General features: G+C 40.3%; 2 protein-coding genes across 6 annotated transcripts; both read right to left on the bottom strand.

The window, feature by feature from the left end:
* Positions 1–13,361: 13,361 nt before the first annotated feature.
* SMARCE1 (SWI/SNF related BAF chromatin remodeling complex subunit E1) lies at positions 13,362–35,474 on the bottom strand. 4 transcript variants are annotated; one of them, XM_086355416.1, is made up of 11 exons: positions 35,407–35,474; positions 33,145–33,196; positions 32,925–32,968; positions 29,898–30,002; positions 24,935–25,015; positions 23,627–23,758; positions 23,191–23,362; positions 17,871–18,043; positions 17,240–17,341; positions 16,393–16,615; positions 13,362–14,188 (listed from the first exon to the last, which is right to left on the bottom strand). In XM_086355416.1, the coding sequence occupies exons 2-11, from the start codon at positions 33,149–33,151 to the stop codon at positions 13,980–13,982; spliced, it is 1,248 nt and encodes a 415-aa protein (XP_086211542.1). In that variant the 5' UTR covers positions 33,152–33,196; positions 35,407–35,474; the 3' UTR covers positions 13,362–13,979. The 4 variants fall into 4 exon arrangements, with proteins under 4 accessions (XP_086211542.1, XP_086211543.1, XP_086211544.1 ...); XM_086355417.1 differs by having other exon boundaries at positions 16,405–16,615; XM_086355418.1 differs by lacking the exon at positions 32,925–32,968.
* Positions 35,475–40,737: 5,263 nt separating this feature from the next.
* KRT222 (keratin 222) lies at positions 40,738–49,420 on the bottom strand. 2 transcript variants are annotated; one of them, XM_086355420.1, is made up of 6 exons: positions 49,263–49,420; positions 46,073–46,201; positions 45,128–45,348; positions 42,445–42,521; positions 41,989–42,124; positions 40,738–41,567 (listed from the first exon to the last, which is right to left on the bottom strand). In XM_086355420.1, exons 1-6 carry the CDS (start codon positions 49,356–49,358, stop codon positions 41,339–41,341), a joined length of 888 nt encoding a protein of 295 aa, XP_086211546.1. In that variant the 5' UTR covers positions 49,359–49,420; the 3' UTR covers positions 40,738–41,338. The 2 variants fall into 2 exon arrangements, with proteins under 2 accessions (XP_086211546.1, XP_086211547.1); XM_086355421.1 differs by having other exon boundaries at positions 49,181–49,316.
* Between the last annotated feature and the right edge of the window lie 22,669 nt (positions 49,421–72,089).

The following is a 72,089-nucleotide window of genomic DNA, read 5'->3' as shown; positions in this document are numbered from 1 at the left end:
TGGCTTATTGTGTGATCAAACCCAACTTGAATCTGAAGCCAATCTACTGACCCCAGGTTGTGGTGAAGGAAAGTGTAGCGTTTATTGCAGGGCACCAAGCAAGGAGTACAGGTGGCTAATGCTCAAAAACCCCAAACTCCACGATGGCTTTCAAGGAAAGATTTTTAAAGACAGGGTGAGGGAGAGGTTGCATGGTACATGATCAACTTGTGGACATTCTTCTGATTGGTTGGCGGTGAGGTAATCAGGGATTAACATCATCAACCTTCTGGTTCCAACTAGTCTGGGGTTACGTGCTTGTGGTCAGCATGTAGTTCACATCTTCCATCTGGTGGGGGTTTCAGTTATCTGTGAAATATCTCAAGGACATGGCTCAGAACATGATCTATAGCCCTTGAGGAGGGACTAAAGTTCCTTGACTTTGTTTAATTGCTAAGCTACTGTTATTTTGTCTTACTTGACTGTTTTCCCTGATTTTTGCATTTTCTCACTTCTCTAATTAAATTTGTTATTTGGGAAGGTCTAGGAGGCTGAAGTTTTTCGATAACTGAGAGGCAGGTAGAGGACATGTTGTGGGGGGAGGGGGGGTTGGTCTTCCCAGGAAGGCCCCACCGGGTCCTGCTTGGTTATAATCCCCCCTTTTCTTTGATACTCCTCAATCTGGAAGGGTAATAGGTGTAGGACAAGAAAGGGAGTGAAGTTTTGGATAAGGAGGTTAACCATAAGCTTGGCAGAAGAACTCAGTTTTAGGGGAACTCAGTTTTAGTTGCTGCTCCTTTCTGTCTCTGCTCCAAACTTTCCACAGGGCCTCCCTTGCCTCCCATAGTGCCCTCTCTCCATCTCCCACTGCCCTTTCAGAACCAGCTCAGATACCACACTTCTGAAGCCTTCCCTAGTGTCTGCACACAGGAAAGTTTGTTTCCCTCCCCTGACTCATGGGACCATGCATGTGGCCTTTGGTAGAGACAGTCAGTGACTTTCTCTCCTCTTTCTCCAAGGGCCCAGGACCCCCTCCTCTCTGAGTGTGCTCCATCACAGGACTCTCAAACCGTCAGTAAGTGTTGAAGGAATGGGTGGAGATCTGTCACTGGCTCCTCCACCTCTATCTACCATCTGAAAGGCAGTTTGTTCGTGTATTTCTGAGTAAGAGGTCCAAGAGGGAGCCAGGAAGAAATGTTCAGGGCAAATCCTCCCCCTCCCCCATCCCACCCCAAGATTTAGGAGAGCTGGAATCTTATCAGGGTTAGGGTCAAGGGAACCCAGTCAGGGTGATTTGAAAATGACAGGGCGGTTCACTGATCTGGGCAGGAGGAAATGGGCAGAAATCTTTGCCAGCAGGGTCTGGGCCCTGGAGGAATTTGCTGGCCTGGAGGCATGGGGGAGGGGAGAAGTCAGTTTCCAGATGAGGCCAGGGAGGCTCCATCCAGGTGTATTCCAGCTTCTTCTGGCTTTCTAGGGCCAGAGACGGAGGTAAATACAAGGAGCCAAGGTGCTGGGCAACCTCCAAGGGGGCCCCCTTTGACCCCAGAACCATGTTTCCAAATGGATAAAGCTCAGGGACAGAGTCAGTTCAACCACTAGTCAAATGTCCCAGTTAATTACCTACTTCCTTCTCTTCAACCCAGGGGAAGCCTAGGGTCCTAGGCCGCTGGCTGGAGACAGTGTGATGGGGATTCATTGGCATCCCTGGAGTCTTCAAACTGGACGAACAGGAAGCATCCTGTTTAAAATGGACTTAAACAATCTCACACCTTTTGTGAAGTACCAAGGAGGAGTGGGTGGAGCCTGTGGTATGTGGGAGGAGCTATGAGGTACTGGACCCACCTTCCCATCCCCCGAGCTGGGCCCTCACCCTGAGGACCCGTCCCTCCTTAGTCATCCGCGCACCCGCCTCAGGGCTATAGCAAGTTGTCACTCAGCTTAGCTCAGCCCAGCAGCTGAATCTGTCTCCATCTCTTCATTTTGATGGCAGCCTGGGATTGTTTTCCTTCAAAGATCATCTCTTGGAAGGACATCAGCTCTTATTACATCTCCCAGCTTGCCAGCAGGCCAGCTCAGCTAATCCAGCATCTTTGGCCACTGGATTCGCTTCTGGCCTGGGTGTTACGACGCCACCTCTGGCACCAGTTGGGTGGGAAGACGGACAAAATAATTAAGCCCCAGGAGTTGAAAGGAGAATTAATTCCCCTGTACAGGCTTTTCTTTCTTCTCTTCCTGGGTAACTTCAGATGTGTTAATCCAGGACTGTTCTTTTTTTTCTTTTGTAACAGGTTTAATTTATAGCAGCACTGTTTTTTTTTGTTTGTTTGTTTTGTTTTTTTTTTAACTGTAGTTTTTCACTAGAATGTAGTCCACGTGAACTTTATAACACTAAAGATATTTCCCTTGTTTATGGTGAAAATGACTTAACTGTACAAAACCCAGTTTTGCCAAGAGGAATAAAAGATCACCCCTAATCTTACAAACACACTGGATCTGGTTTCTGTGTTTTCCCTTCTAGTTTTTCTCTGGATGCGTATTTAATTGTACAGGAATATGATCCCAACATACATTTACTTTTTGAAAGAAACTAGTCTGAGAGTGTTGGCTACCCAGGTGGCTCAGTGGTAAAGAACCCACCTGTCAATGCAGGAGACAGGTTCGATCTCTGGGTTGGGAAGGTCCCCTTGAGGAGGAAATGGCAATCCACTCCAATATTCTTGCCTGGGAAATCCCATGAACAGAGGGGCCCGGCGGGCTACAGTACATGGGGTCGCAAAAAGTCAGACACACAATTGAGTGACTGAGACAGAGGAAGCAATCTGAGAGTGTATGTATAGCCCCACCTTGTTACATATTCTTTCTTACCAGCATTAACTCGGAAAATACTTTCAGTATCATAATTTACTTAGCCAACCTCCTCTGGCTAGCAATTTCCTGGGCTCTGTCAGTCGGGGGTCAGGCAGAGAAGGTGGGCTAGCTTCAGAGCAGAGTTCAAAGGACTCCAATGAGCCGTCTTATGCTCCTTTGCCCCCTGGCCCTGGGCCTGACTCCTGCCAGTCAGTTCCTGCCGTGCTCAAGTACCCACCAAAAGGAGTGCCTCACTCATTGCTCTGTAGGGAGAAGGCCTTTCCAGGGCACATTTTTGCCATGTCTTTGATTCATGCAGGTGTGCATCCGCTGGGCTCTGACCATTTGGGCAGACATCTCCTCTACCAGGCAAAAGGCAAGGGGTCATGTCGTGTTGGATCTTTATTAGTGGTGCCTAGGACTTAGCAGCAGCCGCAGCAGGAGGGTTCTTGGAACATAATAGATTTCAGCAGCTGTTTGTCAAGTGAAGGAAAATCAAAAGAATGATTGACAGCTCACAAGGAAACATGTAAGTCTCCAGTCCCCCATTCTTCCCCCAGCCTGGGCTGTAGAATCTGATACATGGCTCTGCTTTAGGGCTGAGAGCTTTGACTCAGGGCAAAGAGCCTCATTATTCAACAGCTTATTTCTCCTTGCTAGGTAACCTCTGTACCTCTTTCATCCCGGTCTATGTTGTCCCTTCCCCATCCCTGGACTTCAACCATAAAGTGATGACGACGATCATGCCCCTACAACCAGATTCAGGTCCCCATTTATTTAATGGTGTGGCCAGTGTATCTTAGCTTGCCCAGGACTTTCCCAGTTTTAGCCCTGAAATCCCTACTCAGTCCCAAGTAAAGGGGGCCGGTTTTGTCCAAGTTCCCAGCATCCAGTTCTTAACAATGTCCTGTAGAGGGCGCTGGAGGCACAGCACAGGTGTACGATGGATGGAACGTCTGTCTGCTCTCCCAGTTGGCAGGTAATATCACTCGGAAACCATCGGACAAAAGGGTTCTGCCTCCGGCCAGGGTGAGTCAGAAAACAGCCCATCCCTTCCCCTCCTGGAGGGGAGCGCCAAGTGTCAGGGAACCGACCCCTGTTGGAGAAGAGGGAGTTACGTGGTCCACAAGTCTCCTGCTCAGAGCCCTCTCTGTTTCTTGCTCCTGAGAAAGCAAATCATGGATAAACAAACTGTGGTTTAGTTTCAGGCTATCAAGCTTCCTAGCACTAATTGTCCTGATGGCAGGACACCCAGGTTGCATGGACCTAGAACACTTTCAGCCACAGCAGAACAAACCTGTCTGTCAACTTCCACCTGGATTATAGACCTACCTTAGGAGGGCTTCCTTGGTGGCTCAGATGGTAAAGAATCTGCCTGCAATTGAGGAGACCCAGGTTCCATCCCTGGGTCAGGAAGATCCCCTGGAGGAGGGAACTGGCACCCCACTCCAGTATTCTTGCCTGGAGAATTTCATGGAAGGAGGAGCCTGGTGCGCTACTGTCCATAGAGTCACAAAGAGTCAGACATGACTGAGCGACTAACACTTTCACTTTCACAGGAGCTTAAGTCAGAAATCATAAAATTTACCTTCAAAGTGGGTGGTGACAGTAAAAAGAAAATCTTGCTACAATAATTCTAGTATCAATACAAGGGGAGGTCTTTTTCCCTGGTGGCTCAGCGGTAAAGAATCCGCCTCCCAACAAGGGTTCAATCCCTGGTCCAGGGAGATCCCACCTACCTTGGAGCAGTTGAGCCTGAGAGCCACAACTATCAAGCCTGCGCTCCAGAGCCCGGAAGCCGCAGCTACCGAAGCCCATGCATCCTGGAGCCTGTGCTCTGCAACAAGAGAACTCACTGCAATGCGAACCTGTGCATCACAGCTGGAGAGTAGCCCCTGCTCGCTGCAACCAGAGAAAACCCTCACAGCAGTGAAGACCCAGCAGGGCAAAAATAAAATAAATTATTAAAAAAAAACACACAAGGGGAGACCTGTTCAGATCCTCCTTTTTGCATTAGCATGGCTGCAGCCAACTCAAAGCAGCTATTCTGATAAGCACGAGTTTCCTGGTGCCTCGTTTGCATCAGCCCCCTGCTTCCACATATAACGCCTATTGCTGATGTGTTGAGTTCAGCTGAGTTGCAAAGTGTTTGGGACAGATACCATTTTGGTGGGATCTTTTACCAGTTATCTCACTTGCTCCCCGTTTGTTGTTAAGTTACATACTTTGGACGATGATTATAGTTCATTAGGTATGCTGTGAGAACTGTTGTGTAAGGCTGAAGATACCAACAAAATGATTTAAATACGCAGAGCTACTGTTTTTGACTTGGAATGCCATATGTGTGGATGTTTCCATCTACACAAATATCTGGGAGATGACTAGATTATCAGTCTGTTTGTGCATGTGTGTGTGTGTGTGTGTGTGTGTGTGTGTGTGTGTTAGTTGCTAAGTCATGTCTGACTCTTTGTGACCCCATGGACTATAGCCCACCTGGCTCCCTCTCCATGGAATTCTCCAGGCAAGGATACTGGAGTAGGTTGCCAGTCCCTTCTCCAGGAGATCTTCCTGACCTGGAGATCGAACCCTGGTCTGCTGCTTGCAGGCAGATTCTTTACTGTCTGTGTTCTTTAAAGAGAAGTTATTTTCTTCTAATCCTTTCTCCTTAAAAAATCATTTTAAGGTTTAGGAGAAAAGCGTTGGTGCTTAAAAAGAGTTGAAGAAGAGAGGAGGCCAGTTGGCAATGAGTCTGTATCTCACGGGTGGGATTTTACTCATCACCCATGGTAGTGGAGTCAGACAGATCTAGGTAGGAATCCCGTCTCCACCGTAAATTAACTGTGTGATCTTGGACGAGTTATTTAACTTCCCTGAACTTCAGAGTCTCCATCTTTAAAATAAGGATGATAAAATAGAATATCCTATAATTAGGGAGTTTGGGATTGACATGTACAGACTGCTATATTTAAAGTGGGTAACTGACAAGGACCTGCTGCTGCTAAGTCGCTTCCGACTCTGTGCGACCCCATAGACGGCAGCCCACCAGGCCTCCCCGTCCCTGGGATTCTCCAGGCAAGAACACCTACTGTATAGTAAAAAAAGAAAAAGATATCATATTATCGTCTCATAAGGCTGTGGTCAGGGATAAACGAGATGATGTGTCCAAAAGTCCTAGCTCTGAGCCTGGCATCTGGTAGGCATTCAACAGTTTGAGTGGCTCATTTTTTCTTCACTCCAAGATGACCGTGTGGTCTGTTAACCCAGCATTGCTTCAGCTAGAATCCTATTGCAATTGATCAAGTTGTGAGTTTCTTTGGATTTAGATGTACCTATCGAACGGGTTTAGATGTTTCCAAGTTTGCTCAGGTATTCTGTCTTGAATTATTACCATCATCAACACAGCAGCTTTTACTGAGTGTTTACTGCATACCAGGCATCAGGCAACATACTTGAACCCAAAACTGCATGAAGGTCTGTGTTCTTAGCAACCCCTCCCCACTGCCTTTCAACATGGCTAATTCCATCCTTTATAGGATGGAATTTAGGAGTTCTCCTAGGTTAGATTTTCCAAGTTTTGCTTTTGGAGAGCGTATCAAACTCTAGGCTCCCGGTCACTGGTTACAACTGGTTTTTGGATTTCTGATGACACTGGCAGTGATAAGACAAGTAATGGTTTAGCCATGTGAGGTCTACTAAGTCAAGTGGCATAAAGAGAAACATGAAAAAGTACCAGGCGGTGGGGATGTCAAACTCTTGGCAGAGTTCAGTCCAACTGGACTGGGAGGGGTTTTTGACTATCCTGAGGATCTGTTTCGAGGAACAATTCTTGTCCTGTTGCTGAGACAGCTGGATCTTAGGTGAGTCATTTACTTCTCTTGGGCCTCAATTTCCCCTTTTGGAAAATGAGGGGATTAAACCAAATTGCTGGTTCTCAAAACTTTGATGTGCTAGATTCCTGGGCTCCACCCTGGTAGACTCGAATTCAGTAGGCTTGGGTGGGGCCTGGCAGCCTCCTTGGGGATAATCTAATCCCCATTAATCTGAGAAATGTCCACCTGGACTGTGACTGACATTTGATTTTAAAGCTAATGTCTCAGGAAATGTGAAGTGTCTTTTGAGGAGGAGGAAGATCCATTCAAGGCACCCACACAGGAAGAGACAAGTGAAGTTGAGAGAGTCCGTGTGTGTGTGTGTGTGTGTGTGGTTAATTGTTGTGTCTGATTCTTTGCGATCCTTTGGACCGTAGCCCATCAGGCTCTTCTGTCCACGGGATTTTTTCAGGCAAGAATACTGGAGTGGGTTGCCATTTCCTTCTCCAGGGAATCTTCCTGACCCAGGGATTGAACCCTCATCTTCTGTGTTTGCAGGCTGATTCTTTACTTGCTGAGCCATCAGTAAATCTGTGTAACAGACATCTGAGATTGGTGCTTGCTAAAATTCTGAGACTCAACCAAGAAGGTCTTCTAGAAGGTTCCCCAGGGCTCACAGATTGACAGGAAACCACAACAGGGGTAAAATGCAAACATAACACACCCTATCAGACTCGAGGGCAGTTCCGTATGTAGTACAATAACTCGTATCATGGAAAAGTTTATAAGTCATTTGTTTTAAATCTGTGTGTGTATCATTGCTATGTTAGGATCTACTGTAGAGCACAGGGAACTCTGCTCAATATTCTGTAATAACCTTAAATGGGAAAAGAATTTGAAAAAGAACAGATACATGTGTATATATAATTGAATCACTTTACTATACATCTGAAACTAACACAATATTGCTAATCAACTGAATACCAATATAAAGTAAAAATCAGAAAAAAATGTGTGTATATGTATATGTATTTTTTAATTTTGGGAGTATGGAGAATTCTGGAGGAAAAGGAGGTGAGGATTCAAACAAGATTGCTTTTTATATTTACATCTCCTTTTATAAAAACACTGATCTCTGAGTAGATTCTCTTGAGTCTTTTTGATTACTAATCCACAGTGATGAAATCCCTAAGACAAATCTTCAATTTCCATAACATTTACTACATCGTGCTACAACTCGAGGCTAGGGTTTTTTTTCACAAGAAAAAATATTTGTAGGAGTTGATTGAGTCCAAGATTGTAAATATGGATTTCACTGGTAAAGTGATCAACTCTTATATTGACTTCAGGAATTAGATATAAGATTCAAAAGCATGAAAAGCACAAGGGCTATAGTAAGTGCTCAACAAATGTTGGCTTTATTATTATTCAGCATTAGGTGATCAAGGGATTGACTTTCACTAATTTGCTCTTGAGCTATAAACTGCTATTGACCCAGGGAGAGTTTCTAAGAAAACAAAGTTCTTGACATTCCAGGGACTATAAGGGAAATATAACTTCATCACTGACTCAATGGACATGAATCTGAGCAAATTTTGGGAGACAGTGAAGGACAGGGAAGCCTTGCATGCTGCAGTCCATGGGGTTGTAAAGAGTTGGATATGACTTAGGGAGTGAATGACAACAACAAAAATAACCTCCCTTTATCACACTTGAATCCAAAGAGCTTTATCCCACACTGCTATGTGGGATCCTTCAGCTGCTTTTATTTTTATTTATTTATTTGGCCTCTCCATGTGGAATCTTAGTTCTCTGACCAGGGATCGAACCCTCACACCCCCAAAGTGGAAGCATGGAGTCTTAACTACTGAACTGCCAGGCAAGTCCCTTTCAGGTTACTTTAGATGATGCTCTTAAATAATGTTCTTTAAAATACTTTATATTTAAGCATAAACATAATTGTGTTTATGCTTAAATAAATATCTGTGCTGAAATATATTTTTATGACAGGCAATGGTTTTGCATGTATGCTGATATAAAATTTTCTTGTAAAATAAATTATTCAAGTGGAATAAATAAGTTGATTCAAAGAAAGCTGTTAAGTAATCATAGTACAGGCAGTACCCAGAAATGATAAAAACTGTGGCAGTGGAATGCAAATGATCAAGCCTTGAGAAGTGTTGTGTGATGAACTGAATCTGCCTGTTCCCTGTTTTGCTACATATGAAAATATTGACCCTCATTTTATAGAGTTTGCATATGTTACACAGTTATAAAATTTTCATTCTGGGCAACACTGTGAGATCATCACAGAACAACCCTCCTTGCTTCAGATAGGTGGATTCTGAGGTCTAGAGATGCTGTGCCTTGATTAAGTGCAGTACACTGCAGAGGAACTGGGGTTTGATCCTGTTAGAGAAAACGTTCGTACTTTCTGGGTTACCCCCAGTTCATCAACAGAGACACTGGAAGAGAGAAATTGTGTTCTCTGGCAGGGCCTCAAGGGGCATCAGTGTTGGAATATTCCGGTCTTTTGGTACACTTGAAACTAACATGATACTGTCAATCAACTATACTTCAGTTTAAAAAAAAGGAAAATAAGAACAACAAAAATACATCATCCTATCAACATGAAGATGCCCAAATGCCTAAAACAGTGTTATCATATGCATTCACTTCATTTTTTTCTCGCTTTTCTTTTTTTGTAGATTTATCTTCTCTTTGCTTTATTCATCAAAACCAGTGTGACTTCTCAACCACACCTGTCCACAGAAGTATTGCTAATCATTTGAGATGACTCAGGAAAAAAAAAACAAAACCATAACCCATCTAGACTCAACTGTCTTAAGAAATCCATAGGATCATATGTCTATTCAGTTATTTAGGAAGAAAAAAATAGAAATATTTAGAGATCTTTTATTTGGAAGAGGATTACATTTATTCTCTTTGACTCCAAGGTATAGAAGCAGAACCAGGAGGGTGAGATAATGGAAAGACAAGTTTTAGCTCAATGAGAGGAAATACTTTTAGTTAATTCAAGAAGTGAGTTGTCCTAAGAGAGGATGGACCCTCCTCCCTACACCCTCCCTCCCCTCCCCATTCCCCACCCTCTGCCCCCACCACCCCCCCCCCCCCCCCCCGCCACCAACACTAGACGTGTTCATTTTAGGTAACAATCCTAGAGGACTTGTGGAAGGGAATGGTCCTATCTAAGGGGCTGATGGGTGGGTGAGGTGGCTGACCCAAGGTCTTTGCCACTTCTGAAGGTCAAGTCTGAGGTGGCCTTCCTTGCCTTTCAAATGGCTCGTATAGGGAGGTGGCCATGATCTGCAGTCACTGTCTCAGTTCTATGTAAAAAGCAATTAAATCATTTGGGAACTTTCCCTCCCTATATGTCTTGAATACATGCAAAAAATTACATGTTTTTGTTGCTAAATGGGAAAACATGTGAACACAAGCCAGCTAATTTAACTATCTGTTATTGTGTTGTATTTTAAAAATCAGGCTGTTAAATACTTAATAGTTTAGGATTTGCATCTTAATCTGGATTTTAATAATAGGCAGTAATTTTTAGAGAAGTGTCAGCCTGGAAAGTCCAAAGTTTTATCATTTCACACTCAGAAAACTGCTATTAAGAGCTTATAATTTGGACTATAAAATGCAGAATTATTACGTTAGACCAGGTGAAATGGTCATCTTGTAGATTAAAAACTTAACACTGGCAATTTCATACGGTTTAACCAGTCCATCCTAAAGGAAATCAGTCCTGAATATTCATTGGAAGGACTGATGCTGAAGCTGAAACTCCAATACTTTGGCGACCTGATGTGAAGAACTGACTCATTTGAAAAGACCCTGATGCTGGGAATGACTGAAGGCAGGAGGAGAAGGGGATGACAGAGGATGAGATGGTTGATCACCAACTCAATGGACGTGAGTTTGAGCAAGCTCCAGGAGTTGGTGATGGACAGGGAAGCCTGGCGTACTGCAGTCCATGGGGCCGCACAGAGTCGGACATGACTGACAGACTGAACTGAATATTAAGATGTTTATAAACAGTTTTATGATTACTAAAACCTGTAGATATTTTTGACTATACTCAGAATTTCCCCTGCCGTGTTGATCAAAGAAACAACATTGTAAGCCAGATGATAATCCGGCATGATTTCTTCTAAAAAGGCTCAAGAGTTCCTTTCAGCTTGTTACACAGCGGTTTTTTTTTTGTAAAGACACTGAGCCCTCTAATGTGCAAATCAGTAAGAAGGTAATTGTTCCAGCAAGTTTTGCCCAGCAATGAGAAGCAACAGGATAAAACTCCTGCCCTTGTTGAAGCCAGGCAAGGAGACTGTGTGTGGTAGTGCTTTGGGGTAGAAGGGAGTGATTTCTGAAGTGACGGTTTAACACAGTATAATCCCAGCATCATTGCCTGTTCACACGAGAAGCCACAGCTTCAATTTAATGGCAGGCAATAGGAATTTCACACGGTCAGCACCAGTTGTTCAAAACCTAAACTAGTCTCTAAAAGGGAAGGATCAAAACTAAAAATTTGGAGGGATTTAAGCTCCAGATTCTCTTTCAAATATAGTGAATCAAGCATCTTATCTTTTCCATAGGATGTTTCTATGTTAAAACGAGCTTCCCTCCAGTTACTTTCCTGAAAGCTCTGCTTTACAGAGTATGTCATTTTCATGTACTGCAGGAGAGCTACTTAAAAAGTCACGCTTGTTGATGAATGGGGAGATATGACATTTCAAACTCCTGTAAGAAAACCGGGAGACTGTTGGGGATTCCCCTCTGCCATTTGTTAAAAATGAATAAAAATGTAAGCCCTCAAACTTTATATGCATTTAAAAAATAATGGCTGTGGGACTTCCCTGGTTGTCCAGAGGCTCAATACAAGGGGCTCAGGTTTGATTCCTAGTCAGGGAACTAGATCCCACCTGCTGCAACTAAAGATCCTGCATCCTACAATTAAGAACCAGTGCAGCACCACCCCACACCCCCGCCCCCCCCCCCCAAAAATCATGTCTATGTGGAGAAGTAGGGCACTGAAAGTAGTTCAGTCTATTTTACGTTGAAAGAGGCTCAGAGAGTTTCGGTGACATGCCCAATGCCTACTGGAAACGGAAGACAAGGACCCTGACCACATGCCACCTTCTTAAATAAACTAGGAAAACAATCAAACATCAGTGTTTTCCGCGTGATCACTCTGACAGGAAAGAAGTTTAATTTGATTTTCCTGCCCTGTGGTTAAAAGCTGCCAAATCCCATCTTAGTTTCTGCCTGTTGCTCTAGCATTGCATGGGCAGGCTCAGTCTAGATAGACTTGTTTTCCCTGCCATCTCCAGCTTAGCAAAGGAACCACTTCCATTTAAGAGACTTTAATACCAGAGCAATCTTGATCTAGCAGTTTACCACCCACATTAACCACTCCTCTGCCCAGTTTTGACAATGTACTAAAAAAGATACCAAGTTTGTTGGGGCTGACCTGGTTGAAGTTCTTAGCCCTACAATACCCTACACCCAGAATATATTATTTAAAAAACTATTTTTGAAAATTTAGCTGTGCTGGGTCTTCACTGCGGTGCACAGGCTCTGGAGTGCGCGGGCTCAGTAGTTGCCGTGAGGGCTTGTTGCCCCAGGGCATGTGGGCCCTGTTTCCTGACCAGGGATTGAACTTGTGTCCCCTGCTTTGGAAGGTGGATTCTTAACTGCTGGACCACCACCACAAGTCCCTGATAAATTAGTTTTTGATTCAGAAAGAAACAGGAGAAAGATTTCATGTGTTTTAAAGAAAAAACAGATACCAACGGGGTGTTCCCAGCTTTGTTTCCTTTCCTCCTCACTCTCAGGCAGCTGGACAAAGTCATAGTCACTGTGGGCTGTGAGCTCAGTCGCAGTGAATTCACTATAAATCAAGTCTTGTCCATACAGACAAGCTATCTACATGTAAGTAAAGGGTTTACCTTTACTTGGACTTTTTTTTTTTTTCAGTGTAAAACTTTTTTCTCATATGTGAATGTAGAAATTTACTACTTTTGGGGTTGAAAACCATGTGACATGACTACAATATAAGGAAACGAATTTTCTCAAGTGTCTTGTGCAAATGAACTTACAGTAGTTTACGTACTTTGGTGAGACAGGACCTTATCTGGATAAGCAAATTCATTAACAGCTGTGAAAGGCCACTCCATATTGTCCCTACATTATAATAACAAAATTATAAGCTTGCCTTGCATAAGAATATTTAGTGCATTAAAAACACTGAGACTCTTTTTTCCATTTTTTTATTACATTTGGACCTTTAAGAAACATATACCATCAGTTATACCACTATTCAGTAAAAATCTATTCTAGTTTTTAGAACGCATATGTGTCACAAACTATCTTGCTTCTAGTCTCTAAGACTTTACTAAGAGTTTATCAAAAAGGTTGGCTCTGACCTATGGGATCCTGAGCCTTGAGGTTTTAAATGTTTTGATTATTGTAAAACAACTTCCAGTGGATGAACCTTAATTCCCAGCTGTTTTCTTTCTAGAATGGGCTAATCATTTTGAAGTTACATATTCCTTTACAAGAATATTTACTTCCTTCAGTTTTCTGATCTATTCTGTCTTTGGAAAACTCAGGGAAAAAAAGTATTTTTCCCCCTGTACAATAAAGATGAGTTCTCACCAGAACATATCCAATATTAATGATAACAAAAGGCAGTATAGATAAGTGTTTATGTGCCATGTTCACTTTAATGACTATTCATAAGCCAGTAACTAACTATGGAGACGATTTCTGGATCAATACAATCCAAGTGTGGTTGTAGGTACACTCAACACATTAACACAACTCTTGGTATCTGACACTGATGAAAAATAAAAAAGGGTAGGTGAACAAACACATACTCATACATTATTACGTTCTCCAGAAGCTGTTCTTTGTGGAAGGAAACAAGAGGGGACCTTCAGGAAGCTATTGACGGGGACTGGGAAGGCTTAAAGCTATGGCTTTGGTAAGCACCCAAGTGAGCTGTAGGAAGGCATTTGTACAAGTGGATTCTGCAGCATCAAAGGATAATTCTCTAAAAGAGGTGGGCATTTTCTCAGTTAATCTAAATTCTGAGGCTCTCAGCAGTTGAGGGCTAGAAACAAGATCCAAAGAACCATCTTTGCAACCGCTTACGAAAGGTGACTGTGCCATTCAGCTCGTGATGCTAAATGGTCCAAAAGCCTTTGGTGGTGTGATATGGACAAGAACAATATAATACACAAACCACATAACACCATTAAAACTCAAAAAACATTTTTTCATTTAAAAAAGTTACTTAGAACACATAGAACAAGGCAGCATTCATTCCTTTTTCTCGCCCGCGGGTGCGGGGTCTGTCGGCGGCTCCTCCACGGCGGCGCTGTTGCTCTCTGAGCCAGTGTTGCTGTCGCTGGTGCCTTCCTCTGCCAGACTGTCCACCCCTTCCTGCCCACTCTCCTTGTCCTCAGGAGTAGACGTGCCTTCTTCACCATTCTGTTGGCTTTCTGTCGTATCTTCAAGGTGTGTCTCCTCTGTAATCACACATTTGTCACTGTTAGTTCCCAGACAAAAACGTACTCTTCTGTGCTGACAGTCCAGAGCCGCAGCATCCAATGATAAGGTAGTCGCTCAGTACAACTGAATACACATACCAAGCCCTGAGACGGGCTAGTGTGACCAAGGAACTTTCAGCATGTTTAAAACAAATTGGAATTTGGAAAAAAAAAAAAAATCTACTTTTTAACTGTAAATTTTGAATCTAAATACAAATCAAGTATTTCTGCTGAAAATTTAGCTTCCAAATTTCAATGTGCTTTAAGTCTAAAGTGCACACTGGTGTTTGAAGAGTTATGAAAATTAATTTCATTTAAATTTCATTAAAAGGAGTCGGTAGCAGAACATTTCTAATTACACAGGGACATATTTCTTTGGACAATGCTGTGTGAAGTACTTGGATTTAATGAGTGAGAAAGCAGGTAAGGAAATGGTATAAGACTGATAAAGTATTTTGTTATAAGTCATGGTAGGCTGTTTTCTGTTATTGCTCCAATAGTCTGAAATGATTTTCTTCAGTTTTTTTTTTTTTCTTCAGCTAGGAAGATAAAAATTTGAGTAAAGACCTATGGTGGTGGTGTTTTAGTCACTAAGTTGTGTCTGACTCTCTGTGACCCCATGTACTGCAGTCTGCCAGTCTCTTCTGTCCAGAGGACTTCTCAGGCAAGAATACTGGAATGGGTTGCCATTTCCTTCTCCAGGGCATCTTCCTGACCCAGCAATCGAACCCAGGTCTCCTGCTTGGCAGGAGGATTCTTTACCACTGAGCCACCTGGGAAGCCCAAAGACTACAGGCACCCTCTCCTGCAGGCGTACTCTATTCACAGATGACAGAACAGCGGCAGGGGACTGAGCAGTGTCCCAGCTGCCGAGGGAGTGAAGGAACCATGCTGTCATTCTCATGCTCTCGCTTTAACCACAAAACGTGTTCATGCTCCAAATTTGTTAAGATAAAAAACACGTTCACACAAAACAGAAAAAGATTCAGATAATTAAACTTAAAATCTGACTATCTGAAATGTTAATATGCTGATACATTCTGTAGAAATATCTGGTAAAGATAGCTAGCATATTCCACTTCATGTTTTCCAGATGTCAAATCAGAAGCTGTCAGCAGAGCACCCAGGGTGACTCTGGGCCCTCTCAGCCCTTGTAATGACAGTCCAGGGAGCTTTTGGTTGTGTTTCCCATACTTCAGCTCAGTTCTGTTTACTATCCAGCGCACTGGGCAGGGTCAAAACAGCGTGCAGGGCGATCCCAAGATTTCAACCAATAACTGATTTAATCAGTACTTCACGTAAGCTTTACATGTTATTGTTTGCCTTGAGGCATGCTTTTAGTCAGGAAAATCAGTAGAACTGGAAGTATGAATTTTTCTAGGATGGAATCAATAAATACTTTCTGTAAAGACTAGATAGAAAATTTTCAGGTTTTTTGAGTCAGGCTGTCTCAGTTGCAACTACTCAACTACACTGCTGGAGCCCCAAGGCAGCCACAGATAATGTGTAAACAAATGGTTCCAATAAAACTTTATTTATAAAAATAGGTGGCAGGCAGGATTTGGCCTGCAGGTTTTATTTGCCCAACTCTGTTCTAGGACACCAAAGAGGACTGATCTTAAGGGCAAGGACCACATGCTGTTTAAACAATTTTAGCAATAAAGGTTAAAATACTGAGTGCCAATACCATGTCAAAGCCAGTAATGATGATTTTATGTACATCTGCTTCTTTATCCTTGGGAACTCAATTTCAAGAGGTGGGTGCTAGAATATTTACAAAGGAGGAAACTGAAATTAACTTACCTAGACTGAAGGTCACAGTGCTAGCATGGGGTGAAACAGTACCCAGATCTGTGGGCCCTCCAGGCCAGCACCCTTAACCATTAAACCACTACATTCAGTACTTTATATCCCAAGTCAGGGAATGATATGACTCAATCTGGGCAAATACCCAAGACCTCAAACAGCCAGACTAAAGGCAACACATCACTGCTATTTTGTACCAATACCAACACTTTAAGTGAATCTATTATAAGAGATTAAGATTTGGGAAGAAAGAATGCGCATGTAATATGGAGAATAATTCAAGAGGCAAGATTAACAGTACCTCCAGAAAGCACTGAGAAAGGAAAGTCAGAATTAAAGACAGCTGTAAAAGCCCTCAACATTTACTCTGTAATCACCTGGCAGGCTACCTGTCTCCATCGGCATGCTCTCGTCCTCCTTCTTGTCTTCGGTCTTGCTTGCTGCTGGCTCCTCCTCAGGTATGATACTGCTCTGGCTGCGCTCGGCTTGCTCTGCTGCCTCTTTTTCCCTTTCCTCCTGCCTTTTTCGAGCCTGCTCCTCAGCTTGTGCAATTTCAGCCGCAATTTTTTCCATATCCACTTCTACTTTCAAACCACACAACTAGTAGTCAGAAAACAAAACACTCTCTTAGTCATGTTCTTTTCTTACAATCTCTGAATCAGAGAAGTTATTTCACAAGTGGGTTTTCTTGGCTAAGAACTATATTCATATATACGGCAGGAAAAAAACCAAGCTCCTGTGTCTACCGGAAGGTTGCCCTAGCAGCCATGTAGTACCAAGTGTTACGAATAGTTGGTGAAGCAACGCTGAAAGCACTGGCTTATACTCAAAGCTTCTATTTTATATTTCAGGCTGCCAAACACTATGTTTACTTGTTTTCATGTGAAGTGCGAACTGTGAGCTACAGCTAATGAAGACATTTGATGAATAAGTTGCAATGAAAATAATTCACAAGTGTATGAGAGTTTAAAATATCAGAGGGTTCTAGAGTCTCAGGCCTAGTTCACTGAACATGTATACTATACAATGTTTCAAACCTATTGCAACGTTGCCAGAAAATGGAAATTATTTTATAAAGTAAAGATCTTACCAGCTACAGCAAAGTTAACCCTGTTTCAAAGTGAATGACACTACATAAAAACACTATTTTGGAAAAAAGAATGAAAAAAAAAAAAAGAATCTATACACAGCGATACAAGTATAGTTAACACATTAAATCCATACCCTTTTAAGCTCATTGTTAAATGAGTCTGTGCTTTCCAGGAATTTCCTCTTCTTTTCTTGGTGTCGCTCCTCTATTTGAAGAAGTTCAGCTTCTAATTTTCGCTGTAAAAGATAAGATCAGGTTTTGTTATTTACTATTAAATTATCTTCTCTAAAGCTAATGTCAAACACAGAAAATATGTCTCTTTTTTTTAATGGTCCACACTTTTTCACAGTGTGATAAGTGTTTTGCTTTTTTAATTTAACTTATTATATAATGTGCTAAAATTTAAAAAATGTAAAAAGGCAGCACAGAGAGAATGACTCATTAACAAGAGTAAGTTAGACAATACTGTCAGCTCTCAGCAATGTTTTGGAAGAAAAATATTTAGTATGCTAGTAAAAGTTGATAGGATGTCTCAAAATTCTTAACAAATACACTTTCTGTCAAAAGGCTCCCTGTTACAGTTTTAATGACAAACTTACTAAATCTCTGGGAAGGGTTTACTCCCTCCAGCCTCTTCCCTGAATCAGGAACAGGTTAGAGAGGACATAAATATTTAACAGGCACACTCATGCATGGTATACAATCAGGGTACCGGGCACCTACGGCACAGGCCCATCTTACTGTAACAAATGTTTCTGTCTTTACCTGATGAACCATTAAGGACTGGACCTGTCGTTTAAGAACCTGCATTCTAGCTGTCGTGACAACTGACCGAACGTCTGGCACCACACTCTCGCTAAGGATTTCACTGATGAGGCGGTGGTTTCTCTGGAAACGGGCAGTGGCTGTATGCTTCATTGAAAAGCCATCATCATAATCTGGAATAAACAACATGATCTGGAAATCAGGTCGCCAATTACCATCATCAGGAGAGTGTAACAATGTTAACAGTTACCACGGAGCCATGGTCCTCACTGGTCTAATAAGTGGGTTTAAAGGGCATCAAAGGAGCACCAGGGCAGTCACTTGATAAAAACCATACAGAGGATACAATGAGTTCACCGGCCAAGACGTTGGTTTTGCTCACAAAATCTTTTAAGTGAGGATGTGCATCTGATATTTGGCCGGAACTCAAATGAGATACAACTAAGTGTCTCTGGCCCGGAAATCAACTCGAAGGCTGCACGTGCTGGCAGTACAGACTCTGCCAAGCACCTCACTCTGGATAGTAATTCAAAGCTCTTACAACTGATGCTGCACAGGAACTTTCTGGTGTCTCTGTCACTACAGCACTTCAAAGTAAGGAAAACGCCCACTGCAGAAAAGACATCACCTCTAGTAACAGCAGTTTCCCAGATGGGCATATACATATTTTATCAGATTAAAATAACACTAAGGCCTTAAAAAATGTTTAGTTCTAAATTTCACTTTTAATTTTTATCAATTTATACATGTATACATTTGTTATCAGTGTATAAAGGTATCACACATTATTTCTATTCACTCAAGTTCATATACATTTAGTATGGGTCTAGTTTACAAGCCTATTTTTAGTAGCTATTACCTTTGCTCTTACACTATTACACTTTGCCTAAGTGGGTCTTAGGAAGCACCACTACGAACAAAGCTAGTGGAGCTGATGGAATTCCAGTTGAGCTAGTTCAAATCCTCAAAGATGATGCTGTGAAAGTGCTGCACTCAATATGTCAGCAAATTTGGAAAACTCAGCAGTGGCCACAGGACTGGAAAAGGTCAGTTTTCATTCCAATCCCAAAGAAAGGCAATGCCAAAGAATGCTCAAACTACCGCACAATTGCACTCATCTCACATGCTAGTAAAGTAATGCCCCAAATTCTCCAAGCCAGGCTTCAGCAATATGTGAACCATGAACGTCCAGATGTTCAAGCTGGTTTTACGAAAGGCAGAGGAACCAGAGATCAAATTGCCAACATCTGTTGGATCATCAAAAAAGCAAGAGAGTTCCAGAAAAACATCTATTTCTGCTTTATGACTATGCCAAAGCCTTTGACTGTGTGGATCACAACAAACTGTGGAAAATTCTTAAAGAGATGGGAATACCAGAGCACCTGACCTGCCTCCTGAGAAATCTGTATGCAGGTCAGGAAGCAACAGTAAGAACTGGACATGGAACAACAGACTGGTTCCAAATAGGAAAAGGAGTATGTCAAGGCTGTATATTGTCACCCTGCTTATTTAACTTATATGCAGAGTACATCATGAGAAATGCTGGGCTGGATGAAGCACAAGCTGGAATCAAGACTGCCAGGAGAAATATCAATAACCTCAGATATGCAGATGACACCACCCTTATGGCAGAAAGCAAAGAAGAACTAAGGAGCCTCTTGATGAAAAGTGAAAGAGGAGACTGAAAAAGTTGGCTTAAAACTCAACATTTAGAAAACGAAGATCATGGCATCCGGTCCCATCATTTCATGGCAAATAGATGGGGAAATGTGGCAACAGCGGCAGACGTCATTTTTTGGGGCTCCAAAATCACTGCAGATGGTGACTGCAGCCATGAAATTAAAGACGCTTACTCCTTGGAAGAAAAGTTATGACCAATCTAGACAGCATATTCGGAGAAGGCAATGGCACCCCACTCCAGTACTCTTGCCTGGAAAATCCCATGGATGGAGAAGCCTGGTAGGCTGCAGTCCAGGGGGTCGCTAAGAGTCAGACACGACTGAGCGACTTCACTTTCACTTTTCACTTTCATGCATTGGAGAAGGAAATGGCAACCCACTCCAGTGTTCTTGCCTGGAGAATCCCAGGGAAGGGGGAGCCTGGGGGGCTGCCGTCCATGGGGTCACACAGAGTCGGACACGACTGAAGTGACTTAGCAGCAGCAGCAGCAGACAGCATATTAAAAAGCAGAGATGTTACTTTGCCAACAAAGGTCTGTCTAGTCAAGGCTATGGTTTTTCCAGTAGTCATGTATGGATGTGAGAGTTGGACTATAAAGAAAGCTGAGCAATGAAGAACTGATGCTTTTGAACTGTGGTGTTGGAGAAGACTCTTGAGAGTCTCTTGGACTCTCTTTGATCTTTCAAGGAGATCAAACCAGTCCATCCTAAAGGAAATCAGTCCTGAATATTCATTGGAAGGACTGATGTTGAAGCTGAAACTCCAATACTTTGGCCACCTGATGCGAAGAACTGACTCACTGGAAAAGACCCTGATGCTGGGAAAGATTGAAGGTGGGAGGAGAAGGGGATGACAGAAGATGAGATGGGTGGATGGGATCACCTACTCAATGGACATGAGTTTGAGTAAACTCCAGGATTTAGTGATGGACAGGGAGGCCTGGCATGCTGCAGTCCACGGGGTCACAAAGAGTTGGACACAACTGAGTGACTGAACTGAACTGAACCTTTGCTCTTATCACTACCAGTTTTTGACATATCTGCTAACAACATGTGCTATTATTTGTTAATATTTTTATTTAAATCAACTAACTTTTAAAATTACTGGAACAAAAGCTACCATTAAAAAATTCCGTGACTTTTTTTACTTCTTAAGGGAAAGTTTTTCATATTCACACTTAGGATTATGTACATTTGTGCTAAGTGATCCATCTAGGTTTCCTTTTTATTACTGTTCTTCTTTCATATGTCCCTAGTGTTGATCACTGGTAAATAAAGTCTTAGCAATATGGGCTTGTCTTTCCTTTTTTAAAAAATGTATTATTTTTTGGCCATGCTGAACAGCACGTGGGATCTTAGTTCCCTGAACAGAGCTCGAACTCACACCCCTTGCATCGGGAGGGCACAGACTTAACCAAGGGAGTCTGCACCTGTCTTTCCTTGCACTTGAGTTGGCTGATTCATTTTTGGGTAAGGGGAATGTAGGTTTGCTGCTGCTAAGTCGCTTCAGTCGTGTTTGACTCTGTGCGACCCCAGAGACGGCAGCCCACCAGGCTCCCCCGTCCCTGGGATTCTCCAGGCAAGAACACTGGAGTGGGTTGCCATTTCCTTCTCCAGTGCACGAAAGTGAAAAGTGAAAGTGATGTCGCTCAGTCCTGCCTGACTCTTAGCGACCCCATGGACTGCAGCCCACCAGGCTCCTCCGTCCATAGGATTTTCCAGGCAAGAGTACTGGAGTGGGGTGCCACTGCCTTCTCCGAGGGTAGGTTTATATTTTCTAATTCACCAGGTATTTACTTTATCTCATGAATATTCTCTTTCTAAAAAAAAAAAGCCTTCACTACCTTGTGAGGATAACCGCCTATGTCCGGTAGGCTTGCAGGTCTCTGTTAGAGTGAGCAGCTGCTGCACTTGTGGACCTTCTGCCTTCCTCTTGGTTTTATGTACATTTCCACCCCCAAGTCTTCCTCTTTCTACTCCGTTCTGAGGGATAAAGTCCAAAGTCTAAAGTCATCCTTATCCTGGCATCTTAATTGTTACTGTCCTTTCTTACTGCCAGCTCTAGTTCTAATACCCTATATTCAACTTAAAACACATAATGGGCAGAAGCTGAGAAACAGAGAAGGGTTCTCTTTTCAAGACTATTCCTTAGTGACTCTCTTTCAGTCCCTGTCCATGTTCATGCTGTTTGTCGCTTCACCTAGTGAAAACTTCATCTGATTCCTACTTATGGCTTCTACGTTGCAAGTCTTTGTTCCCACTTATTACTGACCTCCCATCCTTCCAATTATTTGTAAACTGGATCTTCGTCGATTTGTTTAGTTCTGTGCTTTTATCTTGCATTAATCATTCAATCTGAGCAATTAAGAGTTTGCACGTGCTTGTGTGTCTGTAGCACTGCTGACTCTGCTTAATATGCTTTATTGTCTCTACTCCCTATTCTAGTCTCTATGTTTATTAGATTTGTATTTATGAGGATATTTGTCAATATTCCAGTCCTTTCTTTTAAAAACTCATTTTTGGTTTTCTCTCCAAGTATTTAAGTTTATTCATGTCTTTAGGTGGTATTAGTGCTTCTTTTCCTAAAGGTCTCTTCTTTAAGGCCCTATAAGCTTCTTCTTTGTTATTACTACTTTAAAATGGGATCTTAAATTATTTTCCTAATGTTTCTGTTGCTTGCAGCTAGAGCTTCCAACCTCTTCCACATCACAGCAGCACATGAGGAAAATGGTTTGTATAGCATGCGTGCTATGTGGATGAGTATACTCATAGCTGGAGGTGGCTAGCTCTGAAGCTCCTTGCAGCCTCAGACCCCGCCTGGCTGCAGAGAAGCAGAAGTGCACAAGCACACCTGCAAACTCTTCGTGGGAGGCCAATTAGGAAGCTCTGTTCCACGTGCACGTGTGTGTGTGTATAACACTTGTAGGTGTGCACCCTCGTAGGGCTTCTTAGGTGGCTCAGTGGTAAAGAACCTCCCTGCCACGCAGAGATGTGGGTTTGATCCCTGGGTCAGGAAGATCCCCTGGAGGAAATGGCAACCCACTCCAGTATTCTTGCCTGGGAAATCCCATGGACAGAGTCTGGCGGGCTACAGTCCATGGGGTTGCAAAAGATCCAACGTGACTTGGCGACTAAGCAGTAAAGCACCCTTGTAAGTTTGGTGACTGAGCCATAAAGCATCCTTGTAAGTATCATTATCAGTTGTACTTATAAATTCTAGTTGGATTTCTGAATTAACTAGAGCTCAAAATGTCTCTTCCCACTCATTAACTTTCTCACTTAAGAGCCTTTAACTCAGCTGATTTAAGGAACCAATAACAATAACCTGAAGGCATTTAACTTTTAAAAGCAGCTGAGGTAAAATTCTGATTATAACTAAAAAAACCTTTCATGCATTCTGAGTACAAAGATTTTGATAAACAACAGGTAGTTTTTGCTATTGTCTGCACTAAAAAGGGTATTTCTTTTTCTTTGGGAAATTTACACACAAATCTTAATCAAAATAATTATTTAAAATATTGAAATGGCACTGAAATTGTGCTGTTTTCCATTTCGGATAGGAAACAAAACTTCAACTTAAAGAGATTTCTCCTATTTTAATTCTCAGAGAAAGCATAAACAAAGCCCCACTTTTTTTTTACCATCTGGGTCTTCAGCAGGCTGAATGCTCATGTAAGGTTCTCCTTTCTCCATGCGAGACTGTCTCTGTCGACTTTCTTCCTCTAAAGCAGCTTCTGCACGACTTTTTGCATTTATGTAAGCAAGGTACGCGGGGGAATTATGGTAGGCCTTCATAGATTCATTGTATTCTATCTGAAATTCAAATGTTTCTCTGTTTTAGAATTAATATTTTGCAGGTTATAATGAATACTTACATTATCTCATTTGAACATCAAAAGACAGGATAACTATCTCCTTCTTACAGACAAGGACTCTGAAGTCTAGAGAAATTGAGTGACTTGACCCAGGCAGATGAAGCCTCAGCTGTCTGATTAGATTGTATGTTTCTTTTATAAGTAACAACAAAGTGTTTACGAACTTTATCTGGTACCTGTCCCACCGTAGTTCCCATCCTACCTTTTCTGCTTCGTATTCGTTTAAATATTCTTGTTTTTCTTCATCAGTGAGATCTCGCCACATGCCACCAATAATCTTGCCAATCTCCCACAACTTTAGGTCAGGGTTGGAAGCCTTTACTTGGTCCCAGACCTTGAAAAGGAAACAGTTCAGATTTTAGTATTGATGCCTAAAAATACAGACTTTTACAAATACTTTTTAATATAGAAACCTTTACTTTAATCGTCAACAAAGGCACAAGGAATAGTATCAAAACCCATGTTCCAATCAGCCTGCTGCAACAATTATCAAAGGTCCGCTGGGTTACTTTAAGGCAGATTTCAGAGACCTCCAAACACTACAGACACTTATGATGAGATAACTCTACACAGTCTGTCTTTCTAAAAATTCACAAGTTTAGAAGGAATGAGGTTACTGTGCGTAATACAACATATTGTCAAATTACACATATAGTAATTATGACCAAAAATTTCAAAATTTCTAAGTAGTGGTGAAATAGGTAAATGCTCATCTTTAATAAAGATATCAGCTATACTTGTTATTTTGAGAGTAATGGAGGTTCATCATCTGTTCCACCCACCAAAAAAAAAAAATTCAAGAAAAGTATGAAGAAAATAAAAGTACCATAAGTTGATTGTTTAGAGATAACCATTGTCTTCTAGGCTTTTTAAAAAAAATTCAAACTAACATGTATTTCCTATTATTTTTATAAAAATAAGATACCAGTACTTGTAGTCTTGCATTCCTTTTTTTCACCTGTTTCTCGTCATTAAATATTCTCCAAAAGACTACACAATGTTGGCTACACAACTTTAAGTATTTAAACTGTTTATTGTATACACATATATATTATTGTTATTTTGGGGTCATGCTGGGTCTTCACTGCTGTGCAGGCTCTTTCTAGTTGCACTGAGAGGGGGTACTTTCTAGCTGCAGCGCGCGGGCTTCTCGTTGTGGTGGCTTCTCCCGTTGTGGAGCACAGGCTCCAGGCATGTGTGCTTCTGCAGTTGCTGCTCGGTGGCATGTGGGATCTTTCTGGACCAGGGCTCGAACCCTTGTCCCCTGCCCTGGTAGGCAGATTCTCAACCACTGGAACACAAGGGAAGCCCTTAACTGTTTATTAAATCACTTTCTTGTTGGATTTTAGTTCTGGAATTTCGAAATCATAACTAATATCTTTAACAACTGCAATCCTGTATCCTCTCCTCTGACTATACACAAAATGGCCAGCTAAGTCCATTGACCCTTGATGTAAAGCAAAGAGCAAAGACTGTAGCCCTCATTCCTTTCTGGCTCCAGGGCACCTACCTTTCTGCTGTACCTCATGTAGGGCATCAGCGGCTTATCTGGTGGCTTTGGGGGTTTTGGAATCGTGATACCAGAGGACGCCTAGAAAAGAGTTAAATACATTCATTACTCAATTGCTAGAAGTTCACCAGCAAACTGAAAAGAGAGTCCCTTTAAAAATTCTAATGCGCCTTTCTTCTACTCGTCCATGGATACAAGATTCCTATATTTTCTCCACTGAAAATAGCTATCACTGCAAATTCAGAAACGTTCACATCAAAAGAAAATAAAGAAAATGACTTTAAGCACAGAGCTTTTTAATATGTTACTTAGCAGTTTATTGCCACTGCTTTGACAACCTGGCTGTAAGAACAAATAAAATATTACACAATTATCCATACAGCAAAAATATATGGTTATACATCAGATGTCCCACATTTAGGACATTACCTGGCATCCTTTTATTTTGCTTAATTTACCATTACATATACAGTCAACACTTGATTATCTCACCAGAAGCTGAACCCGATCAGCACTTACCACATCTCACACTGCCTACTGGGGACTATTTACTATTTGTACCATCTCAGGAACACGTTTCCACATGAACACCTGCCACCACCACAAAACCTACTCCCTAGATTCAAAAATGAAAAACAAACAAACAAAAAACCTTCTTACTCCTTTGTTATCACTAGAGATTTTTCTTTTACCCATATCTAGTTTTTGTTTTAAATAAAGGAGATTAGGAAGTGTGCACTGAAGTCATGTCTTTTTTGTACTCCTAGTCACAGCAGAGGAGTGAACAAGTTTACCAGGAACAGAGAAATGATAGAAACAGGGCCTGATTAAGTTATTTTGAGACCATATGTTAAGAAACTCCACTTAATTTTTTAAAAATGCTGATTTTTGTGGGGGAAGACAGAGAAAAAAGAAATGGGAAACAGAAGGTGAGGAGACTGAAAAATAGTTTAAAAAGGTAAAGATGAAAGTGGGCGAGAGAAGGCAAAAGGGCAAGAAATAGAGGAGATGAACTCTTTCTAAAGGCTAAGTCCAGGCAGGAGACCAGGCAGCCCGTGGGCACCCCCCACACCTCCAGTACAGGAAAGCTGCTTCTGAACCTACTCACATCTCTGCACACCCTGCTGCATTTGATCAAGGGCCCAGCATCAAATCATGGCTGAATTACATTTGTTTCCCCCACATTTCTGGAAGACTCCTGAAATTGATTTTCCTGCCAGGCTAGGAAGGAAGAAGGCTTCCTTCTAATTATCAAAAGATAGGAATCAACAAATCTTTATAAGAAAACTAAGGTGACATTTTGCTCCCTTGCCCGTATGTGTTCTTGTGGTAAAACCAGAGGGAACCCCCCCCACCCAATTCTCAGCTGAGACCCCAAGTCTAACCTTATTTTTCATCCAAGGGCTCAGGGAAGAGTGTGCCTGTACCCCTTCCACCACTTTCAAACAATGTTTCTTCTTCCTACGAGGAGGGTCTCCCTCCAGCCCTATATACTTGTCAGTAACTCTGCTTCTTCATACATGAACTTATAAGAAAGCATTTCATCTCTGCAGCAGTATTCCTCTCTCTCCACATCGCCCACGTATTCTTACCACACAGGATGCTGATGCCTGTGTAGACAAACCCTGCTTTTAGCCAGCAGTGGTCAGCAGGGTGAAATGAGACATGGGGGATGGAAGCTGTCAACAGCGGCGGTACGAATAGCCAACAGGAGATCTGTCTTAGGGCTGTAGGAGTTTTCTGGTGGGTGGGTGTGGATTTCTACAAAGCTAACCTTCTGTCATGAGTTCAGAGCAAGAAACACACAAAAGTCTGATTCTTCATACATAAAGTTACTAGAAAGCACTTCCAACTTGCAGCCAACACAAACCTTCAGAATTTCATGAAGTGGGTTCCAAATGAATTAAAACACTAAAAACAAATTACAATAATATTTGCTCCTTGATATTTTTCAAAGAACTGCATTTTATAACAATGAATTTGCTTCTTTTTTTTCTCCCAAAGGAAGGTACCTGGATTGTCTGCATGTTGAGGTCATATTTTCATTACACTGACCAGTCAGTTTACAAATACAAACAGAACTAAACCAAAACAATAACAACAAAGTTAAATTCTAGCTGGTTTTCATGACATTAAAGGTTAATATCACTCAACAGTCTTAATTCATTAACCATCTCAAACGGACATCTTTCTAAAATGACTCAAACATTACTTTTCCCCCCACCAAAAAAAAAGCAGTTTGCACTGTACATAATTATAACCACTGCTTTGCTATAATCCCCTGGCTTGAGGTATGAAAAACTGTCGGTTCCTTTATTAAATGACCTGATAGTTATGATTTTGGAAGGCATGTCTCCTTTTTCAGCTGTTTCCTTCCTTGCTGCTGTCAGGAAACCTACCTCCAGCAGCAACTGTCCCCCTCTCCAAATGGCAATGAGTCGGGAGAAGACAACTAATTATGCCAGTTAAAACTGCTTACAACAGAGGAAGGTCCCCTGTGAATAATAAAGTCTATGGTTTTGTGAAATTTTGGCTACTTGAGAGATTTGTGTTATTTCTTCCCAATTTTCAGCTGCTCCTCTGGTAAGATCTTACCCAAGGTTTTCTTCTGGGATGAAATTCCCATTAAAGCACAGAAATGAACTGTTCTTAACATTCTGTCTCAATCTGTTTTCACATAGGTACTTAAGAGAATGTTAATCAGCATCTGATGAAGAACTGACCAGAAGTGAATTCCACTTCATAGTTACCATAAGCACTCCAAAAGGTTTCAACATGCTTATATATATAAAGTGTTTATTGTCTGAAAACTCTTCAAGTTTACTGAAGTCATCGGGAAAACCACATGTTCGTAGATCCTATGGGAAGCTACTCCACAGGGTGTCATCAAATCATTCCTTCAAATCAACGACTTAAGGTGATTTGCAGACAATAATACCAGAGAAGCTCCGCCACAAAGTAACACATAAATGGGGTCATATTAAAATAACACTTTTATAAAGGTCAAAATCAGATCTATTGAGTCCTAACAGAGCTTAAATTGGATATACAGACAAAAAGAAAAAGGTAGTTTAAAATTTTAGGCATAATTTTTGTAAAGAATGATTACCTGAGAGGTCACTAAAAGTTGAAGGATTAACACAGGCTAAAAGCCTCCACATTTCCTAGTCCCTTCAGTTCAAGTCTACATAGCACCTGGATTATACTTCAATATGGTGTTGAGAGGACAATAATACAAATAAAACAACTATAAAGAACCAGAACATCAACATTTCCATGTCCAACAGCCTTCCCATACTAATCTACCCTAAAGCTAGTGCTTACTCCAAATACTGGGTTCCAACGTCCCCAGGAAGGAATGGGGAGAAACAGATAACTGCCCAAGGCCCTGAGACAGCAACTGTACTTTCCTATTCCTGGTATGTCTCCACTGAATGATACGGCTTTATTAACAAAGGATTCCCAGCTACATCCTGGTTGAGAATGAAATGCCTACAGAAAATAAAATACAAATTATTCTAATATTACCGTTACCACCATTACTTTTCCATCAACATAGATAATCAAGAGCTGACTGTATAGAGCTATTAAAATGTAATCATTCTTTTGATTATTACCCATGAATAATTTTCTGTATTAACATAAACAATCCAAAATTGATTCTGCCCCTTAATTAAATTAAAATGTTCTTTATCATTTGATAACTTTGCCACCCATTACACTTGTCAAACAACACATTCAGGCCAGGGAAAAACAAGTACCGATGCACATAAAAACTGTATGCATTGTAAAATGCATACATACACACACTTTGTCAGAATTCTTTTCAGATACCATGAAATATGCATGGCACATACAACTTGATATGCTTATGAAGTACAAATTATGCAGAAACAATGAAATATTTAGACAAACAAAACCTATCAAGCTAAGCAATATGCTTACCAAGATAGACATATAGTTTGGTAGTTACAAGCTTTCTGCTCTAGCTTGACTACAGGGTGAGAGGGCTTTTTTGAAGTCACACTAAATGAATTATTTTTGAATACAGCAAACAATAATCAGGTATTAAAAAGTTTACAGCCATTCTGGGTTGTATAAATTCTTACCAATATCACATTCCAATGTATGTAGGCATTTGGCTTTTGGATTTATTTATCTATTTTTGGTAAATCATTTTTATAGTTATTTGTTTTTTGGGTACCTTAAATTTCCTTAAATGAAGTTAAAGATAATTTTAAAATAAAAAGTCTGAAGTTTAAAAAAAAAGTTTGAAGTACATCATCCAATTTTGGTATCTCAGGCTGATTATTTAAGTGAAACATCTAAGTTTCAGAAATCATATCCTTTACCCTCTGAACTATAAATGTACTTCTGGTTGTAGATATGTATAGTCTGGTAACTCAAAGTAATTTCCTTCAGCTTTCATTCTGTAATTCTTTGAATTGGCACAAGTATCTTTTTAACTAGAAAGAAACGAATCTCAGTTACGTCAATTGTTAAATCCAAAAGACAAATAATTGTGTTCAGCAGTTCAAACTGGTAGGATAGCCCAAAAAGGCCACGTCTATAAGCCCAGTCTCTATTAAGAAAATAGTTATTGAACCTAATGCCAAATACCTTAAATGAAAGATACTCTTCGCCTCAAAAAGGGCATCTTAACCATAGGAAATCCTAGGTTTGTCTACATAGAGTACTAGCATTAAGTGCCCAAGGCTTTATCTCTACCAATCACCAAACAGAATGGATTCTCCTTCTCTTCTATATACATATCCAGATCTCACTATTTTTTTTTGTTTGTTTTTCAGTATAAGATTGTACAATGAATATTTAAAATAATCTGAAAGCCAGGTTAAATTTTTTTTTAAATGGCTGTGCTGATGATTCAAAAGGACCTAAACCTGAAGGCATTTCTGGTCAATTCCAGTTGTTTGCTGGATGCTGTAAGAGTTGATTCTCCTACCGTGACCCGGCTGTTGGTGCCCGGGTTCCCTCCCAGCCTGTAGTTGTTGTAGGCGAGATGACTGTATGGATTGTATCCCACAAACCCTGGTGTGCTGGGCATTTGCTGATGGAAACAAATGAGACAAAAACACGAATGAGAAATGAGCTCAAACGAGGAAAACACAGAAATGAAAAATGATCTGCATATGGCATGCAAAAGCAACCTGAATTTAAACAAGCAATGATGTGTTGTAATTGTTCTTTTTTTTCATTGAAAAACCAGTCTGCAAGTGGTTTTTGTTTTTTTTTTCTCTTTCTGTCTCTTTGCAGGGGCCAGTGGTGGTTGTATGTGTGAATGCGTGTTTGTCTTTCAGGATAAGCAATACACTGAAGTGTCTCGAACATTCAGGATCACTTTATGGTCAATATATGAAATAACAACTTAGCGATATATGTCTGAGATTAAAGCTTGAAATGTGATAAACTGGGAGTCTGAAAACACTTTACATGCAAAACAAAACATGATTTATTTGACAGTCATGTGAATGCCACCAATGCACTTATCTACCAAAAACAAAAACAAGAAATGGATTGCTTCCAAAGACAGCTTTAAATCATTTTATATAGTGTGAGAAATGAGAAGAGATTCAAATCAGGAAGCCAGAAGTCATCAATAGAAAAAAACATATGTGGGATTCAATGGATGTCACATACATGATTTCAAAACAAAGACTTGTAAGAAATGCATGGATTTCATTCTGGGGGTACTGTCTGATCTTTTTAACCCAGTCATTTTAAAGGCTTTCTCTTCCATCTCTTCTTTGATCCATCTTCCACAGGTCAATCACGAACAATTTCTGCATTTAGTTTTAATGTGAACTACTTCTCTAGTAGACAGACTTGAACTTTTTTTCCTCATCTGATTTCCTGATAGCCCTAGCTCTTTCCAACCACAATTGCTTACTGGAGCAACAGAATTTTCAGCTTTTGTAAATTATGTGTTGATGTGATCACAAATGGGCTCTTATATAGCAGTGCCCTTCGTGGTTAATAAAATGACATCCAATGTTCATGAGAATCAGAATATAGTGCATAAAAAGGATGTAGCAAAGAGAGACCAAAAGTAAAGTATTTGACCTAATGAAATTCAATCAAAACAAGTGACAGTAATTTCATTTTAACATGCAATTAATACCAATGCTGAATTGTATAATTTAAAATAAACAACACATCCCAACTAAGCTGTAGCTATTATCAACACAATTTTCTAAAACATGCCACTGCACATATCCTTAGTGTCCAAAAAAGAGACATTCAAGCAGATCAATCATTTGATATTCTTTACAAGAGAACAAGTGATCAATTTCTAGTCTATGTAGTTATAGAAGACGCAAATCAAGCATATATAAGTAGGCAAAACACAGATGAAGTATCAAAGGCACAAAAGAAGTGTATATTACTTGGAGTGGTGGTACATTTGGGTGGTAGTGGTGGGTGGAGGTGGTGGTGGTGGTGATGGTGGTGGAAGAAGAAATGGAAATAAAATAAAGGAGGATAACTCATTTAATATCCATTCTGTTGGATGTACTAACCCCTAGTCTTCTGTATATTATGTGTAATGTAAAATTATAATGGTACAGAAGTATGATTAAAGAAAGGTAAAAATATCCCTTTCTACATTTAAGAAATCATAGGGTTGGTTTCTGAGCTATTTCTATTATCTCAAAAAAAATTAATGTCTTCAAGATAATATACGCTGTTAGAGGCAGTATTTGCGTCAAAATGACACCTTCAAAGACTGCATACGCAATGATAATCACTGTTCAATATTATGAGGCAATAATGTAAGAAAATTAAGTAAGGGAACTTAAAAAAAAATTCAAACTAAAACACTGCAATTATACCATTTCCAAAAATGAAGTACATGGTTAGCTCTTTGAGGTCAGGAATCTCAATTGTTCAACTCCACCTGTATAGCCACTAGCAGAGTGCCAAGGAGATGGAAGTAAGAAATGTTCTTTAAGAAAGGAAATAAACCGAACACAGGACTTTACGATCTACTGGAAGTAACTTTAGAAACTGTACGTTATATAAAGTTGAGATGTGATATAGTATTCCTTTTTAAAAGCATCTTATTAAGGAAAAACAAATTGTTGATAAACTGAAACATACAGCAGAAGGTTAGTAAATAAAAGTTTATCTAGTGGAGAAAACAAAGTTATACAAGGCCCTAATTAGTAAGCTAGCCTGAAATTTAGGGGTAGGGAGAATGGAAGGAGGGCTAACAGCTTTAGTTAACTTCTTTTGTAGGATATGGTCAATGTTAACAGTGTTTTTTGTTTTTAAATAAAAAAATAACAAGGAGTCCATTTCAGCAAGGCTTGAAGAGTTACTGTTAAATCTGTTTTGTGGACTGGGCAATTATTTTACATGCTGACCAAGCTGGGCCAGAGCTTGCTTGGTGAAAAAAACTAGTTCACTATTATTTATACACTTTGAAACATATCAAGTTTCAATCCAATAAAATATTATTTATGGCATAAAACTCAATAGCAGGATCTGACCCACAGATAATGAAATCCTTACTTGAACAGCTTGAAAATAAAGATTTACAATAAGGTAGTATAGAACTGGAAGCTTTATTGTTTGATTTAATGTGAAAATTATATACAGATAGGAAGAGAAAAATGTAACCAATTGAAGGTTAGGTTTAAAAACAATACATGCCAGAATGAGCATTTTTTTCATATTAGCTTTCAAGAATCTTAATAGAGATGAACAAGAAAAGTGTTAAACTTGCCACTTACTTCTAATTAAAAGAAGAACTGAGCATAGGAGGTTGGCATTTCAGTAGTATGTTTCTTTAAATGTTGGGGTTGGTTCAAGGTAAGATGCAGAGTTATTTTATTTAGTAGGAAGTGCTGTTTTTTAGCTGAATTTTTCATCCTGTTGCTGTGATGACTGAGTGACTGTCACTGGAAGACATCTGGGTTTTTGTATCAAGGCCAGACTCGGCTATTACATTAACAAGAAAATTAAAACTTACTGTTGCAGGAGCTGGGGTGGGAGGTGGGGCATAAGATGGTCTTTCTGTTTGAAAGAAAATAAATAACTTCTTGTAAACAACTGAGATATAATACTATGCAACAAAACTACCAATGGTCCTGTTTTGAAGAAAAAAAAATGAGAGTATTTTGGAATTCCCATTTGCTAGGGCATTCGTCTCTTATTAATATAGATTGATAAATATAAAAAATGAAACTTACTTGACATTTTGGAAGATTAAGTTCTCAGTTCCTTAAGAATGAATCTGAGACACTAAAATAAAAAAAAGGAAAAAAAAAAGAAAAATAAAGATAATCAAAACTCAGCAAGCATAAGAGAATGTTTTTCTAAAGAATAGGGTAGTTTGATATTTCTTTGTAAAATTACATTATCTTCTAGTAATCAAGCCTTTTAAATATTTTCCTAGTTCTTTAGGTCACTTAGTTGATCAGAATTAAATGACTATGAGAGGGGATATTAAAAGTAAAATTAGACATGTACTTGCAAGCTTTTTTGTTTTGTTTTTTTGATACTGAGCCACCTCTTGTATGGAAAACGTCTCGCTGATGCCATGTAAACGTTTAGTCAAACTGGTAAAAACAGAGTGACCAAAGAATATGATGTATTATTGGGGCCTACCTCAACAAGGCCTACCAGACACCGACAGCTCCCTGATCAGCCACAGCCCTGCCTTCCTTTTAGGATAACTTCTTTCTAGTAAAACAGCATTTTACTCCTGAAGGCAGTGGAAAAGGTAACTGGTGTGACAATAAACTTCACATTCTCTTATAGTGGTAAAGGGAGCTTCCCTGGTGGCTCAGCGGTAAAAGAACCCGCCTGCCAATGCAGAAGACCTGAGTTCAGTCCCTGGGTTGGGAAGATCCCCTGGAGAAGGAAATGGGAACCCACTCCAGTATTCTCGCCTGGGGAATCCCATGGAGAGAGGAGCCTGGTAGCCTATAGTCCATGGGGTCACAAGAGTCAGACACAACTGAGCGACTAAAAAACAACAACATAATGGTAAATAGCTTCATAACCGCTGGGAATAAATTTCCAGAGTCTACTGGAAAAAACTCTTATTGATCTTCCTTAGCTCAACTCAAAATACATCTCCTCAATGGAGATTTCTGGACATATCTGTACAAAATTAAATGTTTCCTCATTTGTACTCCAATTTACACAGATCAGTGATATCATATTACACCTGCTAAATGGGGGCTGAATGGAGACAGGGACCAGCTAATTCATTATTGCTGTCCCAGTACCTAGCTCAATTCTTACCAACTTCAGTCCTAGTAACACTAGCTCAGGACATGACCACACACACGTGAACTTGTTCCTTACCTCACTCTACACTACACACAGTGTGTACAAAGAGACGAACATTCATTTTCATAAAAAAGGCAAATAACTTCTATGACTACTAGAGTGTTTTCATCCAACATTATGAGAAACAAAACATGATTTTTTTTTTTTGCTCCTGTTTTGTATTTTAAGGGCATTTCTGGAGCATTATGAGTAAGAGGCCTGGTGTGGAAAGGAAGAAATCATTTATTGTCTCAATGGCCCAACCTGGGTCTCTATTCTCTCCTTAAGGTACAGGCAGGAAACCAGAGTCTGGTGCAGATTTCCTTCCTGCTCAAGCTTGGGTGGGCTGTCAACATCCAGTAGGCCTTGCTGCGGGGGGCCCTGATAATAACTGCCACAAGCTCCCAGGTGTGTCATATTTTATTGTTAATACTTTAAAATTACTGATCTCTTTTGCTATACCATAAATTTCAAGAGTGATCTCGTACATTTGTCCACCACTGTATGCATCTCCGGTGCCTGGCATAAAATCCTGGAGAAGTTATTTGGTGAATACCTTATACGGGACAGGTTTACTACTTTAACACCATCTGGTTTAACAGTCACACTACCAACGAGATGTGTACTGCTATTGCCATTTTACAGAGGGAAAAAAGGAGTCTCGTTCAGTGTAAGTAACTTGACTCAAGACACAGAGTCAGGAAGTGTCCGAGATGGGTTTCAAACCCAGGCCAAACTGTTGCCGAGCTTTCGCTTTTCACTCCAAGCCACACCGTGAGTCCTCAGATAGCTGCCTGGACAAGGGGAACCCACCTTCCTGGGGTTGAGGACCACGGGCTTAGCTTGCCCCAAGGGCTTCCTCTGAGATCGATTCGTTTAGGTTTGATGTGAAGGTGCACTTTGCCCGCTACTCTACTGAAGAGGAGCATGCAGAAGCGCTTTGACCACTTCCGCGGGGTTAGTGGAAGGGGCACTTCTGGCCGCCCAAGAGGAGCCCCAGACGGGACTCTCTCCCCACCCTCGCTCCGCTAGGCCTCAAAGAGGCCGCAACCGGCCCCCGGCCCTGGTCCCGCGGCCAAGTCTGAACCCCAGCAACCCTCAGCAACCCCAGCCAAGCCGGGACCCCAAGCCTCTCCACCCTCCCGACCCAGTCGGGCCCAGTCGGAAACACTCACCCGCGGGCAGAAAAAGCGCCCGCAGCTCCGGCCTCGCTTCCCTTTGTCCCGCGCACGCCCCGCCCCTCGCGTCCCGAGCTTCCGCGCTCGCACTTTCAACACTCTCCTTAATTCCTTTCCGGGCCCCAACCGACTCTCTTCAGAAAAATAAACGTTCTGTTGGGGACGCGGTGGTGTTTAGTACAGTCAAGGATTTTTTCCAGGCTCCATACGTTCCTCAAAACTCCCCGAATGTCAGTACTTTGCCAGCCGGGCGCCGATTCGTCACTCCGGAGAGGGAGGAGGGGGCCCGACCGAGGGTAGGCCCGGACCGCGCGGCCCCCAAGGAGCCGGAGCGGGGACGGGTGACGCGGCGGGAGGTGCGAGGCTGAGCCGAGGGGAGGTGGGAGCTCGGCCTCAGCTTCCCCGCGCGGGGCCGGAAGGCGGCGGGAAGCGCGCCCAGTCGTGAGTCCCGGAACCACTGTGGCCGCGCGGCCCGCGCACCACCCCGGCCCGACTCAGGCCGCGCACGCCCCGCGTCTCTGCCCCCTAGAGTTTCTGTTTTTTTTTTTTTCCTTCCGGTCTTTTTCTTTCCTCTTTCTCTGGGAGCTGGAGTGTATATACTTTAGCAAGCCGAGGATGGAGGCGTGGAGAGCCGGGTTTACAGTTTCCGTCCTCCTGCGCGCCTCCCAGGGCTTCCTGCCTTAACCGCGGGCAAAAGCTTTGGCGAAAGCAGCACAGATCTTTCCAGTTGTTCCCAAGCGCAAGGCTGGTGTAATTGTCACAGGTTTCTGAGCCAAGGCCCGGAGATGTAAATCTCCTTGCCCCAGATTATGTGTCCCAGGCAGCGCCGGGCAAGGGGTCTATGTCCCAAAGCGCCTTGGCTTATTCGGTTTCCTCTGCCAGGAACGACATTTCTTCACTTTTGGGCTTAAACTCATCTGTCCTTCCGGATCCAGCTCAAATTCTGTCTCTGATGCCCTCCGGGAACTCCCCGCCTCACGCGCCCCTCCTCCCCCCTAATTTCTTCTTTTGAACGCCCAAGATTCTTTGATAACTATTATGGCCTTTACCTAATACATTGTATCCGATAGTGTTTGTTATTTTCAGTACTCTATGAGAGCCTTGAAAGCAAAAGTTCAGCCGTCTGCATTGGCCATCTTCCTATAGCCAGTGTCCAGTAAGGCCTTGAACCATTGTAAGAAGCTCAGTAAATGTATATTGAGGCAGGCTGCGGTCTAGTCCAGGACTCTTTTCACTAAATCATGACTACGTTGATGTACTAGATAGCAGCCTCTCCTTGGATATATAAACACTTTACCGATGTGGGCCACTGCAGAGGGGGAAGGATCTGAAATTACTTGAGAATGGTGTTGACATTTAGAATGATTGGATTCTTCAGCTACCCTTAGCCACCATCCTGGGTGTGCCAGCAGGGACTAGGGCATCTCCAGAAGTACGCAAAGCCAGGGACAAGTGACCCTCTGTCCAGTTCTTCCACCTCCAATATTTTCATGTTCATGATTAGAGATTAGTGAAACTAAAGAGCATATTAAAGGGAAACGAGGTCATCAAAGGATAATGAGCAGCCTGAGTGGGGCTTGAGATAATGTACCTGAAATTGCTTTTTTAAAATATAAAAGCATCAGATATATGGATTAATGTAAGATACACGAAGGCTTCAGCAGGGAATCCCGGTACCTTCTTCCACTGGCTTTTATGGTGGAGGATAGGGCAGGCACCATGCTGGGGCAGGTGCTTGGTTATTCATCTCTAGGCAGTCTTCTGCAGAAAAAGTTCTGGGTGTTAGCAACAAAGCATACTGTAGTGGGAAAGGGAGGACTCAAAAATAGTAGGAAAGGAAAGGAGTGGTGACACTGATACACTGTCTCATCTCCTGATCTTTACTCAAATGTCACCTTCTCAGCACGTTTTTCCTGATTTATATAAAACTGTAACCCATTCCCTAACCTCCTATTCATGTTTTTTTTCTATACTACGTATTACCACCTAACATACTCTATTTGTTGTATTTTTATGTTGTTATCTTTTTCTTCCCATCAAGAATGAAAGCTCCGTGGGCCGGGGGATTCAACATCTGGAACAATGCCCATTCTCGTGCCCATTATCTGTGGAGTAAATAAATGATCAGCTATCTCATTTTCTTCCCTTTAGTTCTTTCTCTGCTCTGAAGATTTGCAAAATTAAGAAAGGAAGAATATAGGCAAAATATAATAGAGAAAGTCCTAGAGATTAAGACTGAAGAGTGAAATAGCCAACAGGATGGACTCTACTTACACTGAGTTGCTGTTGATTTTTTCCCCAAGCAGACATTAGGACATGTGATCTTGCATGGGCAGGGATGTTTATGGGGCCTGCAGGACAGGATATTTTGAATGGTGATTATTCCTGGAAGATGTGGGATGAACAGTTAATATGACTGTTCATACTACACGTAAAGATATTGGGAACCCTCACAGGCACCTGATGGTAAAACCCAGAGATAGGACCAAGCAGTTTAGTTTTCTTTCTGGCAGCAAGATCCAGGAACTTTACCTGCATTGCTCTTTGACACTACTCATACTTCCTCGAGGTTCTTCTTCCTCCCCAAATTAGTAAGTGATTAAGCTGGGATTGAAGTCTCTTTGATTTCTTTCCCTCGTGTTGTGGGAAGATGCTGGAAAGGAAAAAACAGGGGTAGAACTAGAACCACGACTGGGAAGGAAGAAAGAGGAGAACATGGGAGAGAACAAGGAAGCAACCATAGTCCTTGGACACCTACTAGTCTGTGATTTGGCTCCAGGAGGTTTATTCCTTTATAACCTTTTAAGATTGTACACAATTTTCAGGTGCTTTCTCCCAACCCTCTTCCAGATAGAGGTTTTGACCTTTAACAGATTTTCAAAGAGGTTTGTGACTCAAAAAGATTTTGAATCCAACACTGAGCCATGCAGTTTGTCTAGAGTTCGTTCTAATGAAGCATTTTTAAATGGATTCCCCCCTCCCCTACCCCACCCCCCCACTTAAAATAGGGAAAGGGAGGACAGAACTCTGTCTGAACCACTTATAAAAGTCTGGCTAATAAAAACCAAAGTGTGGCTATAAGAAACATGGTGAAATAAGCTAGTTTTCTCAGCCCTTTCTGTGAAAGCAGAAGTTATGGCTGTTCAATTGCTATTACTAGAAGTCATCGTGAAATATTGAAGTATAGTAGATTTCCAGGTCTGAGTGATTCACCATGTTGTGTAGACTTTGACAAAGTATGGTTTGCTTTTACAGTCTTCTGCCTTATCTTCAAAATATCTGGGGATTTGGGACAGGAACATGAATTCTTCTCTCCCAGTGACTGTTTTCATCCATATATTCTTGTATATTTGAGTAGTGCTTTGCCAAATATTTTTACATGTGTATTATTTCAAACAGCTCTGTGAAGTAGGCAGGGCAGGAATGATGATCAAGTGCCACCTTTCTCTTCATTTTCAGGTGTGAAAACAGAGACCTAGAGAATTTAAGTGACTCCTTCTTGGTTGCATGGGTCATGAGTGACAGTCCCAGGGCTGGGATTGTGCAGTTGTTGGTAACTGAACTTATTATTTACTTTTCCCCCCCCAAACTTTAAACTTTTGATTTTGTATTGGGTTGTAGCCAATTAACAATGTTGTGATAGCTTTGGGTGAACAGTGAAGGGACTCGTAGTGTTTACTTTTGTATTTTGTTATGGAAGCATACATTTGAACCATTTCAGAGAGATTGAAGAATGTTAATTTCTATTCATCCATCAAATGAGGATGATACTGTTCATCTTGTAGGATTGCTGTGAGGATTAGAGATTGAGTTTGAGGATGCTGATTACAGGACCAGGAGCAGAGTGAGCCCTCTGCAAATGGTGGCTGCTGTTATTATACTTTTCCCAGGACTATGAGATTATTTTTATTTTTTAATTAGAGTATATCATATATTAGAATATACCATTCTTAATTTTTCTGTTGTTAAATAAAAGTATAACAATTGTGCTTTTATGCACCTTGGTTGTAGTTTTCTCCATTCTGCAATGAAGCTAACAATATTGGAATAATTCTACTCAATACAATGTATCAAACTCAAATACAATACAGGTTTGCAAGTTCATGTTTCATTTTTTTTTATTGTAATGGTATCATTTACTTTGGTAAACTCATATCCCAATTTAAAATGCAAATACTGAAGCAAATAAAGCTGTTATAAATTCAGGTACTGTATTTTAAAATGTGCATGTTATACATACAAGAGCTGCATAGTGGAATTACTATCACGAGCAGTTACATTCATGATGCCGGGTACTGTTTTTAACACTGTGTATAGATGATATTAGATATATTCCTTTATTTATGATACTGTTGCTTAGTACAGTAACTTTTAGTACAATAGCTTACATGATTGCATTTCCAAAGCTTTAATAAAGTTAGCATTTAACTAATATTTAATGAGAACACTTTGATGTACAGGATGTATTTTAGGTCAGATGCTTATGCAAAAAGAAGTACTTCACATGCTGTTGTGTCCTTGACGAAAGAAAATCATCCCTTTCACGAAATAGAATAAGCCAGGCTAAAATAAAGCTGTACTAACCGAAAGAACATTTAAATGTTATTCCCTGTATTATGTTAAAGATTATTTAACATAATTTTCTTCTGGTTAAAATTATTTTTTTTTTTGGTTGAAAGAAAGAAGAGAGAGAGTTCCAAAGGCTGTATTAATATGCTAACAGCTGTAGCCCTTTAGGTGATACTTTAGCTGGGAAAAAAAGTATGGAGAGTTGTACTCAATGTTTTTTCTGCTTAGAAAAAAATTGATAGCCTATAAATTTCTAATGTTTTAAAACAAGTATTTATTATTTAAGGTCTTTAAATATACCTGTATTAAACAAATTAGGCTGTTTAAAAAACTTTGCAACAATACTTGACTTATTCACAAATATATTTTCTCCATATTTATTAGGGTTTGAACAACTTACAAACATAAATCCTGCAAATACTCTTTGCTTAGATAACAATACTGTTATCTTAATTCACATGAATGTTTGCAAGACATATTTATAATACTTTATATAGTATCTTTATCTAATGCTCACATCAGAGACTCAAATTAAAATCATATTTAACTTTATACAGATGGAAAAGTTGGAATGATGAGAGGTTGGATCCAGTTCCAGTAATTGTAGTAACTAGATTTCCTCTTTTGCTTGTGCAGCTGGCCCTCTGATTTTTGTGTGGGAGGATACAACCTTTACAGTTCTTCGAGTAAAGTTACTCTTCAGGAAATCAGATAATGATGACAGAAAACTTTCAGATGAAGATTAATCATCAGATGTGCCTGGGGGTGTCTTCTATTGTTTGCTCAAAACATCTGGTAGAAAATAACTCTTATTTTCTACCTGCACAAATTATTATCTCAAAAGGAAAGAATTCGGTTAAGTGAATAGTGATTCCTCTTTAAAGGTTTGTTTATAATTGCTTTCTTTTTTAAGTAGAAAAATAATCAGTCATGGAATAATGATGACTCAATGTGTTTCTTGATATAATACAATCATTTAAACTGACCCTTCCCTTTTCCTTAGAATGTTCAGCCATTGAGTGAAATTTTAAAGACTTAACTAAACCATCTTAATGCTTACAGTTTCTGACAAAAATTCAAGGGAAAAAGAAGACTATTTGGATAATAAATAAAATAGAACCTGTACTTAATTTCTGATTTTAAGCTCCCTTTGTCCAAAAAAAAAAAAAAAAAAAAAAAATACACCTACAATTATATTCAGAGGCATTTTGTCCCTCCCTCTTTTTTTTTTCTGATGAGTCACACATTGGTCATAACATACATACTTAATAACTTACATTTTGGAACAGAAGGTGGCCAGCAGGCCTACCCTGGTCCATCTGAATGTCATTTTCACATCAAGTCAAATACTGTCTTTGGATTAATTAGTTGTTGATGGACGTTTGATAGAGGGGATACTGCATGATCTTCTCATGATAAGCCTGACTTCTATATCCGGTAGATTATCCTGCTTAGTCTGTGAACACCCTTCATCAGTGGCTGCTAAATGAAGATCAAATCGAAGAGAAACTGATTTTTTCCTTAATCGAGGGTTATCTTTAAAGAAAGAGCCTTCCCATTCTTTAATAACTTCATCCACTTTCTCTGTCCTGAAATGATAAAGTAAATCTTCCTATATGAAGAAGTACAGCTATAGTAAAAAAAAAACATGTAATATGTATTGTATATGAAAAATAAATCATGAAATGTATATAATTTATATTAAAATTTAAATTACAATTTATAATTTACATTGTGACAGTTAAATGTGTAGTCTTTAAAAATCATATGAATAAAATTTTAAGGGGTTCTATGGAATTTTCATGTTTTGGCTATATTTTTTGGAAAAATGATGAATTAAGGATTGAATACTTCATCTGAGTTTTTATATATTTATTAACGTCTGATTAGAAATCACAATATGTAAAATTATGTTTAGACACATTCAAAGATTACTGAGATTATTCAATTGAAGTTAATTTTTTTTGCATGTGTTCATTATTATTTCTAAGTCAAAATTATTTTACTTACTGAATAGTGCCATGAGCTTCAGTGCTTTCTTTCACAATATTTCCATTTAATATTGCCTGTTTGGTCACTGTTTCCACTTTTTCATCCTCATACTTTTGTGGGACTTTTGTTGAAAAAGATATTTCATTTATAATGGCTGTGAAAATATTATTTATGAAATATTAAATTACAACATTCACAGTACTATTCACAGTACTATTATATACTAAGTACTAGTCACAGTCAATGTGTATGTCAAACTTTATTAAAATATTTCTGGTTTTGCTACTTTAGAATATTTATAATAAATTCTTATTATACATTATATAATATATTATAATATATAATATATAATTATATATATTATTATATATATAAAATTATATATTATTAATAAATAATAATAATTAAATATAATAAAGTGAAGCGCCTATAAATGGCACTTCACTTTTCAGGTTAGTTAAATCAGAAACTCACCTGAAGGTAAAACAAAACCGACTCTACTTGTGGTAGGTTTTTGTTCTTTTTTCCCACCTTGGATACTACCATAATATCTGAAATTGGAAACAAAATTATAGAAGCAACATTATATTAGCATGTAATTGAAACAAATGTTCTCCAATAAAAGAATGGATAAATTGTAGCTTGGTCAGTAAAGAATCTGCCTGCAATGCAGGAGACCTGGGTTTGATCCTGGGTCAGGAAAATCCCCTGGAGAAGGAAATGGCAACCCACTTCAGTATTCTTGCCTGGAGAATCGCATGGACAGAGGAGCCTGCCAGGCTACAGTCCATGGGGTCACAAGAATCGGACAGGATTTAGAGACTAAACCATCACCAATACAAAGGAAGTACTATCTAGCAGTGAAAATAAGTGAACTAAAGATACACTGTTTATCTGTAGGGAACAATCTCCCAAATATAACATTGAGTAGGGGGAAGAAAGATTGTAGCTAGCTAATTTTACAAAGATTAAAATATATGCAAAACAATTCCCCATTTTGCTTAGGGATATATATATATAATGAGACTTACAAGCATCAGACCTGGAAGCCACGTTAGACTGATGGAGGGGGATAAGATGGGTGGGTGGGGGTGTGGTTTAGGTGCTGGGGTGGGGATTAGGGGGACTTCAGTAACATTATAAATATTTCACTTCTTAAATATAGGAGCTCATTATATTTTTCTTGATAACTTTTGTAACTTTATCTTAAATAAATTTAAGTGAATGTCGTTCAGTCATGTCCAACTCTGCGACCCCATGGACTGTAGCTTGCCAGGCTCATATGTCCGTGGAATTCTCCAGGCCAGAATACTTGAGTGGTTAGCTGTTCCTTTCTTCAGGGGATCTTCCCAACCCAGGGATCGAACCAGGTCTCCCACATTGCAGGCGGATTCTTTACCAACTGAGCCACCAGGGAAGCCCAAATACCTGTGTATCTTAAATATAGGATAATAAAACTTTAAAAATTGTGTTAAAAGAATGTTAAAGACCACTTTATCAACATCTTGAATGATTAGGCATTAAACCAAATCTATAACCATTTTATTTCATAAAAAATGAATTATATGTATACAGCTATATAATTTATTTACATAGCACTATTTTAAGCACTTTACAAACATTAATTCATTTAATCCTTAGCAATTCTGAGGTAAGCATTTTATAGATGAGAAACTGAGACAAAGAGATTCAATAATTTGCCCAGCATCACTTAGCTACTAAATGGTATTTTTAATTCAATTTGTGTTTTTCAAAGATTTGGTAAATGTCAAGACTTATTATAGATGATGGTAGTTTCACCCAGTTTTATAGAGGACTCAGAATTCTGACGGAGCAGGCAATGGCACCCCACTCCAGTATTCTTGCCTGGAAAATCCCATGGATGGAGAAGCCTGGTAGGCTGCAGTCCATGAGGTCGCTAAGAGTCAGACACAACTGAGCGTCTTCACTTTTGCTTTTCACTTTCATGCACTGGAGAAGGAAATGGCAACCCACTCCAGTGTTCTTGCCTGGAAAATCCCATGGATGGAGAAGCCTGGTAGGCTGCAGTCCAGGAGGTCGCTAAGAGTCAGACACAACTGAGCGTCTTCACTTTTGCTTTTCACTTTCATGCATTGGAGAAGGAAATGGCAACCCACTCCAGTGTTCTTGCCTGGAGAATCCCAGGGACGGGGGAGCTTGGTGGGCTGCTGTCTATGGGGTTGCACAGAGTCGGACACAACTGAAGCAGCTTAGCAGCAGCAGCAGCAGAATTCTGAAGCAAGCACAAATAAGGCTTTATTTTTCTGGGAATATTGAAAATTGTAGGTTGTGCTGTGCTCCAAGTCACTTACAAGTGATTGCAGATTATGAAACTGTGTGTGAATTATTAAGAATCCCTCTTTTGATGCTTTTTGTTGTCAGAATATCTGGAAGTCTTTCAAACCATGTACATAGAACAACATTGCTTTCCATGGTTGTAATATAATAATAATAGTAACAACAGTATTACTAATAGTATTATTATTATTTTGGAGTTTGATGTGTGCCTGGAGTGGGCCATTATGGGAGGGGGAAAAGCAGTAATGTGTGAATTTTTCAAACTTTCTTCGTGGGTGGTCTATTGGAGGCACTAATTCTATAAGGGGTGAATGACAGGGAGAGTAAGAATGTTAAGGAAGGTCTTCTCTTGTAGTGATGGAGGATCATTTCATTTTCTCCAGGCTTGCTTGTACTCTTTCTTGTAGCTCAAGTCCCTGACTTTGGCTCGTCTATTCATAATTTGGTGTGTGCTTAGTTGCTCAGCCATGTTTGACTCTTTGCGACCCCACAGATTATAACTTGCCAGGCTTCTCTGTCCATGGGATTTTTCAGGCAAGAATACTGGAGTGAGTTGCCATTTTCCTCTCCAGGGGATCTTTCCACCCCAGGGATCAAACCCATGTCTCCTGCATTGCAGACAGATTCTTTCCCTGGCTGAGCCATCGAGAAAGTCCCTGATAATTTGAGGGGGCTGGAACTAGTTCTCCCACTTATTTTTTTGCAGTGCCGATTGTGTGGTAGGAACTCAGTGATCATGCCTTAGTAATGATAAGTTTTTAGATTTAATTTTTCCGACTACATCAGTGACCTAAGTGGCTCTGTATTTCTGGTCATTCACTATATGGAAATTAGGTACCTGATTTCTTCCTTTTCTAGGAGGCGGCGATACGTTGCGATTTCCTGTTCCAGCCTCATCTTGGTGTTGAGGAGCATTTCATGCTCTTGAAGCTGCCTTTCAATGCCACGCCTTACTTCCTGTAGCTCTTTTTCTAGTCCTTCAATCACTGCCTCTAGGTCTTGCAGCTGCATCTGGTAATGTTGCTCACTGGCATGTAGGGAGTTTTCAAGACCCCTTTCCTGTTTTATACATATCTTCATCAGTGAATCAAGAAAACAAACTGTGTCTCTGAAATCTGATTTGCAATGTCTTCATTCAGTTGAGTTCTTTCTTTAAAAGGTTGCAATAATTGTATAGCACTTACGCAAGAGGTATGTCCTTACAGCTTTAGGTATGGCCCAACTTTAAAAAATTTTCTATCTACAGCTAGAGAGTTTTCTATTTCCAAGGAAACCTATGATCATTCTTATGCCCTCCCCCAAAGGAATCTGCAGTATGATTAGTTTATTGTCACCCTGATTTATTTGATTTCTTAAATATTGAAAAGTATAGAATATTGAATATTAAAGCCAGAGCAGACTCCTTATAAAAGGCATTTTTGGAAAGTGTTTTAATATTTTTCTGTTAGAAGTCTTTGTAGCATGGATAAAAGAATCCTCCACTGTTAGGACTTTGGATGATGACAAAAGCTCTTTTCCCCCATTCTAACATTTAGAGAACCCCAGGGTTCTGGTGTAAGGATTATTTCATTATTGTAAGTGTGAACTAAACCTTCAGTGAACTGATGATAGACATTGCCATGATGGAGGCAGGGCGCTAGTTGAACTAGGTCAAATGGATAGAATTCAGTGCCCTGATTTTTAGTTTGTCACTGTCCAGTAATGGATATTACTCCTTCCCTCTCCTAATCAGATAACAAAATCTGGGGACTCAACGGGCCAGCCGCCTTGAGGTCATTCTCACCACGGCATGGAGAGATTCAATTTCCACTTGCAGGTGGTGCCACTGGCGTCGGGCTTCCTTGAGTTCTGCTTGAGCTGCCTTTAAAGCCTCTTCATCTTTGTCCATTTTTTTGCTTAGATCTTCTTCCAACTAGAAGAAAGCCAACAACAACAACAATAGCAACAGCAACAACAAAAAGAGCACTTTTGAAAATGAGATCTTAAAAGCAGTTATGGACAAATAGTATAGGAATCAAATCTTTTTTCTTTAAACTACAGATGTATGTTCTGGTTGGTGCTCAGTCACTGATAAAACACATGTGTGAGTTAACTGCACTCTTAGCCTCGGTTTTCTCAGATGTAAAATGAACCTTGAAAGTCCTTTCCTACCATAACAGTCTATGAAATGCAGAAAAATACATTTTAATGAGAAGTAAGTTTGCAAGGCCTAAGTTTGAGACCTCTGATTCTTACCTTTCCATTATTTATGGCATCATTAAGGAAGAAAGATAGAAAATTAGCTACTACTTCCCCCTTCCCCCACTTTTTTCTTATAAGCTGCTTTATGAATTGATTATTTCTGGGACTGGATATATGAACAGGAAGTAAATACTACTAGAAAATATATTATGAATAATTTAGGGAGTTAAGTTATCATAGGCATTAGGGATTCTAAAATAGACTTCTATATTAAAAGAATCCACTGTTGATTCACCTTTTTAAAAATGATCTTTTTAGAAGGCATGCTAACTTTGGATATCTAGGGTGGTAGCAAAATGACTTCTTTAAGAACTGCTCTCTAAATGTTCTCATATTAAATAATGAGTGAATTAGCTTATATTCAACTTTAAGTGTTCTTATGCTGATGCTGGGATTGAATGAAAGTATCTTTTGACAGAATTCTCAACATTTGGCCCCAGGAGCTGTAGGAGCAATGTATAGAATTGATTGTACTATTTTGAGGCAAAAATTATAACTTTTTAATGTTCATATAAAAATACATTTTAAAACACACAAAAAATTAATTTGGTGGTACAATAGATTTTTTTTAAAGGAAATATTATATTAAATGAAAGTCAATAAAGTATAGTTCAAGGAATTAGATGACAAAATTCATTTGTTGTGTCACTTATTCTTAGTTTTAGGTTGGAAAAACAAAGCAGCAACACATATTAGAGAAACCACAAAAGAGGAGAACAAGAATTTCAGAAATGGAAGAGCATAAAAATTCTGGTATCTACTGGGTTTTGAGTGAGGAGCTGGCAGCTAGGCTTGTGTGGTAGCTAGATTCCAAAGATGGCTCTCAGTGAATCACCCACTCCTCCCCAAATCCATGTCCTTGTTCGGTCCTGTTCCACACTGAATCTGGGATGACTCGTGTCTTGCCTTAGTCAGCAGAATATAGAAGATGTGCCAGTTGTAGGCCTAAGCCTTAGGAAGCCCTGACAACTTCCCCTTCTGTGCTTTTGGGGCCCTGGTATACATTGGGAGCCTCAGTGGATAAGAGGTCCAGATACCCTGTTGGAGAGATTGTGTAGAAGCCAGATGGAGAGAAACAGGCCCAGCTGTCTCAGCTGAGCCAGCGTTCCAGAAATGTCCTGCCAAGGTGCCAGACGCAGGAGTAAGCCACTTGGCTGTCCCAACCTAGTTGTGCCCCAAGATGCCTGTGGTCCTGGCCAATGCCATGTGCGGTGGAAGAATCACCCGCACGGAACCCAGTTAACCCATAGCAGCATGAAAGACAATACAACTGTCTTTTTAATTCACCAAGTTCTAGAGTGGTTTGTTACATAGCTGTAAAGAACTAAAATAGCTTACATTTATTTTGTAATAATTAAGTAATCATGCTATGTCAAATTTATTCTGGCTGATTTTCTGAATTCTTTGGGGAAAAAAGAAGTCCCCTAAAGTAGTTTTATGTTAAAAGGAAACAAAACTTACTGAAGTCTTGCTTTTTCACTTTAGTCTTTCAGCATTGTGACTTGTAAACTAAGTAACTTGTATTTTTATTATTGCAAAATAAAATGTTTATTTGGTTTATAATTTTCAGAAATTGTCATCTATTAATTGTTTCCTTCTCTTTGTAAAAGGTGAGTGAATTCTTGCAACACTTCAAATATCTCAGTGAAGTTGCTTCATTTGAGATGCTGATCATTCTTTATTAAGACTGAAAATGTTACCTAGAGATTATATTTATGATGTTACTAAAAATGAATTACTAATGCGATAACATCCTATGATTTCCCAGCAATATTTTTTTCCCTTTTGGTGATGTTCTTAAGTAAACTCTTTGCTATGTTTGGATGCTTGGAATAGAACTTGAACTCAGATATGATAGGTAAACTAAAAAAAAAATAAATAAACAAACCCTGAATTTCTGAAGCTTTGTTTCTAAAATAGATGTTTTTCCATTTGTTTAGAGATGAGATCTTAACTAATTGCTAAGGGGTATTGTCATTTTAAAACAAAGTGTCCATGAAACGAGGATTTAGCCCTTATTTAACTCGGCTGTCTTTCTAAACAATACTTAAATATTACATGCTTAGTATTAGAGATAAACATTTCTCACCTTTTAGAACAAAAGCAAAAATAATCTATTGTCAAAGTGAAAAGTCCTTATTGATTTGGAGAATTTTGATTGTCCCAAATTACATCATTGTTTCTGAATACCATGTTCACATACTCACATGATTTCTATTTGTAACAGTCTGGTATAGAATCAGACTCATGAAAAAATGATAGAAACCGTTTAGAAATATTTTACTTAGTTTTATCTTGCAAAGTGTGCAAGATAATAAATTCACTATAAAGCTTGTCATTTTAAAGGTGTTATTTAAATTATTTCTATAAGTAAATCCGTGATATCTTCCAAGGGTATCTGAAATGCTTCCTTCCTATAAGATGTCTAAAAGAGATTATTGTGCATCATTTTATTGTATACTGATCCCATGTTTTGTTAATGACAGTAACCTCATGATTTATATAAAAATAAAATGCATCAATCAACATTCATTTAATGGTCATTTAACAGTAATAAATACAGCCTTTTCCCCCTATAGTCACTGTCACATTGCAGTAAAACCTAAATTCCTTCCCCAGTATATGCTGCATTGAAAAGGAAATACTGTACCTCAGAGAGGCCGGGACAGGAATTGGATAGACATGGATTGTCTCCTTATCCTGGAAGATGCCTGTCTGTATGAAATCATTACCTGGATCCTTGTTGAAAGCACGGTCTCTATCTGATTTCTGGTGAGGAGCTTTTCATAGTTTGCCCTGATCTCATTGAGTAGCTGGGACAGCTCCATTCTTTTCCCATCCTCCACCTTGGCTAACAGAACCTTATCGATAGGATGAGTCTCTGCGGCAGAACCTGCTCTGTCTGCATCGCGAGCAGAGAGAGCGCCATGGAGCCTTAAAGATACAGAGCTCCCTTTTTTCAGAAGCCGTGTAAACCCCTGGGTTTCTCATCAATTATGCAGATATTTGGTAAACCCTTTTCTCCTATTGTTGATCTGGTAGAAGTGTCAGTCTCTCCATAAAGGAACCAAAAAATGAAGACAGTTTCAGTATTCCTGGATTGGGTCTCTGTAAAATTGAGCACATTTGGCAGAGGGAAGTTAATTTAGCTTGTGGAAAGAAAATGGGGCATAACATAAAGAAAATTGTGTTTTGTTTTCCCAAAATATTACATGGAAATAAACCTGGGCTTAAAACATGGTACCTAAGCTTTTCTTTTATGACTTTCCTCGCCATTTGGATTATTTAAACAGAAATGCTATGGGAGGGCATTAGAATATGTTGTAAACCCATTCTGACAGTTACTGGAAAAAGTGACCATTATATTCAGCTGACAGATGTCATAAGCTGCAAGACTGACTGATTGTATTTCTCTTAAATACATACTGCTTGACTTGTGGTGGGTGGCTGGCCTGATGGCAGAGTTTGATATATTGAGGTGAATTCCTGAAGGCGTATTACAGATGAAGCTATGGCTGGAGATAAGTGCTAATAGAGGATGAGAACTGACAGTTAACATTTCCAACATTTCCACAAGGTTGAAGAAATACGACAAGACAGACCAGACCCTGTGCTGGGTGTATTCACTGAGATAAGATGTATTGTCGGGTTACTCTTTCATGAGTAAAAGTAGAGTTGATGACAACTCCTGCGTACTTATATAACATTTGTGCAGCTCTTATAACTTTATAAAGCACCTTTACATCTGTCATTCTATTTAATTGTCACAATTCCTGTCATTTTGTACTGTAAAGATGATAAGTCTGTGCAGGAGGGGTTAAGGTGTCTTTCCCAAGGTCATATGGTGATTAGTGATGTAATGGCATCCTTGGGACTGGGCTTTGATCCCTTGGCTATATTCCAAATACTATCTAGTCTGCCTCTGCGTTATGTCTCTCCCCACGTAAATTCCTTGTTTAGCCTGAAAAGCTGGCTGCTGGATATGACTGAAATGTTTTAAAGGCTAGATCTGTCACTGTTATTTGTAGAGTGGCTTGGCTGAAGTTGTATCTGGAGTGTAGTTCAGGAAATAATCAATCTTTGGCTCTGGTGCTCACGGGGCCTTTGAATATACATTATGCTCTTTTAATTTCTGAATTAACTCACCGCTGGATAGTCCAGTCTGTGCTGGGCATTCTCACAGTCCCCTCCAAACAAAGCTGGGCACCCAGAACTCCTGCTGAGAGGTGAGGTTCCAGGTCATTCCTGTGCTCTGTTTAATTTGACCTTCGCCTCTTCCATCCTCCCCATTGGTCACAGTGGATTGGTCTAGGGGTGGACACTTTACCCAAGGAGAGTCAATCTGTAGGTCAGAGACCTGTGAGGAGCCTGACCCAAAAGCTCTGACTAAAGAGCATCGCTTATGACTATTTAGGCCAAACTGATTCTCTTTTTTTGGTAATTGCAACTGAGAAATGGGAAGAGAAACAGGCATTGATAGTGGGAGAATCAGGAAAGAATTACACTCTTATTACTTCATGTAGTTCCTGCGATAGTGAAGTGATAGTAAAGTCGCTCAGTCGTGTCCGACTCTTTGCAACCCCATGGACTGTAGCACGCCAGGCTCCTCCATCCATTGAATTTTCTAGGCAAGACTACTGGAGTGGGTTGCCTAATCTCTGCCTAAAATACAGAGAGCTGAACTAGATTCCAGGCCTGGCAATCTGTATCTAAAACAAACCTCTCAGGTATTTCTTCATTATAGCAGTGCTTTCCAATAAAGAAACAGAATGTGGGCCACCAATTTAAACCGCATATGTAATTTAATACTTTCTAGTCATCATATCAAAAGATAGAAACAAATGAAATGAATTTTCAAATATTTTATTTAACCTTAAGTACATCATGTAGTTGTTATTGTTGTTGTTCAGTCGCCAAGTCGTGTCCAACTCTTTGCAACCCCATGGACTGTAGCACGCCAGGCTTCCCTGTCCCTCACCATCTCCCAGAGTTTGCCCAAGTTCATGCCCACTGAATTGGTGATGTCATGCAACCATCTCATCCTCTGTCACCCTCTTCTCATTCTGCCTCCAATTTTTGCCAGCATCAGGGGCTTTTCCAATGAGTTGGCTCTTTGTGTCAGGTACCCAAAGTGCTGGAGCTTCAGTTTCAGCATCAGCCCTTCCAATGGATATTCAGGGTTGATTTCCTTTATGATTGACTGGTTTGATCTCCTTGCTGTCCAAGGGATGCTCAAGAGTCTCCTCCAGCACCACAGTTTGAAAGCATCAATTCTTCGGCGCTCTGCCTTCTCATTAGGAAAGCTATGACAAACCTAGACAGTGTGTTAAAAAGCAAAGACATCACTTCGCCAACAAAGGTCTGTATAGTCAAGGCTATGGTCTTTCCAGTAGTCATGCACGGATGTGAGAGCTGGACCATATACCATATAATAAATATAAAGTTTAATGAGATACTTTACATTCTTTATTTGTGATACTGTCTTTGAAATCCAATGCATATTTTTATGCACATTTCAATTTGGGCAAGCTACTCTTAAAGTGCTTAGAACCCGCATGGCTAGTAGCTACTGTGTTAAACACTGCAGCTTTAATATTTGGGCCCTGCTGGCCCACACAAATGGGAGTTCCATGTCTGGAACATTCCATGTACATACTGGATTAAAAGAAATAGTGCCAGATTTTTTTTTTAATGAGAGAGACACATTTAAAAGTATTCTATAAGCATGTGAATCATGAAGTTATTTAATTCAAGATCTCAAAACATCACTTTTCAAGGAAAATTTTGCTAATTTGCTTGTTAAAAATACTGTCTTTTATTAGAGAAATCAGTAATAATAGCTCATTAAAGACTGTGGCATACATAAAATTGCAGGGTCCATGTAATTCTCAGTGCATTAATTAGAGTTGCATGCTATTCTTTATGTTTTAGAAATCATAACAGAGTACAAATAAGCAAGGACCTCCTTCCTTCTTATAGGGATCATCTTGAATCTACTCTAGTTATGAGAAAAATAAATCATTTGGAAATGTTGTGTTTTGTTACTAGAAACAAATTAATTATAACATAACTCACAAGAACCAAAATGCTATGGTTGAGAACACCAGTTGTAGGGACATTCACGAGAGTGAGCCCCCAGACCCTTCAGAATTAGAATTCAAGACTGAAGGTCATTCATTCATTCAGTTGGTTATTGGATGGTTACTGTTTGCACAGAAGTGTGTTGGGTAAAGATGAAGTTCTAGAAGAGTTCTGAAGTGGAGAGATGATATTTTGGGTCATATGGTGGAGAAGGCATTGTAGAGGAAAGAGAAAAAAAAAGAGGGAGGTTCAGGGTCAGATCATAGAAAAGGGAAGCTACAAAGCCTAGATTTTATTTGGTCGGAAATGAAGAATCATTCCCGGTTTATGAAATGGAGAGTCACACGGTCAGATTAATTGGGGAGGAGTGCAGAAGATTTCAGAGTAAGGACATCAGTTTGAGAACAGTGTTCATGAAGAAAGAAGTAAAGTTGTTTTCAAAGTTCTGGCTGGGCAATCATAAGAAACAGGATGTGAATAATGCCATGGGCATAGAGGAGGGGGAGCATGCATGCAATCAGTGAGTTTTAGCAAACTGATTTTGAAGGGAAGAGGAGGCGAGGGCAAAGATGATACAGATTTACACTCTCTGCAGCTAGAACATGAGCGCTTCTGTCCCAGGTTTCGAGTGAATCTCTGGGATTGGCCACCAATTGAGGGTCCTTGGCTTTGAGCAGGAAAGAATTCAAGAGCGAGCCACAGTTAAGTTGAGAAACAAAGTGAAAGTGTTAGATGCTCAGTTGTGTCTGACTCTTTGGACACCATGGACTGTGGCCTACCAGGCTCCTCTGTCCATGGGATTTTCCAGGCAAGAGTACTGGAGTGGGTACTCTTTTTCAGGGGATCTTCCTGAGCCAGGAATTGAACCCAGGTCTCCCACGTTGAGGGCAGATTCTTTACTGTCTGAGCCATCAGGGAAGCTCACAAAGTAAGGTGAAAGCAGGTTTATTTAGAAAGATACACATTCCATAGACAGAAAGCAGTCTGTGTGAGAAAGTGAGAGGAGCTCTGAAATGTGGGATGTTTAGTTTTTATGTGTGTGTGTGTGTGTGTGTTAGTCGCTCAGTCATGTCTGACTCTTTGTGACCCTCATGAGGGGTCAGGCTCTTCTGTCCATGAGAATTTCCAGGCCAGAATACTGGAGTGGGTTGCCATTTCCTTCTCCAGGGGGTCTTACCAACCCAGGGATCGAACTGGGATCTCCTGCACTGCAGGTGGATTCTTTACCATCTGAACCACCAGGGCTGAGTAATTTCATAGGCTAATGAGTGGGAGAATTATTTCAACTATTTTGGGGAAGCAGTGGAAATTTCTAGACACTGAAGTCCAGTGAAGTGCAGAGCCAAGATCCAAAGCCAGGCAGTCTGACTCCAGAGTCTACCCTTTAGAACATAAGCTGGTAATGTCTTAGTAATCGATGTAAAACACTGGGCACATAAGGTGCATTCATGCTAAGTCACTTCAGTCGTGTCCCACTCTTTATGACCTCATGGCCTATATATAGTTCACCAGGCTTCTCTGTCCATGGGGTTTTCCAGGCAAGAACACTGGAGTGGGTTGCCATGGCCTTCTCCCAACCCAGGAAATCTTCCCAACCCAGGGGTCGAACCTGCATCTCTTATGTCTCCGGCATTGGCAGGCGGGTTCTTTACCATTAGCGCCACCAGGGAGAATAAGACTTCCTAGTTCTTCACCATCTCCTGGAGTTTGCTCAAACTCATGTCCATCGAGTTGGTGATGCCATCCAGCCATCTCATCTGTTGTCCCCCTCTTCTCCTTCTGCCTTCAATCTTTCCCAGCATCAAAGTCTTTTCCAATGAGTTGGCTCTTTGCATCAGGGGCCAAAGTATTGGAACTTCAGCTTCAGTATCAGTCTTTCCAATGACTATTCAGGATTGATTTCCTTTAAGATTGACTGCGATTTCCTTGATGTCTAACATGCAGCAAAGTCTGACAATCACTTGAGAATCACTGTTACAAATGTTAGGCTTCCTTCCACTCTTTTCCCTCTATGCTTCACCCAGAGGAAATGGGTTTTTAGCACAAATGTCTGAAATAGAACTCCCAAAGTTAAACATTGGCAAGTCCCATTGTTTGCTATAGTTGATATAAATCTGAGTCCATAGGCTAAGGTAGACAGGATGTATACGTTACTATATTTTTCTATAACAAATTAGTCTTTACCTTGAGCTTTGATTCTGCACAGGATGTGTAATTAAATTTCATCATATGGACTTCCCACCTTTTTCCCCAAAAATTTTGTGTCTAAGTTTTGGGGAACTTTGTAGTTGTGACTATAGGGCCCCTGAGTCAGAGCCCCTGCAAAGCAGCAGAATGGGAGGTAAGCTTGGGGATCTGATGGCTTAGGAGCACTACATCCTGCTTCTTGATGTCATCTGTCTAAGTCTGGGTTCCCTGAGTCAGTCTCTATCCTTCCTACTGGTTCCATTTGTATTGTTGGGGGTTGGGGAAAAAATTAACACAAAATCTCCCAACCCAGAAATCCTCTCCACAAAGATAGTAGAGAAAGAAAACACGTTGCTGTATCTTAGAATATGATGCACATCCCAAGAATCACTGAGTGCAAAGACAGAATAAAATCTTCCCCTTCTAGAATCAAGCAGATACAATTTGTTACACCCCTGTTCTCAAGAGAAGCAGTAACTAGTCCTCCAGAAAGAGGACTTGACATCGCCATTTGTCACACACAGTTCATCTTGTAACTTTACCTGGTAATTGGGGTTACCATCTGTGTTCGCTAATAGGCTTCACATAAAGGAAAACTACACTTGTAACAAGAGGTAGTTTTGGAGAGAGGCTCCTACTTTCCCATAAGAACTGGGAGACTGGGGTGCTATTTTCCTTGGATGTTTACATTTCAAAGTCAAAGACAGGTTGCAAAGCTGGACAAAATCTTATTTAGCTTTTAAAAAGATTCACTTACATTTCAAAGACACAAAGAAAGAATTTACAATGACAAGGTTTCTAAAGTAAATGCTCTAGAAAACGGAGTGTGTGTGTGTATCTTATCTTATTTCAACAGGGAAGATTAAGCTTCTTAGTTTGAATTTGTATTTATGCTTCTAGCTGCTTGCTTCCTGCTTGAGGCCTTGAGAACCAATCTGCTACATTAGTGTGCCGCTGGCATGGAAATACCAGGTGGGTTGTTTGTAGCTCCAGCTGCCAGACACCTTGTTCAACCATAACCTATTTGGCTCTTGTCCATTTCCTGCGGCCACAGTCCAGGAAGCAGGATGTAGTGCTCCTAAGCCATCAGGTCCCCAAGCTTACCTCCCGTTCTGCTGCTTTGCAGGGGCTCTGACTCAGCAGCAGGGTCTGGGGCTCCTCTCTTGGAGACTCACCACTATCCCTGTCACTTCATTCCTCCTTTCTCCCCTCTCCCTTCAGTCCCAGGGAAGCTCTTCTATCTAAGGTTCTGTTCTAGAATATAAGCCCCAAGACCTGTCTGTCCTGTTCACGGCTTTTTCATCACTTTCTAGCTTTGTGCCTGGCAGTGAGGAGACAATCAGTTCAGTTCAGTTCAGTTCAGTCACTCAGTCATGTCTGACTCTTTGCGACCCCATGAGTCGCAGCACGCCAGGCCTCCCTGTCTATCACCAACTCCTGGAGTTCACTCAAACTCACGCCCATTGAGTCGGTGATGCCATCCAGACATCTCATCCTCTGTCGTCCCCTTCTCCTCCTGCCCCCAAATCCCTCCCAGCATCAGAGTCTTTTCCAATGAGTCAACTCTTCACATGAGGTGGCCAAAGTACTGGAGTTTCAGCTTTAGCATCATTCCTTCCAAAGAACACCCTGGCTGATCTCCTTTAGAATGGACTGGTTGGATCGCCTTGCAGTCCAAGGGACTCTCAAGAGTCTTTTCCAACACCACAGTTCTAAAGCATCAATTCTTCAGTGCTCAGCTTTCTTCACAGTCCAACTCTCACATCCATACACGACTACTGGAAAAACCATAGCCTTGAGTAGACGGACCTTTGTTGGCAAAGTAATGTCTCTGCTTTTGAATATGCTATCTAGGTTGGTCATAACTTTCCTTCCAAGGAGTAAGTGTCTTTTAATTTCATGGCTGCAATCACCATCTGCAGTGATTTTGGAGTCTCAAAAAATAAAGTCTGACACTGTTTCCACTGTTTCCCCATCTATTTCCCATGAAGTGATGGGACCAGATGCCATGATCTTAGTTTTCTGAGCTTTAGGCCAACTTTTTCACTCTCCTCTTTGACTTTCATCAAGAGGCTTTTGAGTTCCTCTTCACTTTCTGCCATAAGGGTGGTGTCATCTGCATATCTGAGGTTATTGATATTTCTCCCAGCAATCTTGATTCCAGCTTGTGTTTCTTCCAGACCAGCGTTTCTCATGATGTACTCTGCATATGATGCATGTAAAATGAATGATGCTTCTTCTGTTGTTTGGACTCTGAATCCTCTTTATTCCAAGACCAAGGATTTTGCATTCTACTTCCCTGAGGCAATGAACAGAGTCACTTATTTGCCTGAAGGAGGTGGGAGTGGGGGGTGATGAACTTTACATTCCCCACGTTTTTAGTGTTTATAAATCCAAGCAAGTCAGGCACATACCCATCCTCCATCTTGATGGATTTTTACTGAGTGATATGTGGGGATTTTGGCCTGAACCTTTGAAGGAAACAGTGTCTCTTCTAACCTGCTTGTACTTAAGACTGGATTTTTGCTTTAAGGATGAAAAAAATATTGAAAGGAAAATCATAGGTTCATTTATTTTCAAGTAATGTACTCGGGTGCATGTGAATGTGCTTTTAATATAATGTACTTGGGCATCTGTTCAAGTGCCTAATTTTGTTGCCTGTGTGGGTCTTGAATCTTAATCCACTTACTATTTGCCTGTCCTACACATAAAAGTTGTGATCAGGTTTTATTCTAAAAACTGTACTGCAGAGCACAGGGAACTCTGCTTAATGCACTTTGGTGACCGGGATGAGGAGGAAGCCCAAAAGGAGGGGTTGGCCGATTCACTTTGCTGTGCAGTGGAGACTAACACAACACAGTAAAGCAGCTGCACTGCAATAAAAATTAATTTGAAAAAAAAGGTAAAAACCGTACCAGACAGAAACGATGGCACACAAGTTTCTATTCAATGGGTTTCTCCTCCAGGCAGTTGTACATACGAGTATCTTTTCTTTAAACAGTCTAACTGATCCTTTAATTAGGGGGCTAATCTCATAGAGCTTGGGTATTATTTTGCTTATTAAGAGTAATTTCTTTAGCTGCTTAAGATAGTGTGAGTTTCTTTTTTAATCAATCATACCATTTGATAGGTTATAGATGCATAATTCATCAGCAAATAAAAATGTATTTTTTTGTACTTTAAAAAAATTGGCATGTGACAGACCTTCACTTTACTATTTTGTCCTCTTTCTGTTATATTGTTGATTTTTCTCACAGGAGCACGCCTCCACACGATCTGGTTTAATCTTGTGTTTCATGTATCAATTAAGAATATAATTAGACAGATTTGTGTTGGAACATGTTTGTCAGCATTTCCCAGCCTGTTTTAAGGTGTGTGAGTGATACTGGCATTCATTTCTGTTTGTCCTGCACATGCATTTCACATGGAGTGATTTATCAGAGCATCATACCCACGCCAGAGTGTTCTTATTTTTCTAATCAAAGATTTGGCATTTGGGTCCTATTTTTTCTGGCATTTTCCATAAGTGCTTCCCCTTCCTGGCTTGTTCATTGTAGCCCAGTACATGGATGTTTCATGCTCCCAAAATGAGCATTATTAGCGGGTGAGGCCAATTTAGGATACCAGTTATGTAGAGTTTCAGTGTATTACCAATATAACTCATGTTATATTGTTAGCATTGCAGACTGTAAGCACTAAACGAGACTCCACAAGAATTCGATTTCCTGTTCTCCACCCCCTTTTCATTAGGAGGTCCCAACCTCTGAAGTTATAATTCTTAAGCTAAAACTGTGCACCCATCCATTGGTCCCATTTGAGTCACAATATTAGACTTTCTTTGTTGGGTCCCAGTACATCTTCTTTACCAGTTTGACAGGAATTCTTTTAGCTTCTCTTCCTTCCTTTGGAGAACTGATTTTTCTAAACCTTCTTTCTCTAACTCATGACATTGGCCCTGCTGTCTTCTAGTAAGTGTCCCAGGGAGTCTTGTCTTAGTTAACTTCCCTTTATCTTAGTTTATTAAAATAAATCCTTTTTATTTTCATTCATCCTTTCTTGGATATTATCTTCTTGCCTTCTTTTTGGCTCTCTTTAAACATTAAAGATATATATATATATAAAATATATATATATATACATTCTTTTTCATAATGATTTATCACATGATATTGAATAGAATTCCCTGTGCTATACAGTAGGACCTTATTGTTTATCCATTCAGTATATAATAGTTTGCCTCTGCTGTTCCCAAACTCACAATCCATTGCTCCCTCACCTCACCCCCTTGGCACCCACATGCTTAGTCTCTACATCTGTGAGTATTTCTGTTTCATAGGTAAGTTCATTTGTGTTATATTTTAGATCCCACATATAAATGATAGAATACAGTATTTGTCTTTGTCTGACTTACTTCACATAGTATGATAATTTCTAGTTCATCCATGTTGCTAAACATTTTAATTTTGTTAACTTTTTTTTTTTTGACCCAGTCCATTCTCAAGCTTTCTGCTCTGCACAGCAGTTTTTAGCATCCTGGCTGATAGTCCCCATAGTAACCTAAAGGCATCCCTTAATTCTGCTCAACTCTTCCTCTGAATGCACCTGTCAATTTTCTTCCCTTCAGTCTGGCTTGTATTTCTCTCTATAGTATTCTGTAACTGTTATTTGACAGTTAGTAATTCACATGTGTTTATTCATTCAAGGACATTTAAAATTTTTAATTAAAGTTTTGAGATAAGTATAGATTTAGTTGTTAGAAATAGTATAGCGAAAACTCACATGTCCTTTATTAAAATCCCCCAATGGTAATATCTTTTTTTGCCTTTTCATACTGTTCATGGGGTTCTCAAGGCAAGAATACTGAAGTGGTTTGCCATTCCCTTCTCCAGTGGACCACGTTTTGTCAGAATTCTTCACCATGACTTGTCTGTCTTGGATGGCCATACACGGCATGACTCATAGTTTCATTGGATTAAACAAGGCTGTGGTCCATGTGATCAGTTTGATTAGGTTTCTGTGACTGTGGTTTTCATTCTGTCTGCCCTCTTGGATAAGGATAAGAGGCTTACGGAAGCTTCCTGGTGGGAGAGACTGACTGTGGGGGAAACTGGGTCTTGTTCTAATGGGCAGGGCCATGTTCAGTTCAGTTCAGTCACTCAGTCGTGTCTGACTCTTTGTGACCCCGTGGACTGCAGCACGCCAGGCTTCCCTGTCCTTTACCAACTCCCTGAACTTGCTCAAACTTGTGTCCATTGAGTCGATGATGCCATCCAACCATCTCATCCTCTGTCATCCCCTTCTCCTCCTGCCTTCAATCTTTCCCAGCATCAGGGTCTTTTCCAATGAGTCAGTTCTTCACATCAGGTGGCCCAAGTATTGGAGTTTCAGCTTCAGCATGAGCCCTTCCAGTGAATATTCTGGACTGATTTCCTTTAGGATTGACTGGTTTGATCTGTAATCCAATTTTCTGTTGATGGGTGGGGCTGTGTTCCTTTCTGTTGTTTGACCTGAGACCAAACTATGGTGGAGGTAATGAAGATAATGGCGACCTCCTTTAAAAAGTCCTGTGCATGCACTGCCACACTCAGTGCCCCCGACACTGCGGCAGGCCACTGCCAACCCATGCCTCCCCCAGAGACTTCTGCACGCTCACAGGCAAGTCTGGGTCAGTCTCTTGTGGGGTCAGTGCTTCCAGATTTCTGGGAGAAGGAACAATAACCTCAGATATGCAGATGGCACCACCCTTATGGCAGAAAGTGAAGAAGAACTAAAGAGTCTCTTGATGAAAGTGAAAAAGGAGAGGGAAAAACTTGGCTTAAAACTCAACATTCAGAAAACTAAGATCATGGCATCTGGTCCCATCACTTCATGGCAAATAGATGGGGAAACAACGGAAACAGTTACAGACTATTTTCTTGGACTCCAAAATCACTGCAGATGGTGGCTGCAGCTTTGAAATTAAAAGACACTTGCTCCTTGGAAGAAAAGCTATGACCAACTTAGACAGCATATTAAAAAGCAGAGATATTACTTTGCCAACAAAGATTCGTCTAGTCAAAGATACGGTTTTTCTGGTAGTCACGTACGGATGTGAGAGTTGGACATAAAGAAAGCTGAGCACCAAAGAATTGATGCTTTTGAACTGCAGTGTTGGAGAAGACTCCTGAGAATTTCTTGGACTGCAAGGGGATCAAACCAGTCAATCCTGAAGGAAATCAGTCCTAAATATTCATTGGAAGGACTCATGCCAAAGCTGAAACTCCAATACTTTGGCCACCTGATGCAAAGAACTGACTCATTGGAAAAGACCCTGATGCTGGGAAAGATTGAAGGCAGGAGGAGAAGGGGATGACAGAGGATGAGATGGTTGGATGGCATCACTAACTCGATGGATGTGAGTTTGAGCAAGTTCTGGGAGTTGGTGAAGGACAGGGAAGCCTGGTGTGCTGCAGTCCATGGGGTCACAAAAAGTCGGACACGAATGAGTGACTAAACTGAACTGATGGTAATATCCTATAAGCAATGGGACAAAATGGCAACCAGGATATTGACACTGATGCAGACAAGGTACAGGACATTTCCATCACCACAAGGTTCTCTCCTGTCATCCAGGGCCTTTTCTGAGTGTTGGCTCTGGGCAGAGTGCTGGGCACCAGGAGGGGTGCAGAAAGAAAACAGATACTGATCCTGTTGAGATTACTTCAATTCAGAATACTAAGTGGGAAGTGCCACAGAAAGGTACCTTGGAAGAGGGAGTAATTACTTTTTGCTGAGATCAGAGAAAATAAACACAAATTAAAAATGAGAGATTTAATTCTCCTTCTTGAAAATAAGGAAAGAGATATCTCCCCTATCTCTCTTTTCTTGAAATAATTGCTTTAGAAATCTTGTAGATTCTTTCTCTTCAAAACATAAGTGCATATTTTAAAAAGGTCAATAAACCATTGGTCAGCTACATGACCCAGGAATGTTTTCCTCAGGGACCTGGGAACCATACTTTGGAATATAAACATCCAAGGAAAACAGCACCCCGGTCTTCTAGTTCCTGAGGGAAGGAAGGAGCCTCTTTCCAAAACTACCTCCTATTACAAGATATGTACTTTTCCTCTATATGAAGCCTATTAGTGAACACAGATAGTAACCCCAATCACTAGGTAAAGTCACCCGAATTACTAGGTGAACTATGTGTGACAAATGATGACGTCAGGTCCTCTTATTTAAGGATGGGTTTATCTTGAAAACAAAGATGCAATGGGTTTTAACTGCTTGGCTATAAAAGGGTAAAAGATCCTTCTGTCTGTGGTTTTCTTAATGGATTGAATGAAATGTCCATCACATTCTGGTTTAATGCTTATTCAATGCAAAAATGTCTTCTTTCTCTACTACCTTTGTGGAGAGGCTTTCTGAATGAGGAGAATATTTTATTTTTAATTATATTTCCCCAACAAGTTCCAGTGAGTTTCCCTGGTAGCTCAGATGGTAAAGAATCTATGTGCAGTGGAGACCTGGTTTGATCCCTGGGTTCGATCCTTGGGTCAGAAAGATCCAGTGGAGAAGAGCTTGGCAACCCACTCCAGTATTCTGGCCTGGAAAGTTCTATGGACAGAGGAGCCTGGTGGGCTATAGTCCATGAGGTCGCAAAGAATTGGATACTACTGAGTGACTAACACACACACACACACACACACACACAGAGCTTCAAAAAGCAGGTAGTGTCTGATCTTGGCTTTGAAAGACAACCTACATGTTACAGACAATCTATTTTAAACTATCTAACATTTCCTATTTGTAATTTAGCCCACACATAGGAGCCTGATTTAGGCAGGTGGCAATGGAGGCTTTGACTTGCACTTAAAAAAAAATTAATCGAGGGGAAATTCACATAACATAAAATTAACCTTTAAAAAATGTACAGGACTTCCTGGTGGTGCAGTGGTTAAGAATCCTCCTGCCAATACAGGGGACATGGGTTAGATCCCATGTCCTGGTTCAGGGAGGTTACACATGCCACAGAACAACTAAGCCCTCATGTGGCAACTTCTGAAGCCTACACACCTTGGAGCCTTGCTCTGCCCAAATCAAGAGAAGCCATTGCAGTGAGAAGCTGCACACTGAAACTAGAGCGAAACTAGAGAAAAGCCAGCGCAACAATTAAGACCCCATGAGCCAAAAGTAAGTAAATAATAAAACTGTACCTGTCATTTAGCACATTGACAATGTTGGGTAACCCACACATCTATCCAGTTTCAAAGTATTTTCAGAAGAAAAACCGTACCCATTAGGCAATCACTCCCCATTCCTCGAGCCCCCAGCCTACGTAACCATCAATTTGCTGTCTGTCTTTATGAAGAGCAGCACTAATCATAATACCCCCGAAATGGAAATAACTCAAGTTTTCATCAACAGATGAATGAACAAACTGTGGTATATCCATTCAACAGAATATTCAGCCACAATAAGGAATGAAGTACTGATATGTGATACAACACGGATGAGCCTTGAAAACATCATACAAAGTCAAAGGAGCCAGACCCACAAAAGGACACATACTGTCTGTAGTAAACATCCAGAATTGGTTAAAAAATATTTTTTTTGGAAGGAACGTTTTAACACATATGGAAAGACATTATATGCTAGACTTTGAGCTCTTACCACACGTGATGTGGCCTTCATGTGAAGTGGTAAATGGTAGCAGTAAAGAGGGAGAGGTGGGACGTAGAAAAATCAGAGGGTGGCTGATGGTAGGGGATGCAAAAGTTTACAGAAATTCCTCTCTTTGACATTGAACATCCATCTTGCCTAAGCAAGCTGTGTCTCTGTATAAACCTTCTCTGACATTAGTGCTGGTTGCTTCCTAGTTCTGGATATATGCCCTGCATCACTATTATAGTTGTAATTGTCTAGTCCTCAGAACTGAGCATGTGTTTCAGACACCTTGAATGCAGGACTCCGCTTTAGTTTTCCTCTTTTGTTGTCTCCAGCAGCTTCCCCAGGACAGATTGTGTGAGCAGCAGGAAAAGTGTGGATCATATTCAGAGGTACAACATAGTTCTCCTTGGTAACCCAGATTTGTATATCTTTGGATATTATGTTGGTTTATTGGTCTTCACATAATAGCTTGAATTACTGAGTGCTGTTTTCAGGCTTAAATGCACTCACACTGCACAAACTGGCTAAATGAACATGCCTGCTCCAGAAGCAAGCTCTCCATGTCCTATGTCTCCCTCTGGCTTCTTACTTCCCCTTGGTGCTTATCACTTCCTCAGTTCTGTGCTGTCCTGACAGACTTTTTCTGGGCTGGACTCTGCTCCCTGACAGCTGCTGTCAGATGCGTCTGTTTCTGTCCATACCTTCCTCCTCTTCTTCCCTTGCTTTCAATTTTCCCGTCAGTTTCTGAGTGTCTGAGCACCCTCAGCTTCTTGCCACTGTTGTATAGCTCCGAAGGATGCAGTGTGCACGGCTGGTAGTATGGCAGATCGTATTTATACATGGATCCCTTTCTAAGTAAGTTTATATATAAAAACCTGAGTCTCAGGAGTGGTACATTTAGGCTGTTTATAAAAAGATATTTTACAAGAGAAATTTTTAGCTGTACAGTTTTTTTTTTTTAATGGTATTTCCCCACAGGCTTGGAAGAGGTAAACTCTGGCTATTAAATAAATGGAATGTTCCTTGCAAGACTCAGGTATGTTTTGACTTTCTTATTGTATAACCAGGAGGGGAATTGCTCCTTTAGGGATTACTGTTGTCTGTTTAGGACTGAATGATAATCTTTTCCTCTTGGGCGTGGGGCTGTGTTCTGATTAAAGACGTTAATTCAGCATACTGGCAATTTTTGGTATAATGCGACTTAATTACACCTCTAGATTGTATCATTTTATATGAATATAATGCTTCTACTTCTGTGAACAATTTTGAGTGTTTGGAGGAAATAGTGGAGTGTGTAGATTTTAACCTTGAAAAATCATTATCTTTGAAACCTCTTGAAGCAGCCACAAGACTAACTACCCATGTCTTGAAAGAGATGTTCATTGAACTCAGCACTGTTTGAAAATTATTTTCTATTCTCTTTGATAAATTCTCAGTGTTAATCTCAAAGATTGAGTAAAACAGAACCCACTCTGCTTTCAACTGTATACTCTTATATGATACTATTGATGGTTTAGCTGGGCTACCTTTTTACTTTTAAGTATAACTTGGTATATAGTTAATAATAATTTCTGAGCTGTCTTTGAAAGATAATCTGGTATTAAGGTAAGAGTGTTCAAGAATCATTTTCTGATTTTGTGCGTAACACAATGGTTGATTTCTTTTTAAAGGCTTATTTGTTTTTATTTTTGGCTGTGCTGGGTCTTCATTGCTGTACAAGGGCTTTCTCTAGTTGTGGAGGGTGGGGGCTTCTCTCTTCTTGTGAGGTGTGGGCTTCTTGTTGCAGTGGCTTCTCTTCCTGCAGAGCTTAGGCTCTAGGCACATGGGCCCAGCAGCTGTGGCCCATGGGCTTAGTTGCCCTGTGGCACGTGGGGTCTTCCTGGACCAGGGATCGAACCCATATCCCTGCACTGGCAAGAGGATTCTTAACCACTGGCCCACTATGGAAGCCCAGCTGTTGATTTCTGGAAGACCGTAGTCTGCAATACTGTTTGTGGTATTTGTGAACACTTGAAGATTTCCTTTTCTTTTTTTTGGCCTCTCAATTTGACTTTTATTTCTCTTCTGGTTCTTACACCACTGGTGCATTCAGTAAAAAAAGAAATTCAATACATTTAAAGATATCTTTTGGCTTAAAATACAAACCATTACATTGGGAAATTAATACACTTTCTGAAAATTTGTCCAGCCTATATGAAAAAAAAATTGTCAGTTGGGCAAGAATAGTTGCCTTTTAGTGATTCTATGTTCTGCTGCACCTCTTAGAAATATTTCCACACTGTTGCCCTCAGAAAATTCATTATACTAATCCATTAAGCTTTAACTCCTTTGGAATCACTTTTTTCAAACGTCTCATCTTCCCAGAAGCTCACTTCATCTATAATTTCTGACCCCAGAAATGAAATTGGGTGACATGTGGACCTACAAGTACCACAAGCTCAGTTACCCACAAAAATCATTATCTTTGAAACTTCTCCAGGTTGTTAGAAAACTGATGACTTTTGCCTTGAAAGAGATGTTCACTGAGATCAGCACTGATTGAGAATTAGCAAATGTGTTCAGTTCTCTTTTGAGAATCCTATATGTTAATCTTTTAGGATTAACTTTGATCTTTTTTTAACTGTATGATACCTTTAATAGTTTAGTTGTATTACCTTATTACTGTACTTGCCTATTCTGAACAATCAGTAACTGTTTTTTGAGTTGAGTCGAATACCTACAAGACAGACATGATTCCATTCTGAATGTGTGTTTGAATATGTGACTCACTTCCAGAAAGGACCTCTCTCTAGTGGTTCTTGAGTTGAGATATTTCATACCTCAAAATATATTTAGCTCTGAATTTCTAGAGTTGTGTGAATTGTAGAGTGATTCTTAAAATGTACTCTACAAATTTGACTGTTTATCAGTTGGTTAGGATTTTTGCAGTATATAATAAATTTTGCATAACAATGAAAACACAATTGTTTTTCATGCTCTACAGATTTATCTCAGTGTAACTTGTAGGCATTGTCCATTTGTATCTCTGGTTTTCTATTGGATATTTCCAGTTGGGTGTTCCATTGTTACATCAAATTCAATTTAAGTACAACTGGCTCTATTATCTCTTCTTGCTCTCCCTCTCAACTTTCCAATTTTTATTCTACTTGGAAAACTAAAAATTTTTGCTTACCCTCTTTTAGCTCTTTAAAGTCTAATAACTGACTAAATCCCAACTTTCAGATTCTTTACTATTCCCAGGATCATCTCCATCCAGAAAAATTTCAATTTATCCTTGAGTTGCTGTAGTAACATGCTCACTTTTTCTCTAGTTTCTGTTCCCACCACTTCAAACCATCTTGCATACAGAGGTCATATTAATTTCCTTCTTCAAACCTTGATAGGTTACTCCTAAGCCTAAAGCTTCCAAGAGTTCCTTGTGAAATTTAAGATTAGTGTCTTCTCAGAGAAGTTCTTAAGACGCTCCTGATTTGACCCTGTATGCTGTATTCTATGGTTCTCCTGGTGAATTCTTCAATCTGCCAGATTCAGCGTCATAAGTAAGTAAGTAAGTGAAGCCGCTCAGTCGTGTCTGACTCTTTGCGACCCCATGGACAGTAGCCGGGCTCCTCCATCCATGGGATTTTCTAGGCAAGAGTTCTGGAGTGGGTTGCCATTTCCTTCTCCAGGGAATCTTCCCGACCCAGGGATTGAACCCAGGTCTCCCGAATTGTAGACAGACGCTTTACCATCTGAGCCACCAGGGAAGTTCAGCGTCCTAGTCCCATATAAATAATGGTCAGTCCTATTGCTTTTCCTTCATTCATATTGGCTGCAAGTCTGCCTATTCAAATCTTTCCTTCAAAATTCAAGCCCTGTAACTTTATTGAACTTAAAAACATTTTTGAGTAGATAAAAAGTAATAATTATAAGCTATGTACAAAGTATTGGGAAAAATGATGCAACAGATACCCGTGAACCACACTCACGTTAGAAATGAGACACTGTCACTACCAGTGTCGTTGAGCCGCTTGTGTGCTTCTTCTTCCTGCCCCTGAATTTTGCGTTTTTGTTTTATTTGCTATTCTTTTTAGTTTCACCTCTTTTGTTTGCATCACTAAACCATACATCATTTCATAGTGGTACATGTTTTTCAACTTTACATAATTGGAATAATTCCTACTTATGCAGCATTAATTAGGTAATGACTCTTTGAACATGAAGCATTCTTGTAAATAATGACCTTCTGGAGAAGGCAATGGCACCCTACTCCAATACTTTTGCCTGGAAAATCCCATGGACAGAGGAGCCTGGTGGGCTGCAGTCCATGGGGTCTCGAAGAGTCGGACACGACTGAGCGACTTCCCTTTCACTTTTCACTTTCATGCATTGGAGAAGGAAATGGCAACCCACTCCAGTGTTCTTGCCTGGAGAATCCCAGGGATGGGGGAGCCTGGTAGGCTGCTGTCTATGGGATGGCACAGAGTCAGACATGACTGAAGCGACTTAGCAGCAGCAGCATAGTGTATTCAGCTAAAGTGATCTTTCATTTTTAGGATTTCATTTATTTCTAACAGAAAAATACTCTTTTCATAACTGGTGACTCCAGTATAAAAATGAGGATGGCTTCATGTAGTGTTTCCCTCTTTGGCTGTGTTTTCCCTTATGCCCAATAAAATAACCACGTCTTACTTTTGTCTGGAGCCCTTGGCTACTCGTTTTACATTGTCAGTCTGCAGCAGGAATATGGTGTTGTTAACGGTTATATCTGATATCTGGGGAAGCAGGACCCCCAGAAGCTGGGTTTGTTACACTCACATTCTGAACTTCTGTGCACTGATACTTAGCAATGCCAATTTCAGGGTCTTCAAAGAAATTACATATATATATATGATTCTCTAAAGACAAATACATTAGAAAATTGACTAAATATTTATTTACAGCATTTATCTATTCTTTTGAGAAGGAAAAAGTTGTATGCAATTTGCTTAGTCTAATTTTATTGAAACATTTGGAAACATTTCTATAGCTCTTTCCATAAAATGAACTATATAAAAATGAAAAAATTAGAAAAAGAAAGCTAACATAGTTAAGAGGTAGATTTTGTTGCTTGTTGAATTCCTTAATCTGGTTAAATTGAGAAATGTATAGATTATGTGTAAGATGTTCCCAATCATTTAGTATTTTGTGATTTTTTAGTGTGGTTCTTTTGTCCAGCAGTAGCAAAATTTCTTATCTTGTTTTGAAATTCCTCAATTATCTGATTAATACTTCTTGTAGAACCGTTTTACTTCTTTTTCCCTTTTTCTGGCCATGTCATGTGTCTTGAGGGATCTTACTTCTTCGACCAGGGCCCAGACTCTTGGCAGTGAAAGTTTGGAGTCCTAACCACTGAACTATGAGGTAATTCCCATGTAGTCCTGTTTTTCTCCTTGACCATTAGCCCCAGATCCAAAATTTTGTATACAATGCTTTGATTTTATATTCAAGTGTACTGTTTGCCTGCTCCAGAGTCCCACCTGGTCTAGGTAAACTGTGAGATGGACATTTAGATTTCTCTAAATGTTGTTCTCTCAATTACTCCTCAGTTGGCACTCCCAAAGTTGGTGGAAAAAGCTCCCAGTTTAGTTCAGTTCAGTCACTCTGCTGCTAAGTCACTTCAGTCGTGTCCGACTCTATGCGACCCCGTAGACGGCAGCCCACCAGGCTCCCCCGTCCCTGGGACTCTCGAGGCAAGAACACTGGAATGGGTTGCCATTTCCTTCTCCAATGCATGAAAGTGAAAAGTGAAAGTGAAGTCGCTCAGTCGTGTCCGACTCTTCGAGACCCCATGGACTGCAGCCTACCAAGCTCCTCTGCCCATGGGATTCTCCAGGCAAGAGTGCTGGAGTGGGGTGCCATTGCCTTCTCCAAAGTCGTGTCCAACACTTTGCAAACCCATGAATTGCAGCATGCCAGGCCTCCCTGTCCATCACCAACTCCTGGAGTTCACTCAGACTCACGTCCATTGAGTCAGTGATGCCATTCAGCCATCTCATCCTCTGTCGTCCCCTTCTCCTTCTGCCCCCAATCCCTCCCAGCATCAGAGTCTTTTCCAATGAATCAACTCTTCGCATGAGGTGGCCAAAGTACTGGAGTTTCAGCTTTAGCATCATTCCCTCCAAAGAAATCCCAGGGCTGATCTCCTTCAGAATGGACTGGTTGGATCTCCTTGCAGTCCGAGGGACTCTCAAGAGTCTTCTCCAACACCACAGTTCTAAAGCATCAATTCTTCGGTGCTCAGCCTTCTTCACAGTCCAACTCTTACATCCATACATGACCACAGGAAAAACCATAGCCTTGACTAGACGGACCTTTGTTGGCAAAGTAATGTCTTTGCTTTTGAATATGCTATCTAGGTTGGTCATAACTTTCCTTCCAAGGAGTAAGTGTCTTTTAATTTCATGGCTGTAATCACCATCTGCAATTATTTTGGAGCCCCCAAAAATAAAGTCTGACACTGTTTCCACTGTTTCCCCATCTATTTCCCATGAAGTGATGGGACCAGATGCCATGATCTTCGTTTTCGGAATGTTGAGCTTTAAGCCAACTTTTTCACTCTCCACTTTCACTTTCATCAAGAGGCTTTTGAGTTCCTCTTCACTTTCTGCCATAAGGGTGGTGTCATCTGCATATCTGAGGTTATTGATATTTCTCCCGGCAATCTTGATTCCAGCTTGTGCTTCTTCCAGTCCAGCGTTTCTCATGATGTACTCTGCATAGAAGTTAAATAAGCAGGGTGACAATAGACAGCCTTGATGTACTCCTTTTCCTATTTGGAACCAGTCTGTTGTTCCATGTCCAGTTCTAACTGTTGCTTCTTGACCTGCATACATGTTTCTCAAGAGGCAGGTCAGGTGTTCTGGTATTCCCATCTCTTTCAGAATTTTCCACAGTTTATTGTGATCCACACAGTCAAAGGCTTGAAGCCACTTAAGCCACATTTTCCCCTACAATTCTTCTTTTCCCTTGAAGAGAGTCTGATTGCCATACACTTGATTTTTGGGCAATGTGTGACATGAAGAAAGGCTTCAACACTGCAAAACCCAATGTTTCAAGGGAGTGTTGAGAGAATGATCAATTAGTAACTCCTATTATAGTGGATAAAGTGGATGTTTCATCTCTGATGGAGTTACCTTAAGGATTTTTAATGACATCTACAATATTAAATTATTGTTTCGGTAATTATTTGTTAAACTCCATAGAATTTATTTACCTAAAAGTACAGAAAATACCTTCAGATATCTATTATCTAATATTGGAGAAATGGAGCTGAGAATATTTACATGATATCAACCTAGTGAAACTTGTATTTTCCCTTATGAATTTCTGCCCTCATGCATTTTTTTATGACTGTGATTATTACACTTTATTTTGCTTTGGAATTGTGTGATAAGTGCTATCTTTTCAGATGAAGTTATTTGAAATCAACTTTAGGGATTTCTGTGAAGGAATAGGAAGTGGCCGATCCTTAGCTTATGCACCCTGTACAGTATGTAAAAATAAAACGTAGGAAGAGAAAAGGGTCTAAATCATTTTAATATTCTCTTGTTATGTTTTTCTTAAATTTTGTCAATTGTAGAAAAATAAAATGTGAGGTTTCAAAATTTTCTTGAAGCCTGCCTTGGACTTCTGAAGCGATTAGTGCTAATTTTGTGGTCTTATTTTATTAAAGTTTAAGACCCTCAAATAATTAAAGTGGAATAGATACAATATAGTGTACTGAGTTAGTATTAAACAGCAAGCTTATAAGTTTCTCCAGGTTCTTATAAACCTCTGCAGTGGCTGCTTCTTGTTTGTTTGGCAGTTAAATTGTTCTATGCAGATCCTGAATTGTAGTGGAAATACTCTACTTGGAGATAATAACCATGCCATGCTGCACTTCCAGCACCACCCCCCCCAATTTCTTACTAACATAGGGAAGCCCCTTCCTCCATGATTTCCATATTACAGAATGTATTGTTCACGTATCTATCATCTTTTTTTTTTCAGTTTTTTGGTTGATTTACAATGTTGTGTTAATTTCTGCTGTACAGCAAAGTGATTCAGTTATACATATATGCACATTCTTTTTTCATATTCTTTTCAGTTATGGTTTATCATAGGATATTGAATAGAGTTCCCTCTGTGTATGGTAGGACCTTGTTGTTTATTTATTCTCTACACACAATCATTTGCATCTGCTAACCTTAAACTCCTAATCCATCCCTCTCCAACCTGCCTCTCCCCCTTGGCAACCACAAGTCGATTCTCTACATCTGAGTCTGTTTCTGTTTTATATATAGTCTATCTATCTTTAATGAAAGCTGTCCGACTAGAAAGACAATATTTTTGGTCAATAACCTGGGTGTTACTTGATGTTCTCTCTCTGCGTGGCCTTGGCTTCACTGTACTTAAGGTGGAATCTGAGCCTGTTCCTGTGTCTTCGAACACCCCAGCCATCAAGTAAACATCCCTTAAAACTTCTGTTAAAGTAGAAACAGTTGCACACAGAGTAAAGTCCTCAAATGGCATATTTAGGAAACACAGATGTCAGGCTGATAGCTATTATTGGCCTGTGTGGGGCCATGAGGGTGATGATATCTGCATTTTTAGGTTTCATGACTGTTACTTTTCTTCTAAAT

The sequence above is a fragment of the Bos grunniens genome, chromosome 19, assembly GCF_055505025.1.
Source record: "Bos grunniens cultivar Pamir isolate PY7600 chromosome 19, Bosgru_T2T1.0, whole genome shotgun sequence".
In the NCBI taxonomy this organism is placed as follows: Eukaryota; Metazoa; Chordata; class Mammalia; order Artiodactyla; family Bovidae; genus Bos; species Bos grunniens.
The sequence above is the reverse complement of the archived record's forward strand: the minus strand, read 5'-3'. Positions and strand labels throughout refer to the sequence as shown.

Excerpts from the sequence above, each read along its gene's own strand:
- SMARCE1 (XM_086355416.1), bottom strand. Across the intron at positions 25,016-29,897 it reads GCACCAACAGCCGGGTCACG|GCGTCCTCTGGTATCACGAT; the intron begins GTAGGAGAATCA and ends ACTCTTTTCTAG. Across the intron at positions 18,044-23,190 it reads GCCTGCTGAAGACCCAGATG|ATTATGATGATGGCTTTTCA; the intron begins GTAAAAAAAAAG and ends TGTTTATTCCAG.
- KRT222 (XM_086355420.1), bottom strand. The coding sequence starts at position 49,358 with ATGGAGCTGTCCCAGCTACTCAATGAGATCAGGGCAAACTATGAAAAG. Across the intron at positions 46,202-49,262 it reads TGCTTTCAACAAGGATCCAG|TTGGAAGAAGATCTAAGCAA; the intron begins GTAATGATTTCA and ends GCTTTCTTCTAG. Across the intron at positions 45,349-46,072 it reads TTGAATCTCTCCATGCCGTG|GAAAGGGGTCTTGAAAACTC; the intron begins GTGAGAATGACC and ends TGTATAAAACAG.